This window comes from Microcaecilia unicolor, chromosome 12, assembly GCF_901765095.1.
Source record: "Microcaecilia unicolor chromosome 12, aMicUni1.1, whole genome shotgun sequence".
NCBI lineage: Eukaryota > Metazoa > Chordata > Amphibia > Gymnophiona > Siphonopidae > Microcaecilia > Microcaecilia unicolor.
In genome coordinates, this window is record NC_044042.1 from 74,365,815 (window position 1) to 74,437,903 (window position 72,089).

General features: G+C 43.8%; 1 protein-coding gene across 1 annotated transcript; it reads right to left on the reverse strand.

Moving 5' to 3' along the window:
• Positions 1-18,827: 18,827 nt before the first annotated feature.
• Positions 18,828-45,105, reverse strand: LOC115481530 (keratin, type I cytoskeletal 19-like). Its single transcript, XM_030220738.1, has 8 exons — positions 44,586-45,105; positions 36,964-37,046; positions 26,375-26,531; positions 24,479-24,640; positions 24,043-24,168; positions 23,689-23,906; positions 21,152-21,174; positions 18,828-19,581 (listed from the first exon to the last, which is right to left on the reverse strand). The coding sequence occupies exons 1-8, from the start codon at positions 45,039-45,041 to the stop codon at positions 19,484-19,486; spliced, it is 1,323 nt and encodes a 440-aa protein (XP_030076598.1). The 5' UTR covers positions 45,042-45,105; the 3' UTR covers positions 18,828-19,483.
• Positions 45,106-72,089: the final 26,984 nt, after the last annotated feature.

Genomic DNA, 72,089 nt, shown 5'->3' on the forward strand with positions numbered 1-72,089 from the left:
CCAATTTCTTCTACATAAGCACACAACTGTGGAACGCACTACCAAAAGCCGTGAAAACAACGTACGACCACCTAAACCTCCGGAAATCACTAAAAACCTACCTGTTCAAAAAGGCATACCCCCACCGATCCAACTTAAGTGCCTATACTCCACAACTCAACAAAACCAAAGCTTGTAACAGACTATATATAACTCTTCCCCTTGTACTTCCCCAATGTGTCTATAACACATGAACCTTATCCGACCACATTAACTCCTTGTATCTGTTTCTATGCCGGAGATGGCGAACGCCACTACAGTACAATGTAAGCCACATTGAACCTGCAAAAAGGTGGGAAAATGTGGGATACAAATGTATAAAATAAATAAATAAAATAATGCATGCAACTTACACTGATAGCTATTGAGCTCTACTTAACCAGCCAAAAACAGCTCCTGGCTGGTTAAATAGCCTAAAGCCGGCTAAGTGCTAATATTCAGTGTAAGACAGCCAGCTATCTCGGCTGAATATTAACACTTAGTGGATAGCCTGGTCACCAGCTATGTCACGCAACATGGCGGTTTGCGCCAATATTCATTGCCTGACCGGCTAAGTTTGGCAGCCAGATAGACCCGTATAAATAGCAGGTCTATGTTTGGCCGCTATAACTTAGCGAGTCAGCCGATGAATATTGACTTAACCGGCTATGTGCAGAGCAGCCAAAAAAAATTCATTGCTGGCGGCCGGATACGGCCCGGCATTGAATTTCTGGGTGAAAAACGTCTATCTTTTGTTTTCGAAAATACTGTTCCAAACAATGCTATATGATTTGGATGTTTTGTTTTTTGGTCCATTTTCGAAAAAAAACCATCCAAGTGCAAAATGCACAAAATCAAGCCATTGGGACGTAGCAGGGGCCAGCATTTTTAGTAGACTGGTCCCCCTGATATCCCAGGACAGCAATAGGGCACCCTAGGGGGCACTGTAGTGGACTTCATAAAATGCTCCCAGGTACACATCTCACCATTGCTCCCTTACCTTGTGTGCTGAGCCCCCAAAAACCCACCCAGAACCCACTACCCCCAACTGTACACCACTACCATAGCCCTTACAGGTAAAGGGGGCACCTATATGTGGGTACTATTGGTTTCTGGTCAGTTTTGGAGGGCTCACAGTTTCTTCCACAAGTGTAACAGGTAGGGGGAGGGTAGGAGCCTGGGTCCACCTGTCTGCAGTGCATTGCACCCAACACTAGACTACTTCAGGAACTTGCATGCTGTTCTAATGGACCTGAGTATAACATCTGAGGCTGGCATAGAGGTTACATAAGTACATAAGTATTGCCACACTGGGACAGACCAAAGGTCCATCAAGCCCAGCATTCTGTTTCCAACAGTGGCCAATCCAGGTCACAAATACCTGGCAAGATCCCAAAAAAGTTCAATACATTTTATGCTACTTATCCCAGAAACAAGCAGAGTATCTTCCCCAAGTCAATTTAATAATGGTCTATGAACTTTTCCTTTAGGAAGCTATCCAGACCTTTTTTAAACCCCGCTAAGCTATCCGCCTTTACCACATTCTCTGGCAACGAATTCCAGAGTTTAATTATACGTTAAGTGAAGAAAAATGTTCTCCGATTCATATTAAATTTACTACATTGTAGTTTCATCGCATGCCCCCAGTCCTAGTATTTTTTGAAAGAGTAATCAAACAATTCACGTCTACCCATTCCACTCCACTCATTATTTTATAGACCTCTATCACATCTCCCCTCAGCCGTCTTTTCTCCAAGCTGAAGAGCCCTAGCCACTTTAGCCTTTCCTCATAGGGAAGTCGTCCCATCCCCTTTATCATTTTCGTCACCCTTCTCTGTACCTTTTCTAATTCCACTATATCTTTTTTGAGATGCGGTGACCAGAATTGAACACAATATTCAAGGTGCAGTCGCACCATGGACCGATACAAAGTCATTATAACGTCCTCACTTTTGTTTTCCATTCATTTCCTGATAATACCTAACATTCTATTTAGTAAGTAATGTTTTTCATCACTTTTTTAGGGGGTTGGAGGCGGAATAAGGGGAGGTCATTCCTGATTCCCTCCAGTAGTCATCTGGTTATTTAGGGCACCTTTTTGTGCCTTATTCATAATAAAAACAGGTCTAGCTCAAAACGTCTAAAGTTTTAGTCCTGGACAGTTTTGTCTTGTTCCATTATGGCTGAAAAACATCTAAGTCTTAGGAATGCCCAAGTTTTGCCCTAAACACACCCCTGGCACTACCCTTTGAGATTTGGACATACTTCTGGCGGACTTCAGAGAAAACCATCAAAAAATATGTTTCAAAAATGCTGATTTGGACATTTTGTGAGAAAAACATCCAAATGCAGACTTGTGCCACTTTTTGGACGTTTTTCTCTGTTGAAAATGAGCCCGATAAGTAAAACACCAAATAAAATTTGATAAACAAGTACACATAGTTTAAAGTTAACTCTTGTATTTACTGGAAGCCAATGCAGTTTGATTAAAAGAGGAGCTGACTTGGTGAATCGAGGGGCTTTACATAGAAGATGAGCTGCAGTATTCTGTGCTGTTTGAAGTTTTTTTTAATGAGAGACTTTTAGGCTTGAGTAAACAGCATTACAGTTACCAAATTTGGATAGCACCAAAGATTGAACTATAGAGTGAAAAAGCGAGTTAGAAAAGAAAGGCCTCAGTCTTTTCAATCTCCAGAGAATTAAAGACACTAGAAATCACCACAGAAACCTGAGGTTCAAATGATAGGTATTGGTCAATAGCTATTCCCAAGATTTTCATGGTGGTAGAAAAAGGGTAGGACATATTATCGATACTGAACTTTTTATTAGTCATTGGGTGGGAAGAATTGGTTAGGATTTGGAACTTGGTTTTATCCTTGGCAGCCCAACATTCCATCAGATCCAAGCCAGACTTAATTCTAGGCAAGATTTTGTCTTTCTTTAAATGGTACATAAATAGTGGCATCATCAGTATAAATAAAGATATTAAAACCATTTGATTCCAATAATGTACCTAGTGGAACCATCATTATATTAAATGGGATAAAGAGGGGAACCCTGGGGCACCCTGGCACCCTACACACAGAGAGCCAGGGTAAAGAAATGTTACCAGATAACTTTACTTGATATTGTCTTGATTTTAAGAAACCATTGAACCATTGCAGCCCTTCACCACAAATACCATACTGATCCATCAGACTCAGTAAAATATTATGGTCAACCATGTCAAAAGTGCTGGACATATCAAATTGTTAAATCTATATTTTCTTGCCCTGACTTAGGTCCGTCCTGAAATTGGTTATCAAGGTGGTAAGAACTGGTCTAAACCCCAATTGAGAACTATGTAAGATATTATGAGTCAGAAGGTATTCCATGAGTTCAGTGGACACCAGACCTTCTATCGCCTTTACTAACAGTGGTATGGATGCCACCAGTCTGTAATTGGATACTTCACTCGTTCTAGACTTGGAGTTCTTAGGAATGGGCATAAGAATTATTTTGCCTTTGTCTTTAGGGAATAAGCCTTGAGACAACATAAAAGAAAGGTTAGACATGAGACAGCTAACGAACAGATCAAGTGCCGACTTCAATAAATAGGTAGGGTATGCATCTAAGAAGCAATGCGAAGGTGAATATTTGGAGAAAAAGAATTTAACTGAATCAAGAGTTGGTAGAGAGAAGGAAGACCAAACCCTATCTGCAGGTGAACCTAGAGAAGAAATATTCGAAGAACTAAGTTGGTCATCTAAGGTAATATTAGTATCATTTAGCTCATTTCTGATTTTAATAACTTTCTGCTCAAAATAACTCGCAAGTTGTTCTGCAGATGGAATAGGTACATTGATCGTGGCTATTGAATGAGTATGTAGCATGGAATTAACTAAGGAGTAGAAATTTCTAATGCTAGTTTTGGGACCACCAATATGCTTTGCGTAGTACGCTTTCTTAATTGCGTGCTGGTATTCCTTACATAGTTTTCTCTGGGAGGTCCAATTTTACAAGGTTCTAGACTTGGCCCAGATTCTTTCTTGTCTTCATTTTCTCTTTGCCTCTAAAAGTTCCTCTGTAAACCAAGGGGATAGTTTTTTGGTAGGCCTCAGTTTTGTTTTCTCAGGAGCTATTCTATCCAGTGTTGCCCTACTTATGTCATCCCAAAATTGAAAGAAATTAGAGGAGAAGGAAGTTGACAATAACTGACAGAATGGTATATTAAATTCACTAGCCCTAACTCTGCCCCTAGTTGAGCACAGGGTTCTGTTATTTGCTGGTACATTTACCAATGTGTGTTCTTTCCAATTAAGTATCAAAGTTAACTTAAAATGGTCAGACCAAGGGGCAGGAGACCACGTTGGATATGTGATGATGAAGTTAGTACTGTCGATGAATCTATGTGCTAGGAGATCTATGCCAGTGCTGTCCTGAAGTTACCCATACGTTGCTTATTGTTTGCCAGTTTTGTGATGTGAATAATTATCCCCTAAGGATTAGAGTGAAATTTCTTAGAACTCATTTCATTTTTTAACCTAAATTGGCAATTCCAGCTAAACAAAGCCCCAGGCGCTTTCCATGCATCAGCCAAATTGTTTCCTTTATAAAATCAGATTACAATTGCCATAATGGTTTTGCAATGTGTTCACCTCAGAAAGGATGAAATTTTCCTGCAACCATTCAAACAATCTGCTTTATTAGATTTGCCAAAAAGGCAATTTATTATTATGCATTCCATTTTGGGTAATTAGTGGTAGACGTTCCCAGGATACTGGATTTTATGAGCATCCTTCTGGGGTGGGGGTGGGAAGGGCAAGCAGTGTATATGCAGACTTCAGCTGGTTTTGACAGAATGGCAAGCAAACGAGTAACTTAGGATAACCGGCTATCTCCCACTGAATATTCGCGGATAGCCGGTTAAGTGCTATTTAACTGGCCAGGAGTCATTCTTGCATTGTTAAGATCGGGGTGATAGTTCCTAAGGAGTCCTTTTACTAAGGTGTGGTAAAAAGTGGCCTGCGGTAGTGTAGGTGCATGTATTCGGCGCGCGTCGAGCCAGTTTTTAACGTATCTACAAAAAATGGGTTGTTTTAATGGGACGGGAAAAGGGCCTGCGGTAAAAATGAAACCAGAGTGCACCCAAACCCGGTCTGAGCCCTTAACGCCACACATTGATCTAGCGGTAAAGGCTCACATGTTACACCCACGGTGAGCGGTTGGCGCACACCAAATGCCGATTACCGACAGAACCTCCTACGCTAAGATCTATCAAACTAACAAGACAGCAAAAAGCAAGCTTTTGCCCTTGTTCATACACTTGAGGGATTCTGACTCTTATGCCCTTTTCACGGTAGGGGCCTTAGCCACACTTCTTTTCTGAATAGTGATGCTCTTTGTATGTAATAAATGTAAACCACTTTGGTTGTACCACAGAAAGGCGGTATATCAAATCTATGACCCTTTACCCCAGGGGTGCTCAAAGTCTGGACCACAGCATGATCCACATTCTGAACCATGAACGTGATTCCTGTGGACTGCAGCAAAATTCCCTGGGCAGGGAGGCCCCTCCTCATTCCTTCTGAGCCGGAGTGAGGGAGCAGTTGACCCAGAAACGGCCACTGCAGGGCACAGGAGCAAGGGGAATTGCTTCCAGCAGTGGCGCAGTGCTTGGACTCAGGGGCAGCGAAATTTAAGAGTGAAGAGTTATGCCATAGTATATATAGTTAGGTTCTTTGGGTGGTTTATCTTAAGAGGGAACATAGAGTATAGAACTTCACGTAGTATATATCTACGTGCTCAAAGAGTGATTCTCACTGAGGCCAAAGTCCCACATCATGACAGAGCACCCCGTCCCCTCACAGATGTATACATTTCCCCCTCACAGAACTCTAAGAGCCCTCTGGAAAGGACGGCCACACCCACACTAGTAGTCATGTGTGCCAGCCCCCCATGAGGGGCCTGGCAAGAGGGGAATGAAGAGTTATGCTAGCCCTTGCTCTCAGTGAAATACAGGCCAATGACTCATAATAAGAGCTAGGCCTCTCTTAGAAATCAAAATCATCTCTGATACAAAAGAGAGCTAGCCTGTAAGAATCACTGTTCACCTTTGACAAAGTTACATTTCATTGTAGCAAGTGCTGAGCAGGCAAAGGGAGGGGGCACTTGCTCTGGGACTGGCACCTGTGAGAAGTCATGACAAAGATGTTTTGGTTAATAGAAGTTGATAAAGGGTAAGATGTATGTAGAACAAGCATACCCAATGGGAGGGGGTGAGCTGAAGAGAGCAAAATGGCCTGTGAGATCATCTCACAGATGCGCTGTGAACAGATCTTGTTTATAGTTAGAGCTTGAGAACTTGTCAAGCCATTCTTATCAACTAAGGGCCAAGAGCCCTGGTGAGAAAGACTGGGGTCTACTGGAATCAATGAAGCCAAAATAGTATATAAGGACCAGTCTAGAGGGTATTAGGGGAGACAAGAGAAGGAAGGCTACCAGAGAAGGCTGGCGTGAGATGCTGTTCCATGATATGACTGTCTGAACTGCTTGTACCATCTTTGGGTAAGATATCAATGCTAATAAACTATATTACTTTATCTACCACATACTGGGTTCCTTTCTAATTACAAGGGTCTATACTGCCTTGACGGTGTAAGCCTGTCATGAGCAGATACAGGATTGGGGTAATTAAGCATCTAGAGGGGATTTGCAGTTCTCTATAGGATAGTACAGAGAGCCCATGGCTTCCGCTGCCCAAATGGGTGAGGCAGACCTAATTATTTACAAGAGAGAAAGCGGGGAAACAGCAGCAGTGTCAGGCCTCTGCCAGAGAGTGAGAAAAAAGAGTGGAGTGGAGAGAGCAGGGATTGGTTACAACAGCAGTGGTGGAGCCCTTTGGGTGTTGTCAGTTACAGGGAAAAACAAGATGTTGTAGTTTGGTGTTTAGGAAATTGCTCAGTGTCCATGAAAGCCTACTGGCCTGTTTAGTCTTAGTTAATATCGTGGACTGCGAACAACTCGGCAGTTGAAAAAGTGGACTGCTTGACAAAAAAGTTTGAGTACCTTTATCCTTTACCATTTAGTTGGGATTTTACAGTTCCCAGAACTGGTTCCCAATTCCTGTTGGTGAAGTCTCAAGGAGTTTGGGGAGGTATTCTCTTTCTTATCTTCTGTTGTCATCATTTGTATGATATAAGATTTCTTAAAAGCAACCAGTTTTCCTAGGAATGAAAACAAGCCTTTTCATCATTCTTCCTGCTGTCTTCCTTTTAAATTTATTTTAAAAACATTTAATATACCACTCATCAAACCAACGTTTTCACAGCATTTCATGAACAACCATAAAGTTTCAATTAAAACCAGAAGACAAACAAAGCAAACCCAATACCCTAGTACAGTGTTTCCTAAGTCCAGTCCTGGAGTACCCCTTGCCAGTCAGGTTTTCAGGATATCCACAATGAATATGAATGACAGAGATTTGCATATAATGGAGGCAGCGTATGCAAATCAAGTTCATGCATATTCATTGTGGATATCCTGAAAACCTGACTGGCATGGGGTACTCCAGGACTGGACTTGGGAAACACTGCCCTAGTAAATCCCTAAGAACACAAAGAAATGTTTCACAAACGTGGGGGAGAAGTTAGAGCTGAATTAACTAACTGCCAAAGTTACATTGCAGTGAATTTATTTCATGCAAAATAATGCTTATTCATTGCTATTGGACTAGAGTAACAAGCTGGATCAGCCCAAAAATCCATCCGCTTCTCATTAAACAGGCTTAGTCTGTATTTAGGTAGGATTAATTTGCTAAGTACAGTTTTACAGTGGAAATGGGCTTTCATAAAATTACCCCAGGGATTACTCATGTAAGTAGGCATGGAAAATGTTCACTCCTAATGCAAGCCAATGATAGGCATGTTCAGAGGAGGAGCTTGGCCAAAACCAGTGGCCCTGGACCCCTCTACCAACGACCCTCTCGACCCCCCCTTCCACCGCCAACCCTCCCCCACTGCCGCCGTCGGCAATCTTTGCTGGTGGGTGACCCCAACCAAGGCTTCGTTCTGTTTCTGTGACATCAGATTCACAGAAACAGAACGAAGCCTTGCGCCGGAAGAAGAGGACCTCAGCTGGCGGGGGTTGGGGTCCCCCGCCAGCAAAGGTAGGCGACGGCGGGGCAGGGTTGGCGGCGGGAGGGGGGGTTGAGAGGGTCATTGGCAGGAGGGGGTCAAAGTTGTTGTTGGTGGTGGTGGCGGCGGTGGGGGGGCCGCAATGGCGAGGGGCAGCGGCGCCGGGGGGGCTAAAATGTGCCCCCTCACCTCGGGTTCTGGACCCCCCCTCCTGCCGAAGTCTGGCTACGCCCTTGGCCAAAACATAGAATACACTGGTACATTCTTATCAAGTTCTGAACAAATGTAATATACACAGGTGAATTTGCCTGTGATTGTTACAGATGTTCTGAGGATATTTCATAAAGACACTTAGGGGCCCTTTTATTAAGCCGCGCTAGACTCTACACGCACCTTCCCTGCGGTAATTTCAGATTTGGCGCATGTCCATAATGCCTGGATGAATTATTTACTTATTTCCTCCTATGTACGCGGGTTCCAGCGGTAACTGGCGTGTGCCAACCAGTTACCATGCATGTAGTGCGTGAGCCTTTACCGCTAGATCAATGGGTGGCGTTAGGGGCTCAGGCCAGTTTTTGCACATACGCTGGTTTCATTTTTACCGCAGGTCCTTTTCCTAGCCCATTAAAAAAAAAGCAACATTTTTTTGTAGATGCGGTAAAAACTGGCCCGGTGCATGACCAATATATGCGCTTATGCTACCGCAGGCCACTTTTTACCGCAGCTTAGTAAAAACACCCAATAATGACTCCTGGCCAGTTAAATAGCAATTAACCAGTGGAAGATAGCCGGTTATCTCCCGCTGAATATTTGAAGTAGGCGCTCAGTGGCTAACCAGCTATATCGTACGATATAACCAGCTATCCACTAATATTCAACGCATCACCAGCTAAGTTTGGCAGCCAATCAGGCTGCTGAAATAGCAGGCCTACCTTTGGTTGATTGAAAGTTAACCAGACAGCACTGAATATTGGCTTGGCCGGTTAAGTTTAAACAGGCCAAAAATAAACTGGATATTCAGTGCCGGTCACCAGAAATGGCCCAGCATTGAATATCCAATCTCACCTCCGACTGCAGGAGCTACCCAGGCTGCCTCCCACACTCTGAATAGCCTCAAAATAGACACCAATTTGGATTTCCTACCTAGGTAACTTGTTACAAAATGACCGTCCTTCCTGGGAATGGCCCAGTGATCGTCTCACCACATTCGATGCTTGTCTTTCAGGCACATTCTCCAGTGTGCAGATCTTTCCTAATAGCAGCATGTGGTGGTGTGAACATATCATGCCTTTGTCTGTCCAACTGGCTTCTTCTAGTCTTCTATTTCATCTAATCTACAGATGTCTCATTCCTTCTCTCTCTTTCTGTCTGTCCCCTCTAACCTGGATGGAACCAGGCTGCTGGCACTAACATTTAAAAAGGAGATAGAGCAGCTCTTAAAGCTAAAATGGGGGGGGGGGGGAGCCAATAGTCACCCAGGAGTGCATGGTTTGGTGTGGATTATACTTGAATGATACTATTGAAACTGGGCATTTAGAGAATCCCAATAGAGAGGTTTTTCAACAATGGTGTAAGTGGTGTGATGCCCTCCATGGGGGTAGCATGTGGGGTAGTCCCCTGCTTGCCCACTCCTTGTGACTTCTCTGAATGTGTAAAGTAGGCATCCCTTGACTCCATAGTTATAATGGATTAGCCTGGCCTTGGATTATGTTTGTAGTTAGATTTCATGGCTACACGTAACCCAGCTCAGATCAAATTCCACATTTTCTAGGTCAATTAGGGTTTGGTCAGTTCACCTTGATTCTTATTTTCTAAGCACGACAGCTCTGGGTAGAGGTGCAGGACTCTAGGTCAAGGAGGTTGAAGAAAAAAGAGGAAACGGCAGGAGCACACTTCACCCATAATCTGGGCTGAAGCCAGTAGGTAGAGTTTGTCATCCTATCAATTACATTGTTTTGACAGTACCAAGATGGCGGTGGCTGCATTGGGGGGAATGAGACCTCCTTGGGTGGACCAGCTTCAGCTTTGTGACGTCACACCATCTCCTGTGTTTTCTCCAAACTCCTTGTTCTAGTAAGACATCCTGTAACTGATCTTAAGGGCAATCTTAAAAGTGATTCTGTACACGTAAAAAATGCATGTAGACTTTGCATCAATGCAGGCAGTTTGTATCATGTTCCCCCCTTCCCCACCATGCTTTCAGAATAATCAGTTCTTATTAATTCTTTGTGTAATCTCACTTGCTCCCTAGTACCTAGAAAAATGTGCAAGATCCTTAACTATTTGAGTGCAAAACATTGATGTTTTTATGTTAATTAGGTAACAATATTCTGAGTTATTTTAGTTTTACTTTGCAGAGACTCCTGAGTAGAGCTGAGCATTGGATGTGTCTAGGCTCAGGAGTAATAAACTGTGAACATTTTGATTTTGAAATAAATATGAGTTCTGCTTTGTGTAAGGGGTCAGAAAAAGACAGGGAGTGGGGAAATGGACCTTGCGATCCGGAGACATACGAGGAAACTTTGGATATTTTAAACATGTTTATTAACAGAAGTCTCAACACAGTACTGTGTTTTGGCCACAGGCCTGCCTCAGGAGTCTAAGGAAAACAGCTGGCCGAACCATATTATCGAAAAAGATGACCGGCCATCTTTTCTTTCGATAATACAGTTTGGCCCAGCCAAATGCCAGAGTTCGCTGGGTTTGAGATGGCCGGTTTTGTTTTTCAGCGATAATGGAAAAAAATGCCGGCGATCTCAAACCCAGCGAAATCCAAGGCATTTGGTCGTGGGAGGAGCCAGCATTTGTAGTGCACTGGTCCCCCTCACAGGCCAGAACACCAACCAGGCACCGTAAGGGGCACTTCTAAAAATTTAAAAAAATATATACAAATACCTCCCAGGTGCATAGCTCCCTTATCTTGGGTGCTGAGCCCCCCAAATCCCCCCCCCAAAACCCACTCCCCACCACTCTACACCACTACCATAGTCCTTATGGGTGAAGGGGGGCACCTACATGTGGGTACAGTGGGTTTGGGGGGGGGGGGTTGGAGGGCTCAACACTTACCACCACAAGTGTAACAGGTAGGGGGGAGGGTGGGCCTGGGTCTGCCTGCCTGAAGTCCACTGCAACCAATAAAAACTGTTCCAGGGACCTGAATACTGATGTCAGGGAGCTGGGTATGACATTTGAGGCTGGCATACAGGCTGGCAAAAAAGGTTTTTATTTTTATTTTTTTAGTGTGGGAGGGGGTTGGTGACCACTGGGGGAGTACGGGGAGGTCATCCCCCATTCCCTCCGGTGGTCATCTGGTCAGTTGGGGCACCTTTTTGATGCTTAGTCATGAAAATAAAAGGACCAAGTAAATCCGGCGAAATACTCATTAACGCTGCTTTTTTTTTCCATTATCCGCAAAAGCCAGCCATCTGGTAGCCACGCCCATGCCTTCTCATGTCCCACCTTCGCTACACCGCCAACACACCCCCTTGAACTTTCACTGGCTCGGCGACAGGAAAGCAGCGATGGTGTAAAAAAAGCAGCTTTCGATTATACCGATTTCGCCGCTTTTGAGAGATCGCCGGCCATCTCCCGATTTATGTCGGAAGATCACCGGCGATCACTTTTGAAAATAAGCCCGATAAGGTATTAACTGACCTCTGTAAATGATCCTCCATATAATAATATTCAAAAAAGACACTAATTGTCAGAGATTAGAAATGCAAAATGGTCTACAAAGAAAGGGGGAACATAAACACTTTCATACAAACTCTAATGGAAATAAATATTTCGTAGCACATTCTGATAGAAACAGGTAGACAAATGTAACGTATTAAGACTGTTAGAAGTACACTATATAGAGAAGCTTTTTCAAGGACATCGAACATTACGCAAAAGAATTAAAAACAAATTGTACATTGCATTTAGACCATATACATGCTTTATAGGATCAACTAAAAAAGTAAATAAAAAAGTCACTTGTGGAAGGGATCCCCATATCCATGAGCTGATTTTACCCTACAATGTACGAGACCTGAAATAATGAAAGTCACAGGACCAAGATCTACCTCAGGTAAGGTGCCCTGGAATTGGAGGATTCACCTCATAAAAAAGAACCTCATCCTTCTCTCTCAAAGAAAGGAGGAATATTTGAAATTAGTTTGTTGCTGCAAGCGAATTTAATGCAGACAGAGAAAAAGTGTTGCACTCTGTTAAATATACATATTATGATGGCATTTATTTTATTTATTTATTGGGATTTATTGACCACCTTTATAAACAGATTCACCCAAGACAGTGTACAGAAGGTCCAGTTTAATATAAAGCTTACAATTTTGTTAACATCATATCAATAGTAAAATGACCAAATACAAACATAAATGCAATAAATGATTATGACAATAAAAGCCAACAGATATTTACAGATAAATAGCTAAAAAAATTATTTGAATAACATGTTATGAAGATTTAAGTTTAAATTAACTGTTTGAACTCTTTGAAATGGTTAAAAACACAACAAAGTTCCAAATTACAAGGTAGAACATCTTATAAACTTATTTTAAGCATCAATTCCATAAGAACATAAGAATAGCCATACTGGGTCAGACCAATGGTCCATCTAGTCCAGTATCCTGCTTCCAACAGTGGCCAATCCAGGTCACAAGTACCTGGCAGAAACCCAATTAGTAGCACCATTCCATGCAACCAATCCCGGGACAAGCAGTAGCTTCCCCCATGTCCATCCCAATAACAGACCATGGACTTTTCCTCCAGGAACTTGTCTAAACCTTTTTTAAACCCAGATACACTCACCGCTGTTACTACGTCCTTTGGCAATGAGTTCCAGAGCTTAACTGTTCATTGACTGAAAAAATATTTCCATGTAATTTCATTGACTGTCCCCTGGTCTTGGTACTTTTTCAAAGAGTGAAAAATTGAGTCACTTCTACTCATTCTAACTATTCAGGATTTTGTAGACCTCAAATAACATTACTCAGTGTTTACAAATGTAACCAGATGAGGAGAAGTCTTGACATCCCCCCCCCCCCCCCCTCGGGAGGCAGCAGTGTGTCTTGGGCGCGTGTCAAAAATGGAATTACCGCCCAGGGCATGTGGTAACCAGGCGATAGTGCCAATTTGACGCGTGTTGCATGCGGGTAGGTGCCCAGGTGCCTTAGTAAAAGGGCCCTTGAAAGATGTAGTTTTAGTTTGTTTAATTGTTGAATAGGAAGAGTGTCTATGGCTTGAGTGTTGCCTTTGATTGGCTATTGAATATTGGCATTCTATAAATTATAATTGTTTTCAAATATTAATGTTTTATTTATGGTGTAAACTGCTTTGTACTATATAGTTTAAGTGGTATATTAAGTTTAATAAACATTCCTGCTTTCATAATACTGAAACTATTACTGCCTAACTAAAACATCTATAAAACCACAGTTTTTATACATAAGTAAATTTTGTTTTTCACTTTTAATCCCTGGTATAATGTTAGTAGGAGGCTCTTATAACAATCACACAAAAATCTCAACTTTTAAAGTTCAAATTCACTTTATATGGGTGACAGATATTTATCAGCTTGTTGAGCACAGACACAACACCATAAAGATCACAGACCACATCTGCCACCTCTTCTGACCCCAACACATATACTTTTGCTGGCCAGGGCCCTTCTTTTTTAAACATACTTTTATTTATATCAGGTGTCCCTGCCGGTGTCCGTGTATACCAATGTTCAGCCCTGTTTATAGGCTCCTGCAGCCTCTCTCCAGGCTCCCTGCAGCTCCTGCCGGCCCAGGAAGCCTGCTATCATGCTGACCAAGCAACCACCATGGCCATTACTTCTGCTGCCTCCGGGGGGGGGGAGGGGGGAGTTACGTCAGACAAGGGCAGGACACAGGGAGGGAAGGAGGGCCGAAGGGAGGTGATCTGCTGCCCTGCTGCCTGCAGCGCTTTCACACGTAGGTGAGAGGAGCTGTGATTTCAATGCAGGGGGCCCAGCCCGGTGGCAGACGGTCGACAACGGAGGGCGGGTGGGACTGCGGCACCGGGCCCCCCTTGGAGGCCCAGGACTGGGGAACTTTGTCCCCCCTGCCCCCCCCCCCTCTCAGTGGCTATGCCCACATGTCCCGGAATCCCACATATCCTGCCTCTCTCTGAGGGCCGGTGCTAGGGTCTCTGGCACCCGCGCGCCCCCCCTCCGGCAACCGCGCGCCCCTGCCCCCCCCCCCCCCAGCATCTCCTTTCTCTCTTCTCCCACCCTGCCCCTGTCCAGCGATTCTCCTTCGCCCCCATCCACCGCCGCCCTTGGTGCTTTAAATCTTTAATTTAACTCCGTTCCAGCAGCCGCGTCATTTGAAAGCCCTGCCCCGTCTCTAGCCATCCCTCCCTTCGTGAGTTCATTCTGCAGTCCCACCCTCGAGGAAATGATGTCAGAAGGCGGGACTGTGGAACAAACTCACGAAGGGAGGGAAGGCTAGAGATGGGGCAGGGCTTTCAAATGATGCGGCTGCTGGAACGGAGGTAAATTAAAGATTTAAAGCACCAAGGGTGGCGCGGTATGGCGGCGCAGCACCGTCCTTGAAGGCAGGCGCCCCCCTGTGGCGCTTACCCCGCTTACCGGTTTTGACCGGCCCTGCTCTTTCTTCCCTCCCTGCCCAACCAGCAGCACCCCTTCCTGTCTTCCCATCCCCCTCCTACCTATGCCCTCCCCCCACCCTCAAATCTTGGTGGTTTTGTCACAGCTCCAATTTTAACAGGAAAACCTTAGCAGGAAGCAGAAAGGTAAAATCTCATGCAGGACTGAGCTCAGGCTTCTGCATGTCTCTGCCGAGGCCCTGCCTCCATAGCAACAGGAAACGTGTCAGAAGGGGTGGAACCCAGCAGAAATGTGCATAAGCGTGAGCCCAGGTCTTCTGGACATTACCTTTATTCTACTTACTGCTGATGATTTTGCATTAAAATTGAAGCTGCAATAGAAACCACCAAGGCTTGAGGGAATGGAGTGGACCATCACTGAAAGCCAGGGCAAAAAGATGAGTTTTAAGCGCAATTCTAAATCTCGGGTAAGAGTGTTCTGATTGGATGTCTAATGGCAAGGAGTTCCATAAGAACGGTGCAATACAGAAGAAGGCTGAATGATGCATAGACTCTGATTTTGAGCACTGAATATCACCACTAACCAAACAGTATCCAGCTCTGCCCCATACTGCCCTGGCACTCTCTGGATAGCACCAGGATGATCTGTACTGATTTTCAGCAGCACAGTCCAGATACTGGTAGAACACTGCCACTAGACTTATTTTTGGAAAGGGTGGATATGAAAGAGTCTTTCCATTGCTTTTCCATCTTCTTTGTTTACCAGTAGAACAAAGTATTAAATTTAAAGTTGCCACTCTTATTTTCAAGTCTTTGAATGGATTGTGCCCTACTAGTCTTGTTCAAATTTTGATGTCTGCACTGCTTCTTGTTTTAAAGCTACACTCAGATTGGGTTATCCCACTGTGAAAAATGTTTGTTGTAAATCAATGTTGGAACATTCTTTTTCTTTTCAAGGTACTGAATTTGGCATAGCATTCCCATTCAAATTAGACAAATTCAATCCTATTTAAGTTTTGGAAAGGCGCTAAAAACTTGCTTTTTTTTTCTGATGAGATTAATAATTAATTAATAATTAGTATCGCCTTGAATCTTTTCATGGAACTAGGTGGATTAGAAACACATATCCAGACAGTGGACGCTGTTATCAGATAAGTGCATTTGAATATCAGATCCATAATTGCTCAGGCTTGATTAACAATAAGAATACATCTGCAGGAAATGAGGCAATTATAAATGGAAAGGTTGTCTGGACCTTTTCTACACTCTTTCCAGTGGAGAGCAAATAGAGGGACCCTTTTACGATACTGCGTAGGTGCCCACACGCGTCCTATGCCTATCAGTTTTGAACTACTGCCCGGCTACCAGGTGGCCTGAGTAGTAATTTCATTTTTTACATGTGTCCACTAAGCACACCGGAAATTTCCAGCACGCAGCGCTAACCGGGCAGTAGTTGACATTGTACGCACGTAGACCATTACTGCCCAGTTAACGCGTGAGACCTTACCGCTAAGTCAATGAGTGGCGGTAAGGTCTCAGGCCCAAAATGAACACGCACCAATTTTTATTTTGCCGCACATCCATTTTCGCTGAAAAATGGACTTGCGCGTATCTAAATACACACGTCTACACCAGCACAGGCTATTTTTCGGCGCACCTTAGTAAAAGGACCCCAGAGAGTGGTGAGAGCAAAGTGCATTGAACTACTTTTCTGTGATATACCTCTCCATAAATGACCACAATGGTGCAGTGCAAAGATCAATCAGAGGATTCACATGGAGATTCTGTGGAGATAAAGAGTTTTGAGATAGGCAAGAGAAGCTCAGGCTCCTGTCCCTTAGGCCTGGAAGGGAGCAGGAAAGGAGGTCTGGATCTGGTGAGGGAGGAAGCCTGCCTCCTGTATTTACTGTCCTGAGAAAGATGGAGAGGACTCTTTGGATGAGTTCCTGTGATGGTACTTCTAGATCCAGTGGTGGTTCCTGAGGGATCCTTCAGTGTGGAAGATGAAAAAGAGAAATTGCCCAAGTGATACTTAATCCAGGAGTTCACGGGAGAAAAGGATTTGCAGAGGGGAGATTCAAGCATTGGGAGAAACAGGTCCTAGAATGAGTCCTTGGGAAGGGAAACAGGGTCTCCTAGAAGGGAATGGAAGAAAGCATCAAACCCCAATTCTGCATTCTATACTCTGCAGCTAAACCTCTTTACTCATAGTTGTTTTGATATAAATTTTTTTCAAAAATCTTTTTATTTTGGAGCACCACTATCTTCTTTGAAGTGTCTCCTTGAACATTTACTAATATAGCTGGGGCCCTGAAGTGCTTCAGCACTTAGGGGTAGATGCATCAAGCAAACGTAAAAAAATCAGAAACGTAAAAACCTTTACCGAATCTCAAATAACGAAGCATGCTCCAAAAACACAGCCCCAAAAAGTTTGGTGCGGTATTGGAAAGAACGATGCACTAATCCCCGTCGGTAATCGGCTCGTAAAGCATGCGCAAAGCAGCCAAGCGTTATGCTGGCTGCTCTGCGCATGCCAGAAACATAAGAAAAAAAAAGAAAACACAAACACGTGGCTCCCCACTTTCCCCTGCATGTCTCCACAAACATTAAAGGATCGGGAGGGGGCAAAGGCGCGGGGACTTCGGAGGGGGGGGGGGGCAAGGCAAGGCCAAGCCAAGCCGTCCATACAGGACGCTGCTGATGAGCGCCTTTGCCCCCTCCCGATCCTTTTTTAATTTAGTTTCCTTTTTTATTTTAGGCACAGGAAGCAGGGAGCCACTTTTCTTTTAAAACATGCCAGCAATTTGGTTTTTCATCGTGCAGGGGGCAGTGGGGAGATGACAGCTCAGGCTTTAACGACAGGTCTGAGCTGACGTTAAATTTCTGGTGGTAAGTGAATCGTTCCTATCGTCGGTATGGTTAGTGCATTCCGAATTGTCTACATTTCAATGGTAATTTCTCATTTGCATTCCAGTTTCGTTAGCTGCTACTACCGTCGAAAAATAGGCTTTAGTGCATGGAAAGGATAGGAAATTCTTCCTTAAGGGCTCATTTAACGATGAAAAACGTTTAGTGCATCTCCCCCTTAGTCCTGGAATTGAACGAGCCCCAGTCTATAATGTACCCAGAACAGAGGCTACATAGATGTGGGTGATTCACTTTGCTAACGAAAGAAGATAATTCGAGAGAAGTCCAGAAAAAAGTATGTTGTAAAGGACAGCAAGCCTGTGTGTGTGCAACTTTTTTATCTTGCCCTAAAGAAGAGGAAACTATCTGTCGACTCGGGATCAGAGAAATGCTTGGGCACAAAATGTAAAGATACTTGCCTCACTATTGCATATAAATAGACACACAATGGCAGCTTGTAAAAGCCAAGAGAGAAGCTTTATTAGGTACATAAACCTTCAAAATCATAAGTACAACTAATGCAGAAAATCATGACTAGATTTATTTATTTATATGTCATTTGAAAAACTGCCATTTGAAAGAAACACCATGGCAGTGCACAATATCACAGAAAAGAGAAAAGGCTGCACACTTGCAAAGACCTGCATTGATGTACTCGAAGATAGACCCAACTGGGTAATATTCAGCCCGCGGGGGCAAGCGGCATGCAAGACACTTCCAGCCACAGGCTGACCAATGCTGGGACATGTGCGACTTCCGACGTTGAATATCTGGATGTGTCCGCTGACCCAGAAGTTAGCTGACTGGCTGATATTCAAACCGGTGTCTGGATTAAACTCAGTGCATAAATTGGGGTCCTTTTACTAAGCAGGGGTAGTGCGTGCCAAATCAGCACTATTGCAGGGGTAGTGCAGGCGCCCTGCGGTAATTTTGAAGATGGTGCATGCTGTTTCCCGCCACATTGGCGTACGCTGCCTGATTACAGCATGAGTAGCATGTGAGCCCTTACCGCTAGGTCAGCGGGTGACAGTAAGGGCTCAGGTGGTAAATTAGCCACGCACTGCTTTTCATTTTAGCGCACGGCTATTTACTGCCCCATAAAAAAAGCTCTTTTTCCCAGCCACAGTAAAAAAAAATGGCCCAGCGTCCAAATTTCACGTGTCTACGCTACCGCAGGCCACTTTTTACCATTGCTTAGCAAGAGGACCCCAAAGTTAGGACAGTCGTTTGGCTGTCCTAACTTTATTTATTTATTTCAACATTTATATTCCGCACTATCGACCAATTCTACCAATTTTATATGCTTATTTAGCCAAGTAGTGGAGTGAATATCACTGCTAATCGGCTAAGTTGCCACTCTATCCTAACTCCGCTCCCAGCCCACCCCTAACCTAGCCGGTTAGGGAATGACCAGTTAGCTGTGCTATTCAGCAACACTACCCGGTTAACTGACGCTGAATATCGGCAGCCGACCAGCTCAGTGGAGTTGAACCGGGCAGGAGCCAGAGGCGTAGCTAGGTGGGTCGCCAGGAGAGCGGCTGCTTCCCCAAATGGAGTTCTTACGGCACCTATTTTTGATGCAATCTGTTGCATTTAAATTAAGCACCGGCGCCGTCAGCAGTCCGCTTTCCGCTCCCCCATGCCCTTAACCTGGCTACACTTCTAGCGAGAGCCTCTTCTGCTTGGTTAAACCCTTTTGAATATCGACCCCCAAATTTGTCTCCAGTGGAATGTCGTGATCAGCCCACAAGGATCATGTGATGGTGGCTACTCCTGTTACTTCCAATGTGCAGCGGGGGGAGGGGGGGTGAGAGGTTGCAAACAAAATCCCACTGCACTTCAGCTTCTTTTTAATAGGTGCTATGGTGGACCTGTTCCCGAGAGGACACAATCTTCCCATCGACATGTTCTTCAATGATGGTGCGGACTTTACGGGTTGTCTGTGACACTGCCGAAGAAGAGGAGAGGAGATCAAGCATTAGACTAGGTCAGATGACACAATTACAGAAGGGAGCTAAAAGATTACCATTTCAAAAATGACAAAATGTTCAAAGTAATAAACTTCCACATTTATGGGGAAGGGATGTTCTGCTCAGATATTCATCGATGTCCCTTATCAGTTGCAAAATCAGAGAACATTCAGAAGTTGAGCTGTTCACCGTCACCCAAGGAAAGGCAGAATTTCAAACACTGCACAGTCACAAAAACTGGGGAAACCAATCCACACCTCTCTGTGCTTTTCTTTAACGCTAAGAGGCCCTTTTACTGGTACCCTAAGCCCTAACGCAGGCTTAGAGCGCCAAAAAATGCTTACCGCAGGAAGCGCTAAAGCATCTTGCAGTAATTGTCCCTTTTTTCACACGCTAACCGCATGGTATTTATTGTTTTCTATCTATTTTCTGGAGGGGGAATAGCATGGGAGGGGAATGGGCGGTGATGCGCCATTCAGCTAGTGGACTGACATTAGCACATGCTAAGATGTCCTTTTACAAAGGCGCGTTAGCGTTTTTTATGCCTATGATTGCAACTAACTAAATTAATATGCTGCCGATGTTTTATATAAGCAAAAAAGCAATACCAAAATAAGTCATCAATAAATAAATATAGTGAACTTTAATTTCTATGACTTGAAGACCTCAGTCTAGCAGAGCCACTGAGCCTTGTTATCTTAAGCAGCCACTCTCCTATCGTCACTGGTCTTCTTTCAAAGTATTTTTATGCAAAAGTATTTCCTTTGAAATTTCTCAGATGATCCTACTGGATCTTTTTGCTTTTTAAATACTTATACGTATTAGTCATATTAACTTAACTTAACTTTAAAGTATCAACTTCAGGGGTAGTTTTCTATCCGACATGACATCATGTTTCGCTTTACGGCTGTGTCATGAAACCATCCCCAAAGAAATATCTGTTACTGCACCAACAGCCGCTGGCTCAGCTTCGTAAACAGAGGGATAAGTTTTGTTCATTGTTTTTAACATTTTTGCATGGTTCTGCTCCTAATTACATGATCCCACTTATTCATATATCAGTTAAACATTCGAGACCTGACTCAAGGGGATTTTTAACACTTCACTATCCTAATCCAAAAAGATTGTTTATAAGACTTTTTTTCAAATACAATATCAGGCTGCAAGTCATTGGAATGAGCTTCCAAGTGCATAGTAACATAATAACATAGTAGATGACGGCAGAAAAAGACCTGCACGGTCCATCCAGTCTGCCCAACAAGATAGATGTCAGGCAAATTATGGGAAATTTTGAAAATTATTGAAGACTTTTATGTTCAGAAAGTATGTGGTGCAGTGGCTTGAGATCCTGGGGAACTGGGCTCAGTTCCCACTGCAGCTCCTTGTGACCCTGGGCAAGTCACTTAACCCTCCATTGCCCCCGGTACAAATAACCTTAGATTATGAGCTCATTAGGGACAGAAAGAACTTGCAAAAAAATAGTATATGTAAACCACTTTGACTGTATCTACTGAAAGGTGGTATATCAAATTAAGCACCTGTACTTACCATCTTTCTTACCGGAACCAATCCTGAAAAGCAAAAATAATTGGGTTACATCTAAGAACATCCATCTCAGAAAGCACAGTTTCACTTATTTTTGGTGCTAGATGGCCTTATATTCTCGGGGGGGGGGGGGGGGTGAGGTAAAAAGGGTTATCAGCCAACTCCATGGCATCCAGACAAGCTGAGCTGATCCTGCTTTTACTCCAATGCATCGATGAACCTATAGCGCTGATTTTCTTGGAAAAACTGGATCAAGCCTATAGATGCATTGGGAATGAATCCAAGACCAGTTCAGCCTGTTCAATGAACATATGCCCAACTAGTAACTAGGTTCTTGTATGCAAAAAGAATATTGCTCAGCCTCTAAAACTGAACAATGCATAAATCAGGTTAATGTATTTTACTTTGAAATCTAAACACTGGGACTTCATTGGCAGTATTTCAACCACACAGTTTGTGTTTGCATGTTTTGTATTGATCTGACAGCCTGTAAGCTAGATCAAGCCAACTTCCTGAATGGCTCATGCCCTCTTTGCCCTTATAGATTGAATGCTGAATGCGATCAATTCCCTCCAGTCTCAGGCCCCCTGATAATCAGCCAGCATTGGGCTGCACCGAATATTCAATGCCGGGTTATATCCGGAGACCGGCATTAAATATCCGGTTTCATTTTTGGCCACGGCAACAACCAGTTAAGCCAATATTCAGCGCTAGTTATGCGCTTAGGAGGAGATTCTATACATGGCACCTAAAAAATCCGGGCTGAAATCAGTGCCAACTTTTCCTATTCTGTAATCGGCACCTAGATTTAGGTGCCGATTATAGAATACGCTTAGTTGATATTTCAGCACCTAAATCTACATGCATCCATTTACACCAATGAAAACATTGCGTAAATCCTGGCATGTAGATTTAGGTGCACTGGGCCATATTCTATAAGTAGGCATGTAAATTTCAGAACGCCCATGAAACACCCATTTCCCCGCCCATAACCACACCCTTTTCTGCCTGTACGTATTAGAGGTTCAACGTACATCATTACAGAATACACTTAGCGAGTTGTCCACCTAAATTCTAATCAATGCCACACACACACTACTCAAAAATCTCCGTGGTGGTCTAGTGACAAATGCTTTTGACAGCACCTTTCTGCGCTTGTTCTAGGTGCTTACTGAGTGGCGACTTCTGTGCATCAGCTGTTAAATTTCTGTGCATCTCATTTGCATGCTAACCCCGTTGTGCATCGGTCACTGTTTGCAACTCGGGAAGTTCACCCATGGATGCCATATTAATGGCAGCCTTTGTGCATCGGACACCTAGTTTGACTTGCTAGAGGTCTATAAAATACTGAGTGGAGTAGAACGGGTAGATATAAATTGCTTGTTTATTCTTTCCAAAAATACAAGGACTAAGGGGCACACAATGACACTACTAAGTAGTAAATTTAAAACAAATCAGAGAACATATTTCCTCACTAAATGAGTAATTAAACTCTGAAATTCATTGCCAGAGAATGTAGTAAAAGCAGTTAGCTTAGCAAAGTTTTAAAAAAAGGTTTGGACAATTTCCTAAAAGAAAAGTCCATAAGCCATTATTAAGATGGACTTGGAAAAATCTACTGCTTATTTCTAGGATAAGCAGCATAAAATCTGTTTCTCTCATTGGTGAACTGCCAGACATTTGTGACCTGGATTGGCCACTGTTGGAAACGGCTTGATGGACCTTTGGTCTGTCCCAGTATGGCAACACGTATGTTCTTATGCAATCTAATAGTACACTGAATCCATGCTATAAGAACAGTACAGGCAGGTCTACTGTCTCTGCAATTTAGCAAATTTAAACTTTTTTTAACAGCCACTTGTGAAATATTAAGCAACATTACGAAATACCTACTGTAACTGAATGTAACTCACCTTGAGCTACTAGTGAAAAGACATGAGCTAATTTCAAATAAGTATATAAGGGGTTATTTTACAAAGGTGCACTGAAAAATGGCTTGCGGTAGTGTAGGCATGGGTTTTGGGTGCGCACCAATCCATTTTTCAGCGCGCCTATGAAAAAGACCTTGTTTTGGGGAGGGGGGCGAAAATGGACGTGTGGCAAAATCAAAATTCCCACATGTCCATTTTGGGTCTGAGAGTTTAACGCCAGCCATTGACCTAGCGGTAAAGAATCCAGGTGGTAATGGTCTATGCGCGTCAAATGCCACTTGGCACATGTCCGTTCCGCGTGTCCGAAAATAAAAAATATTTTTCAGATGCGTGTATATGATGCGCACCAAAAATAAAATTACTGCAAGAGCCACGCTGTAGTCGGGCGGTAACTCCATTTTGGCGTTCGTTGGTTGCGCGTAGATGCTTACGCAGCTTAGTAAAAGGACCCCTACATCATTATGAGAGCAGTTCTATAAAGAGGCACCTATGTGGGCCCTTTTCTATAAAGTAAAAGAGGCCTAAATTCAGTTGAAAATCTTTATAAATTTAGGAATCTAATGTAGGCACTGGGCGTTTTTTAAAATTGACTTTCTTGTGTTTACATACGATTCTTCTCCGTCCAGAAGGCGTCGGTAAGTGGCAATCTCCATCTCCAGCCGTGTTTTCACATCCATGAGAATCTTGTACTCATAGCTCTGGCGTTCCATGTCAGACCGGAGATCTGCTAACTGTGCTTCTACGCTGGAGATGAGATCCTGAATCTGAGAGAGTTGCATGCAGTAGCGACCTTCTGTCTCTGCCAGGGTGCCTTCAAGTGCAGCTTTCTGAGGAATGAATAAGGATGTTGGAGAAGACTGTAAGGTCATGTAACATGTAATATACAGGAAGAGCACATGCTAATACCCAGGATGCCTATAAAGCACCATGCAGTGACCCATCAGCAGAATATGAGCCATGTACCATGCTAAGCTGTGTCTGCAGCTCAATCTCCAGGCCCTGTAAAGTACGCCTCAGGTCTGTGATCTCGCTCTTGCTGGTCTGTATCTGTTCTGCATGTGTGGCTACTTCCTTGTTCAATTCTTCACTCTGAAATAATAATAATAATAATAATAATAATAACAATAGCTGACACATTTCTGCAAAACCTTGACATTTCAGATTTGACAACAGCTGACTTAGAAAAATCAGTTTTGTTGGGTTCAAGCTACATTTTACAATGATGCCTGGATAATTCCTAAGCTTCTGAATGAAGTTCAGATTATCCAGTGAAATCAGACAAATCTTTGTTTTATGCACCATGTATAATAATAACAACAATAAAAATAAGGCACGTTAAAAAAAAAGCTTGTGGTGTTCAAAACTTATTTTCAGAATTGAGAAGTTCACAAGATCATACCTTGCTAAAGAACCAGTCTTCGGCATCCTTACGGTTCTTCTCTGCAATAGTCTCATACTGGTTTCTCATTTCAGCCAGGATCTTGGTCAGGTCAACGGACGGAGCAGCATCCACCTCAACATTGACTCTGCCACCCACTTGACCACGGAAAGCATTCATCTCCTGCACAGACACCACAGACAGAGACATGTGATGTTAGCTTTGGTCTTAAAGATTTGACCTGAGATTAGAAGGAAGATCATTTAGAGCATCCAAACTTTGTATTATGCAATAGCCCATCTGTGTATCATCTCTAGTTCTCAAATGTCTTGAGTACATAGTGTAGTGGTCATCAAATCACTACACAGAGTTGTTTGAAAGACCACGGTCTTACAGGGGTTCTCAACCCAGTCCTGGGGACATGCCCAGTCAGTCGGGTTTTCAGGATATCCACAATGATTATACATAAGATAAATTTGCATGTATTACCTCCATTGTATGTAAATCTATCTCATGCATATTCATCTCAGGCATCCTGAAAACCCAGTGCTTCTTTTCTAGAAAAAAAAGGTGCCAGTACTCATGCAAAGCCAACCTTAGGGGGCGCAGTAACCAGGGTTTTGTTTCAGCCAGTGCAACTAGAAAGGCCCACCCCTTAAAGGGGGGCCGATCACAACCAGGCTGAAGGCCCATGAAGACGGGGGGGGGGGTGGAGAGGGAATAGAAGGAGAGCATTGGGGAGTGAAGGGTTAATGGGAAAAGGGGCGGGTAAGGAGGAGTAGTGAAGAAGGGTGGGATAAGAAAGAACTGCGCCATTTGGTACTCAGCAGGGAAGGGATCATTGCTGACCCACCCACCCGCCCATGTGCAGGGGGATAGTTGTCACAGCGAGGCGTAACCTATGAAAGTTATGTAACGATAGCGCTGGGTACACAGCACCTCAGTGGATAACATGGCGAAGTGTTAATGAGCTGGTGAAAGTTGCAATACTGAGCAAATGGTATGCCTGCATGCTAGCAGGCTTAGAGAAAAACGTGGACACGGCTAGTGTCCTGGCTTCGATGGCCAGGGGGCCAATAGCTTTGGGTTAAAGTGATAGGTGCATCCTTATACTGGATGCATCTAATTGACATTGTGTGCTATAGCAGACAGTACTGAAGAGGGACAGGGTGCTTTGACGGCACAGCCTGTGGTAACATAAGAAAGAAGGGCTGTGTACTCAGGTGAAGGTGATGTTTATTAGTGGGTTGATTATGTTATGAGTTATGATAAATACAATGTTAAGGACCTGGCTGCAGCCTAAATAAAATCCACATTGTCAAAGTAAATGGCTTCTGGTGTAGTGCTGGTTATGGGAGTGGTTGTGTCTGAGTGAGTGCCGAATGCCCGTGTTGTGTATGCAGCCATGGAAGGTGGCTGCTGCTGAATCTGAGGCTCTTAGGTTTGAGGCTGGCTGGTGCACCAATGGAAAAAGAAAACAAGCTGGGAGATTTTGAGTGTGAAATGTAATGGGGTGGAGAGGGCATTTTTGGAAGGCACAATAAAAGATGCTGGTACTCCATACTGGTACAAAAATACCTGACTGGCTAGCTGTGTCCCATTGACTGGGTTGAGAACCCCTTCTCTAATATCGTCTGATGATTTAGATCAACAACTCGGAAGATATTGTAATATCGATACATTGCACAAATTATCTCACTGACTGCAATACCAACAGTGGGTCATTCAACAGAAACAACATTTATTGTAAATTAATTAGTACTCTTGGCTTGCACTATGTTCAATTATATTTACCACATTTCAGCTAGTCAATGAGTTTTCTCTCAAAGTTTAACAGTTCTATGTAAAATGTTGCAAAGTTCATCCATTTGTTTTTTTATGCTATTACTAAATTATGATGTGTTATGTGATGTTTACCTCTTCATGGTTCTTCTTCAGGTAAATCAATTCCTCTTTCATGCTCTCAATTCGCATCTCCAGGTCTGCTTTGGTCAGGGTCAGCTCATCCAGAACCTTCCGCAGACCGTTGATGTCAGCCTCCACACTCATACGGAGGGCTAATTCATTCTCATACCTTGAAGAACAACAGATGATGGGGTCAGAGTGTGGACATCAGTTGATGCTCTGATTGACCTCTCACGCTTTCCTTCACCCATTATCTGTCATTTGTAATTCTTTTGCATTTGTTATGAGTTACTATATAGTACTTGTTGGTAACAGCCATAAATAACATAAACATTACCTAATTCTTCAACCAACTCTTCCTACTTAACTGTTTTGCGCTCCTAACTCCTACCCTAGCTCACTGATAATAACAAACATTAGACCAAGTGATGCTCTTCTTATGGATAACATTGACAATTTGTGTTGGTTTTTATAAAAGAACACCCTAGAGGACAAGGAAAGGTATTCTCATCGTAAAATTTGTATTTCATTTCAACTTGGTACCCTGATTTCTTTCTCCCTTTTTCCTTGTGTAGACTTGATGTGTAGAGGAACGATGGGTTTCAGTCCAGAAGGGGAGCTCTCTCTTCCCACTGCATTTTTTATTCATTTGACACATTTATATCCCACATTATCCCAAACAAGTTTGGGTTCAATGTGTCTAACAGGAAACAATTACTACAGTACAATGCAAGTAATGTGAGCATAGACAAGAAAAGGACAATCCAAACAAAACAAAAAAGCAAAACCAAAATAAGATACCTAACATGCTCAAGAACTAACAAGCCCTAGTGTAGGTGAGGGATTGATCAAATAGAAATGCTTTCAGCAACTAATGAAATAGTAGATAATCAGTAATGTATCTCAATGCATTTGGCAAAGAGTTCCACATCTTAGAAGCCTGGTAGGTAAAACCTGCAGTATGAATAGCTGCAGGGCCAGCCCAAGGCAAGATGCCACCTGAGGCGGAGCTAGAAATGCCGCAGCGCCCCCCAGATGAGATGCTGCCCCCCCCCCCCCCCCCCCCGGGCTGAGATGCTCCCCTTCGCGGCATTTCCCGGCAATGGCAGCACTTCCCATTCACTGCCCTGCTTACATCAGAGAGGCAGCCACAGGTGCTGACGGCAGGTGCTGACGGCAGGGCAGCGTATGGGAATCACTGCTGCTGACAAGTAACGCCGGGAAGATGTCGCCGCTGCCGGGTAACACTGGGGAGATGTCACTCCTGAAGAGTGCTGCCTGAGGCCTCTGCCTCAGGTGGCCTAATGGTCGAGCCACCCCTGAACAGTTGTATAGTGAACATTCTTACAACTTGATAGTGAAGCATGAGATATTCCCTAGACGTAGGAAGAGCATTTCTTGAAGGCAGATCTATCAGGTTCTGCATGTAAGTAGGCAATAAGCCATACAAAATTTGGTAAACAAGTACACAAAGCTTAAAGGTGATCTGAGAATTTATTGGAAGCCAATGCAATTTAATCAGGAGAGGAGTTGCCCTAGAATAGCGGGGAACTCCACACACAAGGTGGGCAGCGGTATTCTCCCCTGATGGTAATTTCCTTCTTTATTTCTGTAGTCTAAACTGGCATTCCAGTTTCATGGCCCAAAGCCAGGACTCCCTCCCTCTCTAGCAGTTCAGCCATGACAAGGTGCCAGATGCCAACACTTGGCACCAGTTGCTGAGGTGAGCAAAGCAAGTGCAGAAACCACTGGCCAAACTATAAACTTCTCTCTGCTGCTTACCTACACCCTTCTTCAGTGCAAAGTGCCCGGTTTAATTAGTACTTACTCTTGTTAGAATGTAGAAACTGTACACAAATGATAGAAGTTTAGGGGGAAAGCTATAAGACTAAAGCCAACATTTACACACCCCTTACACAGGTAAATATTTAGATTAATGGTAGTTTTGTGCACATGGTTGAATATAGGCATATAAATTTATTTACTTAGATTTTGCTCACACCTTTTTCAGTAGTAGCTCAAGCTGAGTTACATTCAGGTACTCTGGATATTTCTCTGTCCCACGAGAACTCACAATCTAAGTTTGTACCTGAGGCAACGGAGGGTTGAGTGACTTGCTCAAGATCACAAGGAGCAGCAGTGGGATTTGAACTGGCCACTTCTGAATTGCAAGACTGGTGCTCTAACCACTAGGCCATTCCTCTTCCACCTAAGCACTATTCTATAAATATCCATTTAACTTACATCATGCGTTTTTGCAAAGGGGATATACACACGGGCGTAGCTTGGGTACAGCATGCGCAGGGTCAAACTTATGCACATAAGTTATGGCATACTTTAAGTATTACAGGTATCGGCAGCACTTAAGCACTAACACTTTTATCAGTTCTATGACCGGTGTACATGCTTGTACCATAACGTTAAGTATAGAGTAGAGGTGTGCACAGGGACATAATCTGGTCCCCATCCCCACTCAATTCTATTCCATCTCCACCCCATCCCCATCATGTTGCTACTGTCCCCACACCATCCCCACAGTTTTCTTTCCCATTTATGTACCCATCCCGCATATAAAAGGTCTTCTAAATTCATCAAAATATAAAATGCATCCTATAAATTCGTAAAATCGCAAAACACAGATGCTCGTTGACACGCTCCTCTCTGGGGGGGGGGGGTCAAGTGATGCTCTCATGCTGAGCAGGCGCTCACTAACCGGCCTCCTTTCTCACTGCAATTTATCGGCATCATTCAAACTGTTTTTGGCCCCTCTTGAGCTCTATCACCCCAAACAGCTGCTTCACATACATTATAGTAGGTATCAACCTGAAACAAGACTGTCATTCTGCGGGGTATGACCACCAAGGGAGCCCAGTGGGAGCAGCAAGATGGTGACAGGACAGGTCCTGCAGGTCACAGTAATCCTGGAAGAGGAGGCGGTCCGAGAACTCACAAAGCACATGTCTGCTATCTTAGATGATAAACTTGCAAAGTTGCATTCCTCCACAGAGGATATCAAGGAGTGCTTGGATCAGCAAGGTAATTGTTTGCAAGGCCTGGGGGAGCGAGTTGCTGGTCATGCTACTAAACTGGATGACATGGAGGAGCAGCAGGCCCAAGCAGCAGAGGACAAATACCAGCAGTTGTTGGAAAAAAATGAATGACCAGGAAAATCATAGCAGGAGAAATAATATTCGCCTTGTTGGGCTTCCTCAATCAGTCCAAGATTCAACTGTTACTAACTGGCTCTCTAATGCATTGGAGATGCCACCAGAAGCAGTCCCACTTTCCACTGAATGGGTGCACCATGTTGGGATGCGGCGGGCTGATGGTGGGAACGCGCCAAGTTATTACCCACATTCTAAATTATGCTGATAAAGCCCGATTACATAAGTTCATAAGAGTAGCCATACTGGGTCAGACCAATGGTCCATCTAGCCCGATATCCTGTTTTCCAAACCATTGCCAAGTCAGGTCACAAGTACCTGTCAGAAACCCAAATCGTGGCAATACTCCAAACTACAAATCCAGGGCAAGCAGTTGCTTCCCATGTCTGTCTCAATAGCAGACTATGGACTTTTACTCCAGGAATTTGTCCAAACTTTTTTTAAACCCAGATATGCTAACCGCTGTTACCACCTCCTCCTGCAAAGAGTTCCAGAGCTTAACTATTTGTTCAGTGAAAAAATATTTCCTCCTATTTGTTTTAAAAGTAGTTCCATGTAACTTCTTCGAGTGTCCCCTAGTCTTTGTACTTTTGGAACAAGTAAAAAATCGATTTACTTCTACTCGTTCTACACCACTCAAGATTTTGTAGACCTCTCATCTGTCTCTTTAAGAAGCTGAAGAGCCCTAACCTCTTTTGCCTTTCCTCATATGAGAAGAGTTCTATCCCCATTATCATTTTAGTCGCTCTTCTTTGAACCTTTTCTAATTCTGCTATATCTTTTTTCAGATTCGGTGGGTGACCAGAACTGAATGCAATACTCAAGGTGCAAGCACACCATGGAGCAATATAAGGGCATTATAGTATTTTTGGTCTAGTTTAAAAGCTGCTCTATCTCCTTTTTCAAAGTTGGATGTATATAAAAAGCAAAGAGCTCAGGAATATCATGGATCAAAAATTTTGATCTTCCAATACTATTCTACTAAAGTGTCAGAACAGCGGCATGCACTAGCACCATATTGCACGCAGCTGTATAATAAAGGGATTCTTTTCTCATTGTAATTTCCTGCAAAGGTACAAGTCCACCATGAGAACAAAGTTTTGATTTTTACATCTCCTCCCCAGGGCCGCCGAGAGACTGCCTCTGATTCTTCTCATTTTGGACATTTTGTTGGTGGTTCGGCAATTGGTTGCACCTCAACTACAGTTTGATCCGTCACCAGTTTTTGCAGTCTGTTTATAGCACTTTTCCACCCTTCCTTTTAATATTTTTGTAAGTGATGTTGCTGAAGGACTGCCTAGTAAGGTATGCCTCATGGTGGATGATACCAAAATCAGGACAGACACCCCTGATGGTGGAAAGACCTAGCGAAGCTTGAAGGATGGTATGGAATTTGGCAAAAACCTGATTGAATGGTACAGTTTAGGGGTTGAAGAACTGTTGTGCAAAAAAGAGGAGCAGGACTTGGGGGTGAGCATATGTGATGATCTTAAGGTTGCCAGACAGCGATGGTGAAAGCTAGAAGGATATTTGGGTGCATAGGGAAAGGAATAGCCAGTAGGAAAAAGAAGGTGATGATGCCTCTATAGAAGACTCTGGTGAGACCTCATTTAAAGACTGATGAAAGGATGGGGCAGGCCGGGAGTACCCTACCCAGGTAAAAGAAAACCCAGTACCGGCAGGGAAATGGGCCGTCTCTTTGCATCATTAGAGGAGATAAGTGACACTGAGTTTGAGGGCCGTCGAGTCAAATGCGCATTCTCATTAGCTTTGCATGGTGCTCTGCGAGTCAGTGAGTTGGTGGCTACGTACAAGCATGCCCACCATGGCATGTCCCTCTTAATACGTGACGCGGCCATTACAGCCGCGGCAACTGACCTACTTATTCACAAATCAAAATGGATCGGAACGGACATGCCCTGTCCTGAACCTTTAAGCCGACTTAAAACAAAGACCAAAGACCAGCCTGCTGATTCATACACTATGTACAGTACCCACTCATTTAGGATTAGGGCAGCTACGGCAGTGGCAGCGCTAGGAGTGTCCATAGAGGCCATCAAAAGACTGGGCCGATGGCGACCTAATGTATATAAGCGCTACATCAGACCCATCTAGTGTATACAAGCGGTACATTGGACCCATTAAGGCATCCACAGCAAAGTGATAATGGTTGCTTGCACTGTGCTAACATGTTGCTTCTGATTATATTCTGTTACAGGTATCCATATCCAGAATGAGCTGCAGCGGATTTGGATATGCGGTCACTCATCACTTGTATGTACATTGGGCACAGGGAAAGGCGGTGGGCGCATAGAAGGGCAGCAGTGAGACCGAACAGTGAGAGCCTGGGTTGTCAGAGCGATAGAGGAGCCAGGGAGATAGAGTAGCCATAACAGGGTATAGGTAAGGGAGGGAGGCTTCAGGCATTCTTGTGTGCATTAAAAGTCATACGATCCCACATGACTTGCGAATAGATACAAGCCATAGCGTTAGGGCATGACCGCAGCCAGGAGGGGTGGGGGACCACGGCAAACGAGGTGTCGTTGCCGTGGCCTGTGGCGTTAGACTACAATGTTTACGCACAGCCAGCAATGGGTACACAGCAGCTTGACACATAACAGTTACAAGTTTGGGGTAACTACTGCTGCAGAAAGAGTTGTGTGGAAAATTATCAAGTTGATGCAAATGGTAGGCTTGCATGTGAGCAGCCTTGTTATAAGGAAACAACGTGTATACAGCTTGTCTCCTGGCTTGGGCGGCCGGGAGGCCTAGAACGTCATTTTGTAAATGTGGTAGGTGCCTCCTTCAACGGGAAACAACGTGTATACAGCTTGTCTCCTGGCTTGGGCGGCCGGGAGGCCTAGAACGTCATTTTGTAAATGTGGTAGGTGCCTCCTTCAACGGGAGACACCAAGTGACATCGGGTGCTTGGAAAACAGCACAGGGGGCCACAGGAGCTTGGTACGGCTTGGCCTGTGGCCCAGAATATGCAACTACGTGTAGAAGCTGTGTACCCGGGTAGAAATGCATGCTGGCATAATGATTAGTAGAAGATGTAATGTAATTTGTTTAAGTTGTAACAATTTTGATGTTCCTGGCTGCGGCCAAAATAAATCCAATTCTATCGAAGATACGGCTTGTAGTGTGGTATTGAAGGGGGCGGGGGTTGATACGTCTGAGTGTGTGCCGAATGCCCGAGTTGAGAACCAGGCACACCCATTAAAGGGGGGCCGACCACAACTGGGCTGAAGGCCAGCAAAGACAGAAGTGTGGGGGAGGGTGCAGGGAGGGCCCAGCTAGAGAGCAGAGGTAGTAGTGGGAGGGAAACAAGGGGTAGCAAGGGGAGGGGGCAGGAAAAAAGGGGAGGAGCAAGGGAGGAGGAGAGAGGAATTTGAACTGCACAGGAAGTCCTTTTGAATTTGGAAGCAGGAGAAGAGCAACGCCCACCCGCCCACCCACTTGAGAGGCAAGCTTTGTCGCAGCGAGGCGTTAGACTACAATGTTTACGCACAGCCAGCAATGGGTACACAGCAGCTTGACACATAACAGTTACAAGTTTGGGGTAACTACTGCTGCAGAAAGAGTTGTGTGGAAAATTATCAAGTTGATGCAAATGGTAGGCTTGCATGTGAGCAGCCTTGTTATAAGGAAACAACGTGTATACAGCTTGTCTCCTGGCTTGGGCGGCCGGGAGGCCTAGAACGTCATTTTGTAAATGTGGTAGGTGCCTCCTTCAACGGGAAACAACGTGTATACAGCTTGTCTCCTGGCTTGGGCGGCCGGGAGGCCTAGAACGTCATTTTGTAAATGTGGTAGGTGCCTCCTTCAACGGGAGACACCAAGTGACATCGGGTGCTTGGAAAACAGCACAGGGGGCCACAGGGGCTTGGTACGGCTTGGCCTGTGGCCCAGAATATGCAACTACGTGTAGAAGCTGTGTACCCGGGTAGAAATGCATGCTGGCATAATGATTAGTAGAAGATGTAATGTAATTTGTTTAAGTTGTAACAATTTTGATGTTCCTGGCTGCGGCCAAAATAAATCCAATTCTATCGAAGATACGGCTTGTAGTGTGGTATTGAAGGGGGCGGGGGTTGATACGTCTGAGTGTGTGCCGAATGCCCGAGTTGATACTTCTTCGTGGAAAGGGTGGAATGGCCTCCTGGTGGAGGTGGTGGAGATGAAAACCGTATCTGAATTAAGAAAGTTTTGGACCAGTACATAGGATCTCTAAGGGAGAGGAAAGTATTGTACATTACATGTATGGCAGACTGGACAGGCCATATGGTCTTTATCTGCCTTCATTTTTCTATGTTTCTCTGTTCGACTCATAGATTTAAATGATCATTCAGCCTTGGATCCAGCTACGCTGCTGCCAAGTATGTCTCTGTAATGGTAAAATAGCAATCCAGGTGGTGATTATTATTATTATTAATACATTTGTACCCCGCGCTTTCCCAAACATGGCAGGCTCAATGCGGCTTACATAGCAACAATATAAAGAATTACAAATTTGTAAGAAGAATATACAGTTTGTAATGAACACAAAATTAATGGGGTTAACAGATAAGTAAATTAAATATGAGGGATTGGATGCAGAAGGAATTGAGCGTATAGGAGGTAGGTGTAGGAAGATAAAAAGGAATGGATATATGGTAGCAAAAAGGATAATGGGAGCATGGTCCATGTAAAAACAGATGTCAATAAGAATCATGTGGGCAAGTTTTGGTTAGGTTGAATCGTTAGGGTAGGCTATCTTGAAGAGATAGGTCTTCAGTGCTTTCCTGAAGGGCAAAAGGCCGTTAATGGTACGGATAGGTCTTGGTAAAGCACTCCAAAGCTGGCTACCTGAAAAGGAAAAATTGGATGCGTAGAGGGATTTGTATTTAACACCTTTGCAGTTGGGGAGGTGTAGATTAAGGTAAGTACGGCTGCAAGATGATTCTTTAAGGATGCTGCCAAATGGCTCTCTGAGCTTGCAATTGTCAGATGCTGTTTCAACTGATATTTGTTGGGACCACCTGATCTATTGAAGGCTTAGTATTTTTTTTTTTTTTTTGTTACATTTGTACCCTGCGCTTTCCCACTCATGGCAGGCTCAATGCGGCTTACATGGGGCAATGGAGGGTTAAGTGACTTGCCCAGAGTCACAAGGAGCTGCCTGTGCCTGAAGTGGGAATCGAACTCAGTTCCTCAGGACCAACATCCACCACCCTAACCACTAGGCCACTCCTCCACTGTTGCTACTATTTGAGATTCTACATGGAATGTTGCTATTTCACTAGCAACATTCCATGTAGAAGTCAGCCCTTGCAGATCACCAATGTGGCCGCGCTGGCTTTCTGCTTCTGTGAAATGTGGCCACGCAGGCTTCTGCTTCTGTGAGTCTGACATCCTGCACGTACGTGCAGGACGTCAGACTCACAGAAACAGAAGCCTGCACAGCCTTCTACATGGAATGTTGCTAGTGGAATATGTAGAATCTCCAATAGTAACAACATTCCATGTAGAAGCTCCAATAGTATCTATTTTATTTTTGTTACATTTGTACCCTGCGCTTTCCCACTCATGGGAGGCTCAATGCGGCTTACATGGGGAAATAGAGGGTTAAGTGACTTGCCCAGAGTCACAAGGACCAAAGTCCACCACCCTAACCACTAGGCCAGTTCTTCTTTGGCCCTTTTCAAATGGAACCATACACCATAACGTCTTCTGCCGGCAAGGAGTCATCAATTGCGCACAATTTGATCAGGAACTGCTTGTTCACATCTGGTTCAGTGCAATTGCATGCAGCTCCTCCATTTTGTCTGCTATAGAATTCAATAGAATGCTGTTCCACTGAGTTGACATACACTCCTTGAGCATTTTCCTCAGTGAACGGTTTACTTTTGTTCATTAGTGAGTGTAACCACCTCATTGCACAATGCTATAAGCTCACTTACCTCACTGGGGAGGTCATTTGGATCAACTTCAGTTTTTAATGGCTGGAGTCCATGAGAGAGTACAAGACTGAGATTATTACCTGTGCGACCTAGCCAGACATCATCCTTTCATATTAGCTGCATTATCAGTCACATAGATGAGACTAGCTCGGTGGAGATTGTACCTGCCAAAATGCTCGAAACAAATAGATAAATATTCTCGGCAGTTTGTTTATCAATGGTCTCCCTCATTGCCAAAATTGCTGAACCCACGCATCTGTTTCTATTAATGTGATTTTCTATTTGATTTTTTTTTTTTAGCTGAGGTGTTGGTGTCAAGTTTCCGAGTAGAGGTGCATACAGGTGTGGAGGAGTGGCCTAGTAGTTAGAGCACTGGTTTTACAATCCAGAGGTGGCCAGTTCACATCCCACTGCTGCTCCTTGTGATTTTGGGCAAGTCACTTAACCCTCCATTGCCTCAGGTACAAACTTAGATTGTGAGCCCTCCTGGAACAGAGAAATATCCAGTGTACTTGAATGTAACTCACCTTGAGCTACTACTGAAAAAGGTGTGAGCAAAATCTAAGTAAATAAATAATCTGATCCCCATCCCCTCTAGCCTCCATTCATTTCCAATCCATCCCCATTCATTTTTGATCCGTCCCCTCTCATCTCTGCGGTAGTAATGACTTTTTTATGTTTATGTTTATTTATCAATTTGATATGCCGCCACGCAGAATCTGATCAAAGTGGTTTGCATTATTAAAAACAATTTATTAACAGCAAAGGAACACCATTTCATAACAGGAAAGAGTTCTCACACACACCCTAAAAGGGGAGTAAAAGAGGGAAGCTCAGGCAAGTCAAGAAAAAGCAAAACTAGGGTAGGCTATTCACTATCTCACAAGACCATCAGTGCAACTTCAGTGGGAAGTTTAAAAAAATCATAATTTTGTCCCCATCCCCACAGATTTCCATGGGTTTTCGATTGTCCCCATCCCCACTCACACCAAAACTGACCTGAACTCTGGAATTTTCAGCCAAAACCAAAACTTTCTGCACCTCCGAGCTGCCCCTGACCACCCCCCAGCTGCACTGCCACCACCACCACCACCACCACCCTCCCCCAGCATCAGTAGGCCTTCCCCAGGACTACCATAACAAGCCCTAGTGGTCTAGTGGCCTCTTCAGGAGCAGGAAAGAACCCCACTCTTTCCTGCCCGCTGCTCTGCCCATTGCCACCACCTCTGCTTTAAAATGGCTGCCGAGACTTCCTGCGGCAGTCTCAGAAGCTTTGGTCAGCCTCTAGTTACGGGCGAATGTACCTGGTTAAGCTGATATTCTTTGAAGGAAAGAAAACACCTATGTTCCTTTATAGAATAAGATCCTACCACGTACCCTCCAGATGCTTAATTCTAGTCACTCTGTTGTAGGATTGCCCCCTTCACATGCCAATCTGAGCCTCCTTTTATTCAGTCTCAAAAATAAATTCCAGTGTTACCAACATGAAACTTACTTGGTTCTGAAGTCATCGGCGGCCAGTTTGGCATTGTCGATTTGCAGAAGGACCCTGGCGTTATCCAGATTAGCTGCAATAATCTGAAAACCAGGGAACAGCAGAAGAAGTTATGGTCAACCAGTCATAACATAAGAGGGACTCAGAAGGTGCACAGCGATTAGGTTATCTTGAGATGTCACTCAGGCTGCAACTATCCCAGATTTTCAAACTGCTCATTCAAAGCAGTGCAGGAAGGAGACAAGGTCTAGTTACTAAACTAAGGTTTTGCAATTAATATGTGATAGTGGCTACATTTAACATGCAGTAACTGCAAAGCCTCCACAGTAAATTTTGGGAGAGTTTCCGTCACTAAAGGGAAAGCAGTCATGCTGCTAACTTGGGGCACAGATTTCTACCAGACATTAATGGCACAGCTTATAATGCAAAATACAGTTAGATGCAGGGCTTTTTTTGAGGGGGTACTTGGGGGTACTGAGTACCGGCACCTTTTCCACTGTCTGCTAAACTTGACCCATGGTTCTCGTATTTTAATGAAAGAGCTCAGGTTCTACATACAAATTCTGCCTTGTCATAGATTCTATGACTGGTTGCAAGGGTCCTGGCTATTGTGAGGTGAGTCCCTCAATCAGGGCCGCCGAGAGACTGGGCCAGGCCCGGGACAAGGCCGCCCCCAGGGCCCCCCCTACCCGAGGTCGCCGGGCCCCCCTCCACCCGCCACCGGGCCCTCTCTCCACCCCCGGGCCCTCTGCACTGACCTTAAGTGCCTCACCTTTGAAAGCGCAGCAAGCAGCGGCAGACCACTCCTTTCTTCCATGTCCTGCCCTCGCAGAAGTTACGTCAGGCGAGGGCGGGACACAGAAGGAAGGAATGGTCTGCCGCTGCTTGCTGCGCTTTCGAAGGTGAGGCGCTTAAGTTCAATGCCAGGGAGCGACGGAGGGTAGGAGTGACGGACTGCTGTGGCGAGCCTGGGGAATTTTGTCCCCCCTGTCCCCCCCTCTCGGCGGCCCTGCCCTCAATGATCACTCCACCCCTGAAGGGTGGCCTGGCATTTGAGTACCGGCACCTTTTTTCCTAGACAAAATGCACTGGTTAGATGTACCTGCACTGTGTTATCTGCCACATTAGAAATTTAGGGGCAATTCTGTATCTGGGTGCTACAATTGAAGCGCCCACATTACATGGGAAAAGAGCTATTCTATAAGAGCATTTACATCTCTAAATTTAGGTGCACCCAGTTATACCATGTCAGTAGCAGGCATAAATCACAGACCTAGATGCAGCACTTTAGTGCATAACTTACAGTATTCGGTAATTTATTTGTGTAAATGCTGGAGACCCCCCCCCCCCCCCCCCCCTTGAACACCCCTTGCATTCACATGCTAAGGCAGCTAAATCACACTGAGCAGGTCAGGAGCAGATATTCAACAGCTCTCAACCTGACAGTATACTTATTAACCACTACTGCAGCACTCACGGGTGAGTGCTGGGGTGGAGTCTGGGCAGAGCCAGGAATTATTGTTTATTGTAACAGCCTTATATTCTGCATTATCTCGATAATTCTAATGATGATTACATTAAAAACATGCATAATTGTAAAATAATAAAAATAACAATACAACATCATAATCACATCTATAAATCCATAAAATAAACAAAAAACACAGGATGCAAACATTTACAACAGATCATACCATAAAGTTAAAAACTCATCAGACACCAGAAATACATCAGTCTCTTAGCTGTCAATATCACTGCAGTTAACCGGGTGAGTAGGACCACACAAACAGCAGCCTTAACTTTGCCCACTTAGTTAAGCAGCTATGGCACTAAATATCAGCCAAACCCGTATAGCTTCAAGATGCCACCAGGCTTAATAAGAGAGGAGCCAGCATAACATCAAAAACGTGAAACCGACCTGTTCTGCGCAGCTGTTATATTGGTCAGAAGAAAATTAACTATCAGCCACTGTATCCACATTGTCGTTGTTCATTGTTATTTTATCTCAATTATAGTTAGAAATATGCCGGCTTCTGCAGCACACAGATGTGCACAGAGGAAGTATCAGAACAGAATAATATTTCATCGGTTTCATGTTCTGAGAATCAGGTGCTCAGCATTCACAGTTTTTATTTTTAACTACAAAGGTTGTTTTAAAACTTAATTAGTTAAAACCTGGGAGCACTTCAGAACTTTTTGTTTCCCTGTGCCTAGATCAAAAGAAAAGGATGGTAGGTGGGAACATTCTTCTTTTGTTTTATGGACTGCAGTGGTATATTGTAATGATATTATTTTTATTAGTACTATTTAAAAGAGAGATATTGAATAATGAGGAACGCTCTACCTTCATGCAGAAGTCCAGAGTCAGTTTAAATATGCCAGTTCTGTTTTATATATTTATTTCAACTTAAAGTCTGTTTGGATGTAAATGCAAGCAGCACACAAAGTTATTTTCAGTGAAAAAGAAATCTTTTGCATGTCTGCTATGTAATTATTCCTTCACTGTTTCATTATTGCTACCAAGTATTACATATTATAGGTATTTGCTTAATATCTTGATGGCTTTAATTCATTTATCCAGACCTTACATGCACATGGTATTGCTTTTTAAACCCAAAGGCGAAACCAAAGGCTGGTTGCACAATTAGGTATAAACTGTGTTGTTTCTGACTTTATTTGTTTTGGATTGCTTTGGGTCCTACTGATTTGCATATCTGCTGTCTAGAATTCTGGAAAATGGAAAAGAGGAAATAAAAATAATTTTGGATGTACTCTGTTGAAGTTGTTGTTTACTTTTGCAATGTGAGTATGGATGCCTGTTCTGGTGTGTGCATATGATAATGTTTGAATAACTGTCTGTACTTATGGCAATGATTTCTGAAGATGTGGCATCATTAAAGGACAGACCTTTAAATGCCCAGTTGGGTATATATGTTAATCTCAACATTGATAAATATTTCAAACATATCCATCGACTTGCTCCCATGAAGTTATTATTGTCCAGAAAGAAGAGAAAAGAGTTTTCAGTTTTGGCACAATATAAGTCATCACAAGAACAAAATATCAGAAAACCAATGGACTGCATTATAGTCCATTTAGTTAAGTTTCAACAAATGAGAGATCTGCATGAAACTAAACGGTGTAGCCAGACCTCGTTTGGGAGTGGGCATGAGCCCAAACTTGGGGGGCACATTTTGTCCGACCTCCCCGTTGTTCTCGACCTCCACCATAACCCCACATACCTGGGCTGGCAGGGGTCCCCAAGCCCTGCCAGCAGAAGCTGTCCTGCGACAATATTCGCCACCGCGCTGCCTGCCCTGCTTTCCTGCCCCGGTGCACATACTCGTTTTTAGAGAAATTGAGCATGCGCGAAGCTCGCACATGCTCAATTTCACTAAAAATGAGCAGTCGCATGGGGAGGGGGAAAGCAAGACAGGTAGCATGGTGGCAAATATCACCGCAGGAAAGCTTATGCTGGTGGGGCTTGGGGACCCCCGCCAGTCAAACCAGCAGACCTTAGGGGATTCCAAACCCAAATTGGAGGGGCCCAGGCCCCCAATGCCCCCCATGGCTATGCCACCAAATATGTATTTTTATTTTGACTTACAAAACCACTTGTCCCTGAAACATGCTCAAAACGGAAAAATCCATTTGTGTATCTAAAATGCAAACCTCTACAAAAGAGATGAAGTGAAGATATGATTCCATGTGCCCCAGTGAAAGGAGAGTTTAATTTTACTTCCCATTTCATTTCAATATAATCCATCTTAATAACACCAGGCTTCCCAAGGCAGATTACAACAACAGTTAAGATGAACCCATCAAGAAACAGGATATCCTCACTGAGATCTGGCCATGTATTACTGTATTGTATAGAACAGTGTAGAAAAATGAGCACAAAATACAGAGTTTATTACTGTTGTTTCTTCTAGCTACAATAATTTTTAATGCTATTTTAATGATTTTCAGTTTTATTTCATGATATAGATCTACATATAGGAAGCTTTACAAATAAATAAAAAAGCTGTCAAATAAAAATAAAACACATAAGCAGTTATAAGCATTTGCTATTATTTTTATATAAAAATATCTTTATTGTCATCATAAGTAAAAATAAAGGCATATAGTGCAACACTGAAATCCACAATGTATGTGGATTTCAGTGCAAATAACAAAGCAAGCTCTGGATATAACCCTCCCCCCCTTCACAGACCCCTCAAAAACTCTCCAAACCCCCCATCTCCCCTTACACTCCCCCCCAATCCCCTCCTAACAGAAAGAATGCAAAACTTTGGAGGTTTAATAAAACAATATAAACCTCACGTTTACTACTGTTTTCAATAGCGATAGCTATTGTTTTGTTCTGACCAGTATGGTGTCAAGCTCTGCCCACTGCCTTCAACCCAGATAATGGGCCAGATAGGCTCATGCCACCTCCTGTCATTAAACCTCCTTGGTCCCGCCTATGTGGAAACAGGAAGTTACTTCACAGAAGGCGGAACGCGGCAGCAAGAAGGACCCGTGGCCGGCAGAGCAGTTTCAATCACTGCTGCAGGGTGGAGGTGGAGGTAGCAGTGGAGTTGGTGACAGCAGGGCCCTGAAGATTGTTTGCCCTGGGCCTGGTTTATCTCTCGACGACCCTGGTCTAACTGTTGCTGACCTTTATAGAATTTCCCCCACAGTGTTCAGTACGGAAATGAGTGCTCACTAACAATTAACATTCTACAGTAACTCTTAACACAGTGGCAGTAATTTCAGATTTGACATGTGCCTATAATGCTTGGATGATTTATTTATTTATTTCCTCCCATGTGCGTCCTTTCTGGCAGTAATAGGCAGTTGGCGCTCGCCAACTAGTTGCCGTGCACGTAACGCCTAAGCCTTTACTGCTAGATCAACAGGTGGCGTTAAGGGCTCAGGCCAGTTTTGGACATGCGCCGGTTTCAGTTACCACAGGCCCTTTTCCCGTCCCATTTTTAAAAAAGCCCTTTTTTGCAGATGCGGTAAAAACTGGCCCGGCATGCCCAATACACTACACTACTGCAGGCCACTTTTTACCGCAGCTTAGTAAAATGACCCCACAGTTTTGTTAGTGAACTTTAAACACCTAAGATGCTTTAGTAAATTGGGCCCTACTGAGTTTATTTATTTATTTAGGTTTTGCTCACACCCTTTTTCAGTAGTAGCTGAAGGTGAGTTGCATTCAGGCTCACTGGATATTTCTCTGTCCCAGGAGGGCTCACAATCTAAGTTTGTACCTGAGGTAATGGAGGGTTAAGTGACTTGCCCAAGATCACAAGGAGCAGCAGTAGGATTTGAACTGGCCACTACTACTACTACTGCCACCTCTGGATTGCAAGACCTGTGCTCTAACCACTAGGCCACTCCTCCACTGAAGGCAGTGGGCAGTTGTCTGGGGCAGGCTGGTGTCCTGGGAACTTTCTTTTCTTTGCCCCTCTGCTCCTGTCCCCCATATTCTGAACTAGTTCTTCTTTTTGTGTTAACAAAATACAAGATCCTAAAAGTAAAGAAGTGATTGCAATACAGGAATAAAAGAGAGACCTCATGCCAATCATCCTGAAACAGCTCTAGTTCAGGATCTCATGTCATTCTGTTTCTTCAGTTCCATAAAGCAAATGACAAAAAAATTCAAAAAGAATCATTTTATCTACCTTAGAGCATCATGTCAAGGATAGGAATCACCATGTGAAGATGAGACCGTCCAGGGCCTCTGTCTGACTTTTCCTTCACTTCCACTTTCTATAATCTCAGGCTGCCAGTTGAAATCACTTTCTTTCTGCAGAGTAATCATTGCATCTGAAGCTCAGGATGTGTAATTTGCGGTGCTCTCACTGTCCAATGGCATCAGCTCCAGCCAGAACACATCCTGAGCTTTGCTCTTTATTCTCACTGCACCTACATAGTGAGTAAAAAAAAGTAATTTTAACCTGCAAGCTGAGCAGATTTAACCTAGAGGAGGGATAAACACCACACACAGCCCGTCTAAAGGTGTTCCTTTTCAGTACAATGACAAGACAAGTTGAACATGAAGACTGATAAATAGGTGACCACATGTCCTCCATGTCAAAAGAGAGAGGCTGAGCTAGTCCTGGTGGTTTAACCTCCACTGCTTGCAGGGAGATGGTGGCAGTGGGGGAAATTTCTTAGGGAAATCAGAACTTCATCTCCCAGACTTGGCCCATGCCTTAAGCTTAAGATGGAGCTATTCCATCACCCAAATGATCATAGATTAAGTGACTTTCTGTCATCTACAAAATCTTCAGTACTAATTGGCAATGTAATTAAGGGAAATGAATAGAACAGGTAATTGTGGAATTGGTATAATCTCTCTTTTCTAAGCTTATTTTGAGGGCAAGGGTTGCTGTCTGAAGCTTGGATAAACTAGTGTGGTTATTATGTTAATTCACGTTAAAGGAAGAAAAAGTTTTTTAACCTGAGAGAAGTCAGAACTCTATTGCTGGTCCAATAAAAAGGGATCACTTTATATTTTGATTTATTAACTGTTTGAAGCTTGGTTTAAACAGCATTAAAGACACCAGGTTTTTTCATTGTCTATATCTCAGGATCCTCTATTTTGCCTGCAGCCCCCTCCCCAAGTGTTCCTTCTTTCTAACATCTTCTAAACACAAGCCCTTAGTCCCAGAACATTTCACAATTCGATGCTCCATTACAGAGCCTCAGGACACTGATGCAGAACCTCTTCAATATAGTCATTGTTCTCCTTGTCTTCAATATGTACACAAGTTGCAACAAAGTTCAATCAAAGCATATGTAACTGGCTTGAATTTAAAAGTCTTTACTGATAGTGGCACCTTCCAAAAACCAACTCACCCCCCTGTACCTGTCTGAAGCAGGAAAGTGTGCAGTGATTCTCTCTCTCTCTCTCTCTCTCTTTCGCTCTCTGCAAACTCAGCTATATTATAAGACCAAATTGGACTATATGCTACGACCGTCAGTAACTGGAGAATCAAACATGCCCTCTGAACATTATGTAGCACAGTGGGCTGCGTCTCTCTATAATCAAAAGTTGTATTTTTTTTATTGGAGAAACATTTGCATGAATACATTTTGAGTTGACACAAACACAACTGTTCTCTTTTCCGTGTTCCAACTCTTCCACTTCAGGAGAAAACCTGTTACTATAGTAACTAGTGACATAGGAGATGACAGCAGATAAAGACCTGCACGGTCCATCCAGTCTGTCTAATAAGATAAATTCATAGCATATGATGCAATTCAATATAACATATATATTCTTGATCTTGATCTGACCTTGCCATTTTCGGGGCACAGACTGTAGAAGTCTGCCCAGCACTGGACATACTCCCCAACTACTGGAATATTGTCCATTGCAACTGGACCCATATAATTAGAACATTCATTTCCATTTCACTTTGCAGCCTATCAGAAACAGAACCAGAATGTTACTATATATGGGTCTGAACTTCTCAGCAGTGAATGGAGAGACCTGCAGCATGCCGTGAAACAGCTGAATGACCTTCAAGCACCTTGTAAGCATCTCTGACTAGAACATGCTTCATGCCCTTCCTATCTAAGCTACATGCACAGAGTGAACAGCCTGTGTGTCATTGATGTCATACCTTGCTCTGTAGGTCTTCAATCAACTTGTAGTATGAACTGTAGTCACGTTCTGGTCCTGGACCTTGCTTCTGGTACCACTCACGGATCTGGATTTCCAGTTTGCTGTTTGCCTCTTCCAAGGAGCGTACTTTGTCCAGATAGGAAGCCAAACGATTGTTGAGATTCTGCATAGTTTCCTTCTCCCCGCCAGGGAGAAACACATCCCCACCACCAACACCATAGCTACTGATGAAATCACCACCATAGCCATTAGAAAACCCAGCACCTAGCCCTGAGACCAGTCTAGATTTGGAGGCTGAGACACCCCTGCCTCCAGCTCCTCCAAACATATTTGGAGCCCCATAGTTTTCTAGATGAACTGAGGAAAACCTGCTTGGACCTCCTCCAAATCCACCCAACCCCATTGAAGACCCACTAGTGGAAGAAGTCTGCCGGATGCTGTAGGAGGTACTCATGGTGGAAAGTAATCAAAGCTACAGCACCCAAAGCTTGGCTCAGTCACACGCAGTTGATATGACAGTGAAGTGTGGACTTTCTATGCCTACCTCTTCTCCCTTTATACCTACAACCACGGGCGTTGATTTGTTCAGACAACTTAATTCCTCAAGACATTCATCAGCCTTTGGAGTTCCTGCCAAGTTTTCCAAAAGATTTTTTTGTTTGATTCGCTCATCGGTCTCTGAATATAAAACAGAATTGCCTCATTTCTCTGGAAACTCTTTTCTGGAGGGGAGGGGTTAGTTGTCTCACCTTTTTTAAACAAAAGGCATTCAGTATGAATCAGAGACGTAGAGGCTTTTTGCCTCTAGGCTATGGTTACTTCTATTGTTGGATATGAGAAGGATGCTTTCAGACTCGCCCTGACTTCTGTTCAGAGCAGCAGTCTATACCCTTGGATCTTTGTGTAATGGACATAAATGGAATCATAAAGCATTCTAATTAAGCCACATAAAAGAACACATTCTAACCCAAACTCTCTTCTTTCTTAGCTTTAGAAGGCCATTGAAGTGGGTGACTACATTACTGCTTCCATCAGAAGAGCACAAGCCAGTCTCTTCTATCCCCTCTCACTTCCCTACCTCTTCCTGCTCTCACCCCACCGCTCAGGAATATTCTATTCAACCTAAAGAGATCAGAACCCCTTGTTCTAGGACCTGGACTAGATCTACATTCTCATGGTTCTCCTTCTGAATAACTGGTTCATGTAGCTTACTTGTGAATCTTGGGTTTGATTTCTATAGGTATTTTTCTTTACAAAAGTTACTGCTGTAATTTGCAAGAGCAAAGACAATCTGAATCTAAATCCAAATGGGTTACTGTTAAAATGGATAAACTATAGGTAGAGAAGTCCTGTATAGCGTACAGCTCTATTATTAATCTTCTTCCTTTCCCAACCACCCCAGCCACATGAATCTGGTAAACTTACACAGGGAATAGAGTGGGCTGAGCAGGAATTTGGGGGGGGGGGGGGAATAAAGCGAGTCAGGTATGGATAAGATATGGTCCTATCCTTCCCATTTATTTTCAGATTAAGAAATATTCGTCTCTTAATTGTTCCTAATTAGAGATGCTTCATAGAATTTTCAAAAAACATTCAGAGCTTTAGAAGCTGTATTGAGAAAATATATTACCTGCTAAAGAACTGACCACTGGCTCTCTGTGTGATCTTTACCATGTTCACAAGCATCTTGAAAAGGACTGAAGACCTATTGGTGCATGAGGACTTCAAAACATTTTGGAGAGGGAAGTGTATCTAGGATGTTCTACCTCATCTTGACGTTGGTCATTGGGCCTTTTTGAGAAGCCAGCCAGAAACCAGGCAGTGAAGGTCCTAGGATCTAACTTAGGTGATGATTTATTTTCACATAGTCTTCTCACATTCTTCAAGTGTGTTGACTAGAAGAGAATTTAATCATTGTAAGACAAATGAATTGCATTCTTGCTGCTAGAATATGGGTGGTAGCAATATAGAGAATCCTTTTGATTCTAAGTCTGAATGGCTGAGTCAGTAGAGTTTGGCTGCCATCTCAAAGACAAAGATTAAATATGATACATGTGTTTTTAGGTCACACATTTCAGGGAATTTGAAATCTATTCCTAAACGCCTTCAGTTATGATAAAAAAAAAAGTGCCTGCAGGACTTTATTTATTTTATTTATTAGGATTTATTTACCATCTTTTTGAATATATTTTGACAGTAGCAGCAGATAGAAAAAAATGAGTAAGCTTAGGGCCTCCAGACTGTTGAGCAGTGAGGTATAAGTGATTCATTTTGCATTTGGAAGTTAAGAATTTTGTGAGCTTAATTTCTAGTATCCTGATTACAGACAGTTATGCGTATAATTGCAAATTAGTGCTAATTAATACCAATTAACACCAATTATAGCCAATAATTATAGCCAATAATTGACTGTTAACATCGATTAGCAGTTAATTGTTAAATTAAGATATGCACATAACTGACACTGTACTATAACTTGAAAGTGTAACTTTACGCAGTACAAAGAGATAAGACTTATTCTATAACCACAGAAAAGCAGCTGAGCCAAACCCAACCATCCATCCCTTGATCCCTAGCCTTCATTTTTGCCGCTCTGTTCTTACGTAGGTTGAAAATTCCAGCATGGGTGACAGTGGGAGAGAACTCTGCTGCATAGGGTCTGCTAAAATTCTACTGGCTCCAGTAGAACTTGGGCTGTGATCTTCCAGTTTATATGATAAGAGGAAAATACTGACCTGAATATTGAAGGTTAAGATACTGTCAGGGCACCACCTGTATTTAAACAGGCATGTCAAAATGAAGTCACGGTCCAAGAAAGGGATCTAGATGTCATCGTTGATGATACGTTGAAACCTTCTGCTCAATGTGCTGCTGCGGCTAGGAAAGCAAATAGAATGTTGGATATTATTAGGAAAGAGATGGAAAACAAAAATGAGGATATTATTCTGCCATTGTATCACTCCATGGTGTGACTGCACCTTGAGTATCGTGTTCAATTCTGGTCACCGCACCTCAAAAAAAATATCGTGGAATTGGAAAAGGTGCAGAGAAGGGCGACAAAGATGATACAGGGGATGGGACGACTTCCCTATGAGGAAAGGCTGAAGAGGCTGGGGCTCTTCAGCTTGGAGAAAAGACGGCTGAGGGGAGATATGATAGAGGTCTATAAGATAATGAGTGGAATGGAATGGGTCGATGTGGAGCGTCTGTTTATGCTTTCCAAAAATACTAGGACAAGGGGGCATGCGATGAAGCTGCAGTGTAGTAAATTTAAAACAAATCAGAGGAAAGTTTTCTTCACTCAACGCGGTTAGACTCTGGAATTTTTTGCCGGAAAAAGTGGTTAAGGCGGTTGACCTAGCGGACTTTAAAAAAGGTTTGGACAGCTTCCTGGAGGAAAAGGCCATAGAATGTTATTGAATGGACGTGGGAATAATCCACTATTTCTGGGATGGGCAGGAGAAATTGTTTGTTCTTTTGGCCACTGTTGGAGACAGGGTGCTGGGCTCGATGTACCCTTGGTCTGTCCCGGCATGGCGATGCTTATGCACTTAAGTTCTGTGTGGCCTACATCATAGTATCTAATGCACGTCCTAAATTTAACATCTGATTATTTACACAATGTAAATTTGTCTCCTAAACAATTACAATGGGGAGAATAGGGATGGCGTGTATTTTAGTGTGGCCCATCAAAGAATGTGTGGCTACCATAATGGTCCATCATTAGTCATACGTTTGACATAACTGCTGTAGGTGAAATGTCCACATTACACACTTTTAGGATGCACAATACAGATAGAACAGGGAGGCCATAGAACTATCTTTCCCGCTTCTTGAATGTTTTAACAGGTCCAACACTAGACTGAAAAAGAGCCCAATGAATGCTATACCAACCTATCAAAGATGCAAAGTTGAGAAATGTCTTTAATATAACAAAGATCTTGTTACATTAAATGTATTTTCTGAGTAGGAAACCTTTGTTTTTTAAAGTTTTCTACCTTATTTAAATCTCTTCCCCTGAAACCATCTTTGCCCCTCACATCTTCTCTTGGTAATGGGGTGTGTAGAGCGGAGACTGCTAGACTCACAGTAAGCAGGAATCTCTAGTCAGTGAAGAGACAGGAGGTGGGGTTGGAGCAGAAGGGTGAGAAAAGACGTGATCCAGTGGAAGTTGAGTTTAGTCCAAGGAACCAGGAGTTATGGCCTAGTTCCTGTTCTAAACTGCAAGCACCACCAGCAATGTACCAACCTGGGCATTCTTATTCTGATTTGCACCTCCTTTAAAAAATGTTGTTCTGTGGTGCCATGTGATCTTGGGTAAGTCACTTAGGTGATCATTTTCAAAGCATATAGACTTACAAAGTTGCATAGTAACCTATCGGCCTTATTTTCTAAAGTGATGGGCGCCCATCTCGCAAAGGCACCCAAATTGGTAAAATCGAAAGCCAATTTTGGGTGTCTTCAACTGCACTCCGTCGCGGGAATGAACAAAGTTGACGGGGGTGTCGGAGGCATGGTGAAGGCGGGACTGGGGCGTGTTTATCGGCTGAGGAGAGATGGGCGCCTTCGGCCGATAACAAAAAAAAGGGCGGCAGAAGCGAGAATTTGGGTCGCTTTTGCTGGACCCTTTTTTTTCACAACCCAAGTCCCAAAAAAGTGCCCCAACTGGCCAGATGACCACCGGAGGGAAACGGGGATGACCTCCCCTGACTCCCCCAGTGGTCACTAACCCCCTTCCACCACAAAAAAAGAACTTTAAAAACTTTTTTTGACAGCCTGTATGCGAGCCTCAAATGTCATACCCAGCTCCCTGACAGCAGTATGCAGGTCCCTTGCAGCAGTTGTTAGTGGGTGCAGTGGACGTCAGGTAGGTGGACCCAGGCCCATCCCCCCTACCTGTTCCACTTGTGCTGATTAATGTTGAGCCCTCCAAAAAAAACCAAAACCCACTGTACCCACATGTAGATGCCCCCCTGCACCCCTTAGGGCTATGGTAATGGTGTAGACTTGTGGGCAATGGGTTTTGGGGGGATTTGGGGGGGCTCAGCACACAAGGGAAGGGTGCTATGCACTTGGGAGCTATTTTAATTTTTTTTTTAATTTGTAAAAGTGCCCCCTAGGGTGTCCAGTTGGTGTCCTGGCATGTGAGGGAGACCAGTGCACTACGAATCCTGGCCCCTCCCATGACCCAATGCCTTGGATTTGTTCGTTTTTGAGCTGGGCGCCTTCGGTTTCCATTATCGCTGAAAACCGATAGCGCCCAGCTCAAAAACGCCCAAATCCTAGGCATTTGCCCCACACAACTGGTATTATCGAAAAAAAGATGGGCGCCCATCTTTTTTCGAAAATACGGTTTGTCCCACCCCTTCGCATGGCCGCCCACAGAAATGGGCACCCACTTTTGATTATGCCCCTCTATGTAATTTTATAAGTCTATCCACCAGATTTTCAGACTGCGGGAGGTAGCCGGGCTGTCTCCCGCGGTCAACACTGAACCTGGATATTCAATGCCAGGCAATTTCGGTGACCAGCATTGAATGTCCGGTTTAACTTTGGCCAGTCCAAATTTAACCAGCCAAACTGATATTCAGCGCTGGCCAGTTAAAGTCAGAACGGCCAAGGTTATTCCACCTATTGTGGCAGCCAAATATGGCCACCAGACTTGGCTGGTTTGACTTTTAAGATCGGTGGTTAGGCAGTTATATCACGCGATATAACCAGCTATCTTTAAGCCGCTAACTGGCAATATTCAGTGCCGGATAGCTGGCTATCTGTCGCTATTGCTAGATAGCCACCTAAGTGCCGTTTTAGTGGCCATATCCTTCTGAATATCGGCCTCTATGTGCTTTGAAGATGAGCCTCCTAATCCTCCATTACCTGAGGTACAAGCTTGAATTGTAAGCCCTCCAGGAGCAGGAAAATACCTACTTACTGTACCTGAATATAACTTACCTTGAGCTACAACTGAAAAATATGTGAGCTAAATGCAAAAATACCTGTCTACTTCCCTTCCCTCTTGAGGACAATTTTACAACACATCATTTACTATAGGTTAAGAGGGCAAGAAGGTGACTATTTGTAACCCTATTTTATAAGATAAATACCCCATGATATTCAGCGCTATTTAACCAGCCAAGCTAAGCACTAATATTCAGCATGAGATAACCGGCTAAATATTATTTGGATTTTGCTCACACATTTTTCTGTAGTAGCTCTAGGTGAGTTACATTCAGGTACTCTGGGTATTTCCCTGTCCCTGGAGGACCCACAATCTAAAGGTCCTGTTTACTAAGATGCGTTAGCATTTGTAACGCGCCTACAATTATCATGCACGCTAATCTTGTAGGCGCCTATAGGGATATTGTAGGCACATACATGGTTTATTTATTTATTTATTTATAGCATTTATGTCCCACATTTTCCCACCCAAGGGCAGGTCCAATGTGGCTTACAGAAATTTACAAAAAGCATACATCAATTCTACAACAATCAGTCAACGGCATTGTAGTGAAAGAGGCTAGTGAGTAATAGCAGAGGTGGGAAAAAGTGGAAAGAGAAATTGAATTCAATAGACAGCAGTGCGGGGCAGGTCAGGAGCATAAGCTTTTCCGAATAAGAAGGTCTTAAGGTATTTTTTGAAGGTCGGATGATCAGGGGTAATTTTCACAAATTTAGGTAGACCATTCCACACCATGGTTAATGCACATACATGGCTAACGCATGTTAAAAACACTAATGCGCCTATTACACAGCTTAGTAGACAGGGTCCTAAGCTTGTACCTGAGGCAATGGAGGGTTAAGTGACTTGCCCAAGATCACAAAGAGCAGCAGTGGGTTTTGAACCGGTTACCTCTGGATGTCAAGACCTGGCTAGCACTTAGCGTCTAGCCCAGTCACCAGCTACGTCATGTGACGTAGCCAGTTACTGCCAGTATTTATCAGCTGACAGGCTAAGTTTAGTGGCCAGATAGATCCATATAAATAGCAGGTCTATCTTTGGCCACTATAACTTAGCCAGTGAAAGTATGAACATTGGTTTAACTGGTTATGGGCTTAGCGGATAAAAAAAACAACAGAAATTCAATGCTGGTCACCGGATACAACCCAGCGTTGAATTTATTTATTTTTTGCATTTGTATCCCACATTTTCCCACCTCTTTGGAGGCTCCATGTGGCTTACAATACATCATGAATAGTGGAAATGTAAAAGAAAATATACATTTAGTAATAAAGAGGATTTTGAGTAACACGATATCTGAAAAACATGATGGTAGTGGAGGAGTGGCCTAGTGGTTAGGGTGATGGACTTTGGTCCTGAGGAACTGAGTTCGATTCCTGGCACAGGCAGCTCCTTGTGACTCTGGGCAAGTCACTTAACCCTCCATTGCCCCATGTAAGCCGCATTGAGCCTGCCATGAGTGGGAAAGCGCAGGGTACAAATGTAACAAAACAAAAAAAACAAGCAAGTGTTGTAAGGCAATCCTGGATATACGTTAGGGAGTTCATATTTGTTTATCTTTGTGGTATGTCTTGTTAAAGAGATGAGTCTTCAGTAGTTTGCGGAAGTTAGTTAGTTCATGTATAAGACAGCATATGTGAGTAAAATTGCACTGATAAAATACTCCACATGTAGAAGCATGCGGGAAAGAATTTGCACATTTATACATGACCCAGACAGAAGCATGCTCTGAGGTGGGTTATGGGTTTGTCAGCGATCCCGGGAGTTAGCCGGGCTACCTCCTGTGGTCTGAATAACAGTCCCATAGGAAGCAGATATAATTTTTTACATATAGCGTATCTATATTTTATAAAATAGGCAGGGAAACTGCAACTCTACCAATGCCCCACCCAAAACCCACCTCAGAGCATGCTTCTGTCTGGGTCATGTATAAATGTGCAATTTCTTTCCCACATGCTTCTACATGTGGAGTATTTTATCAGTGCAATTTTACGCACATATGCTGTCATATACATGCAAAAATTCCTTTATAAGTTGTTATCTTAATGCATAAACAGTATGGGGTTTTTTTCTGCGAGGTCTGGGCTTGATGCCTACTGAATGGAGACTCCTATCCAGTTTATTTACAGAGACAGCGTAATATTTATTTTCTTAGAAGCATGCTTTTCTTCTCTCCAAAGGGAAGAGATGCCAGACAGGGCACTCCCTGTTTGTCAAACATTACCTAAGGGATCTGCATCAAAGTGTGGTTTTGTATAGTACATTCCTGGGATGAGTTAACAGCAGAAGCCTGGCTTCTGCTGTTCTCCAAGGACAAGTGGAATGAGTCAGCCACACACTGGTAATGTCATCTGATGGTAACCTGGATGGATTAACTTGTCTACAACTCCGAAAATCATGGAAAGGCCTTTCTGAGCTTGTGCAGGCCCCCCTACCCCCAGGGCTGGTTTTAGAAATGGTGGGGCCCAGGGCAGAAATTAAGGGAGCCCCTGACTCCTGATCCCCCTGATCTCCCCACCTGCATTGCAACTACACAGTCCAGGCATCTCTTCCCATTCTCCCAACCACAGTCCATCTCCCTCCCTTCCCCTTGGGTTCTTCTTTAAAATTTGCATTTCCCTTCACAGAGGGGCCACAGTGAGGAAGCCATCCTCAAAACTGCCTCTAACTGTCCCAAGGCTTTTCCTTTCTGCCGCGATCTACCCAGGCAGAAACAGGAAATTGCATCGGGGGGGGGGGGGGGCGGATTGTGGCAGAGAAGGAAAGCTTCAGGGCAGTCACAAGCAGCATATGAGAATGGCTGCCACACCGGGGCCCCTCTAAGAAGGGAAATACATTTTTAAAGAAGATAAGGAAGGGAGGAGAAGGTGGTGGGGAGAAGGGATGCCTGGACTATAGAGTCCCCTGGAACTGTGGGGCCCAGCGCAGCTGCCCTGTTTGCTCCTCCCCCTAACACCAGCCCTGCCTACCCCCATCAGAGTACCTGCATGTATCTGCTTCACCCTGTTCTACCTGCCCTGCCAGACAGTCGGATCTTCCTGCTCTCCTAATTTCTTTCTTAGTCTCCTTTTCCCTCCTCTATCAAACCTTCAACCTTTCTCAGTTGTGCCTCTCCATGGAAGGCAGTCTGCAGATCAACATCCCAGAGTCTGGCCTTTTAAGCCTGCCTAGACCCATGATACATTCCTGACAATCAATTTCCCTCCATCATCCTCACACGGAATTACCTGATAACTGCATTATTAACATTACCATAGACATGTAAGAAATGTCACGTTGGGTCAGACCAAAGGTCAATCAAATCTAGCATCCAACAGTGGCCAGTCTGGGCCGTGAAGTACCTATCAGGTCCCAAAGAACAGATCCTTTTCTTGCAGCTCCCTCTCAGGGACAAGAGCAGCTTTCCAAAGTCTACTTGGCTAATAATTATGCATGGAATTTGTCCAAATCCCTTTTAAATCCAGCTATGCTAGATGTCTTCATTACATCCTCTGGCAACAAATTCCACAACTTGAATGGAAAGTATTTTCTCTGTTTTGTTTTAATTCTGCTAGTTTCATGGAATAGCACGACAAAGAACACAGCAAAGATGACACAAAAATGGGGTCTTGGGACGATGTAAAGAAAGTCCAAATTTATTGATGAGTCCAAACCAATAATGTACCACAAGTTTCATGGAATATCTTGGCATCGTCTAAAGGCACATATACTGCTCCTTATTTATCTATTCTGGATTCCGCCCATAATTTTATAAACCTCTATAATATCCACTCTCAGTCATCTCTTGTCCAAGCTGAGGAGCCCTAATCTGTTCAGCCTTTCTTCATAAAGAGCCAATCCAATTCCCTTTATCATTTTTGTCTCTCTTCTGTACTTTCTATTCCAACTCCATTATGTCTTGTTCAGATGGGGCCATCAGAACTGCACACAATATTCAAGATGGTGGATTTATGTAAGGCGTAATGATATCCTCTGTTTTATTATCCATTTTTTTTCCAAATAATTCCTGATATTCTGTTTGCTTTTTTATTTGTTCCAATCCAATGGCAGTTGGAAAGAACTATACAAAAGGGGTTAAGAATGTCTGTCTGTCTGCCTGGAGGCAACATAACTCTTCAAAAATATAATAGAACAGTATGAAACTTGGCATGTGGGAAAAACCAATAAGACACTTCAGCCTGCGGGAGGCAGGCCAGCTAAGTGCCGCAATCTGCAGTGAGCTTGGATTTTCAATGCTGGGTTGTTTCTGGTGACTGGTACTGAATCCTTTTTATTTTTCAGCCGGCTTAAACTTAACTGGCCAAGTTAATATTCCGCGCTGGCCAGTTAAGTTTATAGCAGCCTAAGATACAACTGCTATTTAGGTGGTCCGATTTGACCGATAAAATTAGGGGCCCTTTTACTAAGCCGTGTAAGCGCCTAAGCGCGCCCAATGTGCGTCAATTTGGAGTTACCGCCCAGCTACCATATGGCCCTTGCGGTAATTTCATTTTTTACATACATCTTCTACACGCACCAGAAAATATATTTTATTTTCTGGCGTGCAGCAAAAAATCGAGCGGTAACTCCAACTTGATGCGCATAGGTGATTACCGCATGGTTAACACGAGAGACCTTACCGCTAAGTCAATGGCTGGCGGTAAAGTCTCAGACCCAAAATGGACACGTGCAATTTTTTAATTTTGCCGTATGTTCATTTTCGGCAAAATTTTTTTTAAGGCCTTTTTTTAGAGGTGCGCTAAAAAATGGATCTGCGCAAGCCCGCAACATGCGCCTACACTACCGCAGCCCATTTTTCAGCACACCTTAGTAACAGGACCCCTTAGCCAGCAAAGTGTTAAATATTCACGGCTAGCCAATTATATTGCATAATATAGCCAATTAGCCGCTATCCCCTAGATTCTATATAGCGCACCTAGCGTTCCATGCTGAAATCCAAGTGTATTCTGTAACAACGCATGTAACTTAATTGGCTTAACAAGCCAATCAATGTTAACAGCACTTAACTAGCAATAATGAGCAGTAATTGGCAATAATTAGAATTTACACCCATAACATGCTAAATGTATTCTGTAAAGTACTGTACCTCAGTTCTAATGTATGCAGACAAAAAGGAGCGTGGTTTGGGCAGGGAAATAGGCATTTCATGGGCATTCCAAAATTTACACACATTGTTATAGAAAATGGCCCAATGCACTTAAATCTATGTGCCAAGATTTACGCCATGTTTTCTTTGGTGTAAATGGAGGTGTGTAGTTTTAAGCGCTAGGATATCAATTAAGCGTATTCTATATACCGCACTTAAATATAGGCACTCCTTATACAATATGCTTAGGCAGAAATGTTTTCCGCATGGATTTTCTAGATGCCATTGGCATTGCTTATTCAAACATTGGGTATCAGTTCATATTCTTTCTTGTTGATTTACTATGTGGATCCAATAAACTTAGATTTAAAGCCTATGCGTCTCAGCAGGGTTGCCAGCTGGCTCTTTGAGCATAAAGTACTACTAAATCCTGAAAGGACAATAGCTTGTTGGATAACAGGTCATAGTTCAATACCAACTTTAATTCCTACTTTGTTTGACAGGCCAATTGTCCCGGCACAATCTGTCAAATACTTAGGTGTGATCACAGATTCAGTTTTATTGTTTAATGATCAGATATCAGAGGTAGTAAAAAAGTCTTTTTATTATATCTAAGGCAATTACGCTCTATTAGAAATTACGCTCATTGCGTATCTTGGCCTATGCATACATTATGACATGCCTCGATTATTGTAACATCTGCTAAGCGGGCATTACAAAATTTAACTTGAAACGCTTACAAACTATTCAAAACACCGCTGCTCGTATAATTTGTAGAGCTTCAAGATATGATAAGGCTACGCCTTTATTATGTCAACTACATTGGACTCCGATCCATTTGAGAATTTCTTTTAAGGTTCTCATCCTTACATACAAAGCGTTATATTTATCTACACCATCATATCTTGCAAATTTAACTATTCCATACACACCGTCACGAACTTTACGTTCACTTACTGATAATAGGTTGGTAATCCCACTGCCTTCGAGAGCGAGGTGGGAATCAATGCGAGCTTCAACATTCTTTTTTTTTATCACCATTATTGTGGATTTCTCTCCCAAAATATATTAGGGTAGAAGAATAAGGGGAAATTCAGTGTCATTTATTTGGAGAAAACCACTCAGGAATTGAAATATGGTTTATTTGAACAGGGAATATATTATGTTAAGGTAGCAGTATTATTTGAATGTGATATGTACGACTAATATATGTAAATTGGTTTGCTTTCTCTGGTATGGAAGTTTTGTTAGAGCTGTCCTATCATAAATGGATTTCTTTTATGTTAGAATATTGTTGTATTTTTTTATTTGTAAAGATACTATTATATGTCATTTATATTTTAAAGATGTAAACCGTTCTGATTTGCTATGTAAGAAGTAACAGTATAGTAAATAAATAAACAATAAACGATATATACCATCTGGCCCTATGCATTATTCACTAGAGATAATCATTAGTGCTTAGCCGGTCAAGTGCTATTTAACTAGCCAGGAGCCGTTCCTGGCCAGTTAAATAGCACTGAAAATCAGCAAAATTAAGGGCCCCTTTTACCAAGCTGCAAAAAAAGGGGGGCCAACGCTGGCGTTGGCATCAGGCTTATTTTCAAAAGAGAAGGGCACCCATTTTTATCAGGAGATGGGCATCCTTCTCTCAGGGTCGCCCAAATCGGCATAATCGAAAGCCGATTTTGGGCGCCCCCAACTGCTTTCCATTGCGGTGACGACCAAAGTTCACGGGGGCGTGTCAGCAGCGTAGCGAAGGTGGGACTGGGGCGTGCTTAAGAGTTGGGCGTCCTCAGCCAATAATGGAAAAAAGAAGGGCGTCCCTGACGAGCACTTGGCCGACTTTACTTGGTCCTTTTTTCTTGCAACCAAGCCTCAAAAAGGTGCCTGAACTGATCAGATGACCAGATGACCCCCAGTGGTTGCCAACCCCCTCCCACCCTAAAAAAAAACCTTTAAAATTTTTTTTTGCCAGCCTCTATGCGAGCCTCAAATGTCATACCCAGCTCCATGACAGCAGTATGCAGGTCTCTGGAGCAGTTTTAGTGGGTGTAGTGCACTTCAGGCAGGCAGACCCAGGCCCATCCCCCCGTACTACTACTAGTACTACTTAACATTTCTAAAGTGCTACTAGGGTTACACAGTGCTGTACAGTTTAACAAAGAAGGACAGTCCCTGCTCAAAAGAGCTTACAATGTAATGGACAAAATGTGCAGTCAATCAAATTGGGGCAGTCTAGATACCTGTTACACTTGTGCTGATAAATGTGAGCCTTTCAAAACCCACCAGAAACCCACTATACTCACATGTAGGTACCCCCCTTCACCCCTTAGGGCTATGGTAGTGGTGTACAGTTGTGGGGAGTGGGTTTTTGTGGGGGGTTGGGGGGCTTAGCACACAAGGTAAAGGAGCTATGCACCTGGGAGCAATTTGTGAAGTCCACTGCAGTGCCTCCTAGGATGCCCGGTTGGTGTCCTGGCATGTCAGGGGGACTAGTGCACTACGAATGCTGGTTCCTCCCCCAACCAAATGACTTGGATTTGGTCATTTCTGAGATGGGCGTCCTCGGTTTCCATTATTGCCGAAAACCAGAGACGACCATCTCTAAGGACGACCATCTCTAAGGTCGACCTAAATGTTGAGATTTGGGTGTCCCCAACCATATTATCGAAACGAAAAATGGCCGCCTATCTTCTTTCGATAATACAGGTTTCCCTGCCCCTTCACAGGGCCGTCCTGCGAGGACGGCCCCAGGAAAACTTGGGCACCCCATTCGATTATGCCCCTCCACGTGTTTTACACAAATACCAAGGCCTCCTTTTACCACAGCGAGTAAAAGGGAAGTCTCTCTTTCCTGCAGGAAAAGCAGTTGCCGCACAGTCATTTGGGGGGGGGGAGCCCTTACTGCCACCCATTGAGGAGCACCCAAAATGAAAATAAAGCTTTTATTGCTGATTCTTAATGATGGCTCTACACGGCACCATGTTTCAGCACCCACGTACCTACCTCAGGAGTCTCTTGAACGTGTTGTATTATAAAACTATTGAGTCTCACTTCAAAACTGAATCGCTAAAAGAGGTCTTAAAAAAGACCATTTGATAAGTAATTATCTCAAAGAACTGCACTTTCGGCAAAAACATAAACATAAGGCCATCATTTTAGCCTGTTGTTGAAACTCATGAGGACTCGAACATAAACAAAAAAAAGTTTTAGACAAAAAAATGTATGGACTAGAAGGTTCTCACATAAGTGACGTGGATGACAGCTGGGATTCAAAGCAACTTAACTGGGCAGGAGAGGCTCCTACCCAGTTAAATCACATGTGCAGTACCCTTAATTTGAAAATAAAAATCATTCTGAAAATGCTGTCAACTGCAACAAAAAGATTAAGGAATCTGGCAGAGTTTGACACAACTCTAATAAATCACCAGCAATTGCCAAAATTCTATCTTGTGGCGCATTAGTATAAAGCGATTCATTGGCAAAAGAGACCCTGCTCTGAGCCCTTAAGCCTACCAAGCTCATCTAACCACAGAGACTGTAAATGACAATCATCCTTGATGCTATCTGATACTACCTGCCACAGAGAGGATATTCACATATTCTCATTAGAAGTAAAGTACACAAGGGAGATACAGAGACTTTGTAAATATTATTTACTTATTGCCTCTGCCAAAATAACTTTCTCTGCTATTGTTATTGTCCCAGTTATTTGCCAAACAAGACACTTCAATAATCAAGTTGGTTCAGAACACCAATACCGGAGTGGTCTGACTCATTAAGTGTGGAGAGTGTAGCATGTGTGGTATATTTGCCTACAGCCTCCAGGCGTTTGCTTGTCCCGACCCTGGTCCCAGACAAAGAGATTAGTTATGGGAATGGTCCAGCCCTTACTTAGTCTGGGCATAAGCAGAGGACCCGCCTTAGAATTGAAGCCATGACTTTCCTTTCAAACAGAAATGTCGTTACCGAAACGCTAGCTTTGGGATAACCATTTGAGATCAGAAAAGTGCACAGTGCTTTGTTATATTTTCAAAAGAAGAGGTTTGGGGGAGGGGGGGTACATGATTAAACTTTGCTATTTGATGATTTTTAACCCTGTGAAATATGATAGGATGAAACCCTGTTTTGAATAAGTATGAAGAAATGATGAAAAGGTTTTGTTTAGAATGAGTTTTGATGTTTGTGGCTTATTAAGATTATAAGTTTTTCAGAATCACCTTTGTTTTGAAGTGATTTGGTTTTTGGTGATTTTTTTTGTTCGTATATAAGGCAGTTCTATAACTGGCCACATTCAGTTACTCGTGTCTTCCACATGTGCTTAAATTGGCAATTACTCACACAATTGCCCTACACGTGATTCTATAAGGTAGCGCATAAGGGCCATAGAGCATAATTGCAAGTGGGTGTATACATGGAAGGAGCATGGGTGGGACATGGGCGTGTCACAAAGCAACATGCACAATTTATACTTCCCAATATTTAAAACCATTGAACTGGCCATAGACATTCTTGAGAGACTGAGGCAGGCCGGTTGGCCGAAATATGGCTGTGTCAAGTCTTTTAAGCTACACAATAAATTTGGACTCTTTTAGCATCGTCTAGAGACCATATCTTTGTGTCATCTTCACTGTGGCCTTTGTGATTTTGAGTGTGTGAAGACTTGTGTTCTGTGTTTACATAAGCGTAGCCATACTGGGTCAGACCAATGGCCCATCTAGCCCAGTATCCTGTTTTCAAAACAGTGGCCAAGCCAGGTTACAAGTACCTGGCAGAAACCCAAATCGTGGCAACACTCCATACTACAAATCCCAGGGCAAGCAGTTGCTTCCCATGTCTGTCTCAATAGCAGACTATGGACTTTTCCTCCAGGAATTTGTCCAAACCTTTTTTAAACCCAGATACACTAACCGCTGTTACCACATCCTCTGGCACAGAGTTCCAGAGCTTAACTATTCCTTGAGTGAAAAAATATTTCCTCCTATTTGTTTTAAAAGTATTTCCATGTAACTTCCTTGAGTGTCCCCTAGTCTTTGTACTTTTGGAACAAGTAAAAAATCGATTTACTTCTACTCGTTCTACACCACTGAGGATTTTGTAGACCTCAATCATATCTCCCCTCATCCGTCTCTTTTCCAAGCTGAAGACAGATTTATGGTTTTTCCATAGACATTCTTGAGAGACTGTAAAGACTCCTGAGGCAGGCCAGTTGGCCGAAACATGGCCGTGTTGAGTCTTTTAAGCTACACAATAAATTTGGACTCTTTTAGCATCGTCTAGAGACCATATCTTTGTGTCATCTTCCCTGTGTCCTTTGTGATCAGGAATGGCTTCTGGCCAGTTAAATAGCACAACCGGGCTATCTAGCAATATTTAGCAGCAGCAGATAGCCAGTTCTCTTCCACTGAATATTGCTGGTTAGCACTTAGCAGATCTTCAGCGCATCACCGGCTAAGTTTGGCGGCAAATTAGGCCACCAAAATAGCTGGAATATCTTTGGCCAGTTTAAACTTAATTGGCCTGCGTTGAATATCGGCTTGGTCAGTTAAATTTAAACTGGCCAAAAAACACCCGGATATTCAATGCTGTTCACTGGCAATGGCCCAGCATTAAAAATCTGAGCTCAGTGCCAACCACGGGAGGCAGCCTGGCTACCTCCCATGGTCTGAATATGGGCCCCATAGAGTACGATCGGTTATGTGCACTGCATGATGCATTTAGGATGTCAATTTATGCCAGCCATGACCTGAATCGGCCGCTATTTGCTAAAGTTCGTGTATAAGATTGTAGAGTGAGTTTATCATAACGCGACTTTTACACTTATTGATATTCAAGCTTTCACTCTTGACCCCTGAGGCAGGTGCTTGGAGCACCAAAACATGGCCCGTGTCAGGTCTCCTTCCATTAAAGTTTTGCGTTTTTCCAACCTTGAAGGCCCTTTTGTGCTTTTCTGTGTTGCCAAGAAGAAAACCAAGACAGAACAGATTGAAAAAATCCAACTGAGCACAGTGTATCAAAGAGTAGGCGGCGTTCAACAGTGTCAAAAGCAGCAGAAAGATCAAGAAGGATGAGGATTGAGTAAAGGCCCTTAGATCTGGCCAGGAACAGGACTCTGGAAGCTTTGTCAAGGGCTGTTTCTATAAAATGTAGTGGATCAAAAATAGCTTGAGATGAAAGAAAGTCAAGACAGAGATGGTGAACAGCATATTCAAGTAGCTTGGATACAAAATGGTGGAAGGAGATAGAGGTGGGACAATAGTTGGAAGGGCAGATAGGGTCCAGTGAAAATTTTTTTGAGGAATGGTATAATCACAACATGTTTGAAGGCATCAGGAACAGTTGCAGTCAGTGGTATGCTGGAGCCGGCTTGCACCAATTCTCTGCCAATATCCGGTCGAGGAGTGATGTTAGTATACTTAATACCCAGCCTCATTTGAAGATACATTTGACGTCTATTTAGCATCTTCGGATTGAGCAGTGTTTCACTGCATTTTTATGCTATATGTGGGCATTGTGTACTATTTTCAAGACCCCTGACACAGGCAGTTTTGCCGAAACATGGACCGTGTCAGGTCTGTCGAATAAAATTTGAGTTGATGCCCCCTTTCTTGAAGGCTCCTTCTGCTTTTGTTTCTTTACTACACAAAGCTTAGAAATGACTGATCTAAGCAAAAGAGAACGAGGAAGAAAATGTGCTGCTTGTACACCCATCCTAAAACTGATCTCGTGGACCCTGAAGCCCTTTGACCTCTGGGAACTAAGCAGAAAAGGATCACACGGGTATCAGCTTCTGCTCACATTAATATATACAAGAGCTGCTCCAGTCCGGACATTTCTTTCAAACTGCCAGGCTTCTGGTGGCATTTTATAGGTCATGCCAACACTCTCTCATTGCAACATGTACACAAAGAAATTTTTTTTCTCCAGTCCCACTAGTGTCAACACCAACAGATCTTTCATATTGTGCAGGGCCGGCCCAACCACTAGGCAATTTTAGGAAATCACCTAGGGCAGCAGCTTCTGTGGGGCAGCAAAAAGCAGCAGCAGTCAAAGCAAAACAATAGATCCCAATACCCACACAAATTCAAAGAACTATTGATGTGTATTTTCAAATGCAAGAAAGGTGGACAGTTTTCAAATAGTCCATTTAACTGCATAAATGACTTTTGAAAATTGCCCTCATTGAAAGAAAGAAAGACAGAAAGAAAGAAAGTGTGTGCATGACTGTGAGAGTGAGAGACAGAGAGAAAGTGTGTGAGTGTCAGTGGCATAGCTAGGGGGGGCGCAGGGGGAACGGTTGCTCTCCCAAACAGACTTTTAGAAAAAATGGTGCCTATGTGCCTCATGCCAATATCTTTCTCTGCCCCCTCCACCCCCGCACGAGTCTTGTATCTTTCCCTCTCTCTTTTGCCTGCTCTCTCCCGTCCGCGTGGTCGTTTTTACTGCCATGATGTCTTCTCCCTCTGGCACCGGCAATTGACACAGTTAGCCTTCTGCCAGCGTCGAGGCCTCTCCTCTGGTGCGTCCCAACTCTTCTGAAAACAGGAAGTTGCATTACAGTAGGCGGGACACGCCTGAAGAGAGGCCCCGACATTGGCAGAAAGCTGACTGTGTCAATCACCGGTGCCAGAGGGAGAACACTTCAGTGCAGTAAAAATGACCATGCGGACAGGAGAGAGGAGGCAGAAAAGAGGAAGAAAGATGCAAGATGGGGGGGGGGGGGAAGGAGGGTGGAGAAGGAGAAAGAACTGCCAGCGGATGGACCACGGCCAGAAGGAGAACACTTCAGGGCAGTAAAAATGGCCACGCAGATTGGAGAGAGCGGGCAGAAGAGAGGAAGAAAGATGCAAGACTCGAGGGGGTGGAAAAGGGAGCTGCCACAGGATGGACCGCGGGAGCAAGCCAGGGAGATATGTGACCCCATGGAGGATGGGGAGCACTGAAAGAGACGGAGAAGAAGGTTACCATGGGGAGAGAGAAGGATATAGTAAATGCTGGACAGGGAGGAAGAATGACACAGAGAGTCAATACTGGACAGGGAGAAGGTAGGGACATTGGAACGCAAAAAAGGTAGTGCTGGAAAAAGAAGAAATGGGGACCCAGAGGCACTACTGAAAAGGGGGGGAAGATAGGACCTCTACTGAAAAAGAGGGAGATAGGGACACAGAGGGGCACTACTGGAAAGGGGGGAGGAGATAGGGACACAGAGGGACCCCACAGGAAAGGGGGGAGGAGATAGGGATGAAGAGAGGGCACAACTGGAAAGGGGGGAGGAGATAGGGACACAGAGAGGGCACTACTGGAAAGGGGGAAGGAGATAGGGACACAGAGAGGGCACTACTGGAAAGGGGGGAGGAGATAGGGACACAGAGGGGCACCACTGGAAAGGGGAGGAGGAGATAGGGACACAGAGGGGCACTACTAGAAGGGGGGATAGGGATATGGGGACAATGGTGAAAAGGGGTGAGATGGGGACAAAGAAGTAATGCTGGAAAAGAGTGAAGATAGTGACATAGGGCAATGTTAAAAAAAGAGAGAGATGGGGACACCAGGAGGGCAGATGCTAGAAAAGGGGTAGATGAGGAGACCGTGAAGGCAGGTGCTGAAAAAGGGGGGAGATGGGGACACAGAAAGGGCACATGTTGAACTTGGGGGTAGGATAGAGACAAGGGACACAGAAGGGAGATACTGGACAGGACAAATAGTGGTGCAGAGGAAAGAAGAATGGTGCACTTGGAGTCAGAAGAAATGTCAGATGGGCAAGAGACCCTTTAAAGGCAGAAGAAAAGGAGAACAACAGAAAAGAGGCAGAGGGACCAAAGCAAATGAGAAAATAAATTGTTCAAACAACAGTAGAAAAAGTATTGTATTTTGAATTTGATATTATGAATATGACAGTATTTGAAAATGCACATCTCCAATATCTTCACATTAGCAGCCCCGCAGGGGCCCGAGTTCATTTTCTTAAGTCATTTTGGATGTACTACAGCACAGATTTTGATGTGTAGAATCAGGGACTGTAAATCCCACATAAATTTGGGATTTGAGTTCACACTAGGACTGGTTGAAAAATCTCCCTACTGGAACTGGATCACTTGGCAACTCTATACACAGCTACAAGGCCACTGAGAGACTGAACTGGGCCCGGGGCAGGGCTGCCGCCCCCCCCCCCCCCCAAATCATCACCACTGCCCTCCCTGGATCGCTGCTGCCCCCCAATCATCGCCTCTGTCGCAATTGAAATACCTTGTTGGCTGGCGGGGATCCCAAGGCTCCACTAGCAAAAGACATCTTTCTCCAGTGCTGCTCTTCTGCTGATTGTCTACCCCTGTGGTTGCTTTTTCTCTCAGGGCATGCTTGGTTTCAAAACCGTGCATGCGCTTCTGAGAGGAAAACCAGCCACTCAGCTGGACAGAAGAGCAGCGCTGGAGGAAGACCTGCAGTGTCTGTTCCTGCGGGTCCTCCCCAGCCTCCAAGAGGAGCCCAGCCGCAGCACCAGAGTTTTCTGTCTCCTGCTCCTGTCGGGACGCGATCACTGGGTCCCGTCAGGAGCAGGAGAGAGAGAGAGACCCCGGCACCAGGCCCCCCTTGGAGGCTCAGACCCGTGGAATTTTGCCTCCACCCCCCCACCCCCCTCGGCAGCCCTGCACAGCTATTTGATAGTGGGGACATAAAATGAAAGATCAGTGCCAAACAGATGTAGAGAAGGAAAAGAAGAAGACAAGAGTCGAGAGAAGAAATGGAAAGGCCAACCTGGAAAAGAATTTGTAAAGCTGACTCATGGAACATGGAAAAAAAAAAGACTGAGACCAGCCAAATTCCCAGACAACAAAAGTAGAAAAAAAATTTTATTTTTATTTAACACTTTGTAAGGACTGAGATGTACCTACTTTGTAAAATGTACATTTTTTTTTCTATTTTTATTTTGCAAAGTACATGAGAAAATGCATTTGTTTCTTTTTTACCAATATTGCACTGTTTATAGAGTCTGGCATTCTTGGGCAGAGAGGAGAGGGTCTTTACTTCAACTTTTTGGGGGTTTTGTTGTTGTTGTTGTTGTTGCTGTTTGTTTGTTTTTGTTTTTTTGTGTGTCCCTATTCTGTATTAGATTGGTAGCATGGAATGTTGTCAGGATTTGGGTTTCTGCCAGGTGCTTATGACTTGGGTTGGCCACTGTTGAAAACAGGATACTGGGCTAGATGGACTATTGGTCTGACCCAGTATGGCTACTCTTATGTTATATAGATGAGGGTCTGTCCATGTTCTGCGTGTGCGACTGAGGTGAAGGATTCTGCTAGCATGTAGTATCTATGTAGGAAAGCATAACAGTGCAGCTTGTTCCAATTTCCCAATAGTAGGTATATTGGTGCTCTAGAGCCCAGTGCAATATACAGTGGGGGAAATAAGTATTTGATCCCTTGCTGATTTTGTAAGTTTGCCCACTGACAAAGACATGAGCAGCCCATAATTGAAGGGTAGGTTATTGGTAACAGTGAGAGATAGCACATCACAAATTAAATCCGGAAAATCACATTGTGGAAAGTATATGAATTTATTTGCATTCTGCAGAGGGAAATAAGTATTTAATCCCTCTGGCAAACAAGACCTAATACTTGGTGGCAAAACCCTTGTTGGCAAGCACAGCGGTCAGACGTCTTCTGTAGTTGATGATGAGGTTTGCACACATGTCAGGAGGAATTTTGGTCCACTCCTCTTTGCAGATCATCTCTAAATCATTAAGAGTTCTGGGCTGTCGCTTGGCAACTCGCAGCTTCAGCTCCCTCCATAAGTTTTCAATGGGATTAAGGTCTGGTGACTGGCTAGGCCACTCCATGACCCTAATGTGCTTCTTCCTGAGCCACTCCTTTGTTGCCTTGGCTGTATGTTTTGGGTCATTGTCGTGCTGGAAGACCCAGCCACGACCCATTTTTAAGGCCCTGGCGGAGGGAAGGAGGTTGTCACTCAGATTGTACGGTACATGGCCCCATCCATTCTCCCATTGATGCGGTGAAGTAGTCCTGTGCCCTTAGCAGAGAAACACCCCCAAAACATAACATTTCCACCTCCATGCTTGACAGTGGGGACGGTGTTCTTTGGGTCATAGGCAGCATTTCTCTTCCTCCAAACACGGCGAGTTGAGTTCATGCCAAAGAGCTCAATTTTTGTCTCATCTGACCACAGCACCTTCTCCCAATCACTCTCCGGCATCATCCAGGTGTTCACTGGCAAACTTCAGACGGGCCGTCACATGTGCCTTCCGGAGCAGGGGGACCTTGCGGGCACTGCAGGATTGCAATCCGTTATGTCGTAATGTGTTACCAATGGTTTTCGTGGTGACAGTGGTCCCAGCTGCCTTGAGATCATTGACAAGTTCCCCCCTTGTAGTTGTAGGCTGATTTCTAACCTTCCTCATGATCAAGGATACCCCACGAGGTGAGATTTTGCGTGGAGCCCCAGATCTTTGTCGATTGACAGTCATTTGTACTTCTTCCATTTTCTTACTATGGCACCAACAGTTGTCTCCTTCTCGCCCAGCGTCTTACTGATGGTTTTGTAGCCCATTCCAGCCTTGTGCAGGTGTATGATCTTGTCCCTGACATCCTTAGACAGCTCCTTGCTCTTGGCCATTTTGTAGAGGTTAGAGTCTGACTGATTCACTGAGTCTGTGGACAGGTGTCTTTCATACAGGTGACCATTGCCGACAGCTGTCTGTCATGCAGGTAACGAGTTGATTTGGAGCATCTACCTGGTCTGTAGGGGCCAGATCTCTTACTGGTTGGTGGGGGATCAAATACTTATTTCCCTCTGCAGAATGCAAATAAATTCATATACTTTCCACAATGTGATTTTCCGGATTTAATTTGTGATGTGCTATCTCTCACTGTTACCAATAACCTACCCTTCAATTATGGGCTGCTCATGTCTTTGTCAGTGGGCAAACTTACAAAATCAGCAAGGGATCAAATACTTATTTCCCCCACTGTATATATAGCACTGTCTTTTCCTAGGTGAGTTAGGGCTATTATGGTGTGGTAAGTTTTTTGTTCTAGGGCAGTGTTTCCCAAGTTGGTCCTGTAGTACCCCCTTGCCAGTCAGGCTTTCAGGATATCCACAATAAATATGCTTGAAATTGATTGGCATATACTGCCTCCATTACATGCAAATCTTTTTTCATGCAGATTCATTGTGGATAGCCTGAAAACCTGAATGGCATGGGGGTACTCCAGGACCACCTAGGGAAACACTTCTCTAGGTTCCACTGTAATATTTATGCACTGTCTTTTTGTAGGTGGATTAGGGCTGTTATGATGTGGTAAGTTTTCAGTAAAGGTTTTGGGTGTCTTTTTGCAGGGAGTTGTGTTATTTCACAAAATGTCTAGCCCTATTTGAAAGTAGGCTCTGGGAGAGCAGGTGTGTGAGACAGATAAAGAAAAAGCTTGTGTGTGTGTGTGAGAGAGAGAGAGAGAGAGAGAGGGAGACAGAGAAAGTGTATGTTTGAGTGAGAGAGAAAAAAGAAAGTGTGTCCATGTGTGTGAGAGTGAGAAAGAGAGAGAGAGAAAGTCTGTGTGTGAGTGAGAGAATGAGAGTGTGTGTGTGTGAGTATGTGTGTATGTGGGTGTGAGTGAAAAAGAGAGAGAGAAAAAAAAAACAAAGAAAGTGTGTGTGTATGTGAGAGAGAGCAAGTGTGTGTGTGCAAAGGAGACAACTTTTCAAAATTATTGGGGGTGCTAAGTCCAATAAAAATAACCCCTTCCTGGACACATACAAGGAATTTTCTCAATATTGGGGTGCTCAAGCACCCACAGAGCTGGCTCGTGTGTGTGTGATAGAGAGAAATAGAGAGATAGAAAGTGTGTGTGTGTGAGAAAGAGAAAGTGTGTGTGTTTGTGTGTGATATATATATAGAGAGAGCGCGAACAAGAAAGTGTGTGTATGAGTGAGAGAGTGAGAGAGAAATTGTGTCAGAGAGAGTGAAAGCGTGTGTGTGTGTGTGTGTGTGTGTGAGAGAGAGACAGACAGACAGACAGAGAGAAAGTGTGTGTGTGTGTGTGTGTGTGTGTGTGTGTGTGTGTGTGTGTGTGTGTGTGTGTGTGTGTGTGTGTGTGTTAGAGATAGTGTGTGTATGTATGTGTGAGTGAGTGAAAGAGAGAGAAAAAGTGCATATGTTTGTGTGGGAGAGAGAAAGTTTATTATTTCTCAGTTAGATTACTCGGCTATATGTCTTATGTTTAAAACTAAACATGTCACTCCTCTTTTTTGCAATTGCGTTGGTTTCCTATAAAGATTTGTGTTTGGTTCAAAATGGTGAAGGTGATCTTGACATCTAGAAGTGCCCGGTTCAAACCCCACCACTGCTCCTTGTGATTTTGGGCAACTCACTTAACCCTCCATTGCCTCAGGTACAAACATAGATTGTGAGCCCTCCAGGGACAGAAATACCCAGTGTACCTGAATGTAACTCACCTCGAGCTACTACTGAAAAAGGTGTGAGCAAAATCCAAATAAATAAAATGCTTGTTCTTACTCAAAGGTTTGCGTTCAGGCTGCCCTGCCTATCTTTCTTCACTTATTATTCCCTATTCCCCAGCTCTTACCCTTCGCTCATTGGATTTGCATTGCTTTGTTGTCCCTTCCCCTAAATTTGCCCATTATGAGTCCTAAAGATCATCTGCACTCTTTTTTCTGGCTCTAACTCTTTGGAATAATTTACCATCAGGTATTAGAGCAAAACTGTCTTTTATTAAATTTAAGGTCTCTCTTAAGACACATTTTGTTCAGTTGGCTTATGCCATATCTTGAAAATGAAGAGATGGTGCATTTCGGAAACCCCACTGTTTTTATGGTTCTGTGGTTTATATTATCTTTATGGTTTATATAGTTAGTGGTGTCTACCATGTCTTATTCTTTATTTTCGTTGGTTTGATTGTTTGCTTACCTATTAGTTGATGGAGTTTGATTCTAATTTTAGTGTTGGTTTTTTTTATTATCATTTGTAAACCGCCTTGACCTTTTCTAAGAAAAGACAGTATATCAAATTTTAAATAAACATGTCTGAGTGTGTCTGGGGGATGGGGGGAGGCAGATTAGGAGCCTGAAAGGTAATTGAGTGGAGGGGATATGTAGGGCTGAAGGTTCTCCTAGGCCACTCAGTACCCTTGCACTGGCCTTGATACAGTGTACATAAGTGCCGGTCTCCGGTGCCTTCGCTGATCTGTTTCTGACTCCTGACGTCCTGCACCTGCATGCACGTCCTGCACGGGGCTACATACAGGACATGCACGCAGGACGTCAGGAGTCAGGACTGACAAAAACAGATCAGTGAAGGCGTCAGAGACCGGCGCTGAAGAAGACTTTGGCTGGCGGGGGTTGGGGATCCCCACCAGCAAAGGTACCTGGCGGCGGCGGAGGAGGATCAGCAGCGGCGGGAGGGGGATTGAAAGTGGCGTGGGAGGGTCATCGGCGGGGAGAGGTCAAAAGTAGAGGGGGCCAGGGCTAAATATGTGGGGGCCCTTGCTCCCATGGCCCCACCTAGCTATGCCCCTGGTGTTCAGGGCCTCCTAGCATAGCTCATCAAGGTGGCTGTTCTGGCTCTAGGGCAGTGGTTCCCAAACCTGGTCCTGGAGGCAGGGCCACCGAGAGACAGGGCCGGGCCTGGGGCAGGGCTGCCACAGCTGCCGCCATCTCCTGCTCCCCCCCCCCCACTCGAGCAACCGCTGCCCCCCACCCCCTTACCTTTCCGCATTTGCTCCTCCCTCGATCTGTTACTCTCCTGCTCCTGTGTGCCAGGATCCGGGTTATTGCGTGGGTCATGGGTATTTCTTAAAATTATGCATACTGTTATAGAAAACACCTGCTCTGCGCCTCCGTCGCCAGCATTTACACCAAATTTTACTTTGCGTAAATTCCTGTGTCTACATTTAGTCACACAGATGGGCCCTAGGTGTATTCTGTAAACCGTGCCTAACTTTAGGCGTAGTTTATAGAATACACCTAGGCAAATTTTCTTTCAGCACCGATTTTTATGGCACCATATATAGAATCTAGTCTTTTATGTAGAGAGGTTATGGTTTGGGTCTCAAAGGGCTCCTTGCTCCAATGTGTCTGCTGTAGGATAGCGAGTGCAGATTTTGCCTGTTCCAAATCCACAAAGGGCATTCCGAGTTGCCTGGTGAGCTGCTCCATCATGTTCTTTGGCTCCTCGCCTTCCAGAGCCAGGCTCCATCATGTTCTTTGGCTCCTCGCCTTCCAGGGCGCTGGCCGCCTCATTAGCACACACCTAATTTGTTCATTGTTTTTGCCTTGTCTCAACTTTGTAAATGTTTTGCTGCCTGTAAGGTTTCAGCTCCACCCTCCACTTATATCAACAGTCTGATGCATCTCTTTAACAGAACAAACAGCTGGAGACTCAGACACAGCTAATCTGCTCCAGTAAGTAACCCAGGCTGCAACAGCAGCACACAGGGGACTGGGTAGTTCAAGCTTTGCTACTGCATATCTCTCATCTCATAAGGTGGAAAATATTTATCTGCTAAGGATTTTGTTTAGCACTTCACACACACACATTACACACATACACACATGCGCACACATGAACATATCTACACACACACACATCTACACACACCACACGCACACATACAAACACACACATCTACAGACACATACACACATACACAACTACACACACACACACACACACATCTACACACATGCACCTAAACACACACACACACTCACAGAAACATAGACACACAGTCTCACACAGGCACAAACACACACACATCTACACACATGCACCTACACAAACACATGCTCATGCACACACACTTGCACACACACACACAGAGACATACACACATATATGCATAAATACATGCATACATACATGCACACATGTACACCCACACATGCATATGCACACACACTTTTATACACAGGCATACACATGTGCACACTTGAACACATTGCACACACATACATATGCACAATTGTACATGCATGCACAAACACACTCACATACACACACACATATACATGCCCACACATACATGCATGCAGACACAGATGCATACCTGCACCTTTCCATCCCGCTCCCTTTAGTCAACTTGGCTCTTGGATGAGTGCAAGTCATTGACGTTCATGAACATTTCTTTACTGTACATTTTAACTTCCCTGCTGGTCCTTTTTATTTTATGCCAATCTAAGAATTACCTCTAGACATGTTTTATGAATGAGCACCTGGCAGCAAACATAAAGGTCAGTGTGAGGAGTGAGAGATCAAGCAGCTTTTTTTTTGGGGGGGGGGGCATATTTTGTGATTTATTGTAATCCATTCTATGCTGTCTGAGTGACCAAAAGAGCAAAGTACAGTCTGATCAATATTGAAAGCGAGTTAATCAGCTGGGAATGGCCACCGACTGGTTAACTCACTTATCAGTGGCCACCTGGTCATT

Coding starts and splice junctions, on each gene's coding strand:
- LOC115481530 (XM_030220738.1), bottom strand. CDS start 45,041: ATGAGTACCTCCTACAGCATCCGGCAGACTTCTTCCACTAGTGGGTCT. Junction 37,047..44,585: donor TTGAAGACCTACAGAGCAAG/GTATGACATCAA, acceptor CCTGGTTTTCAG/ATTATTGCAGCTAATCTGGA. Junction 23,907..24,042: donor TGCAGACACAGCTTAGCATG/GTACATGGCTCA, acceptor TTCATTCCTCAG/AAAGCTGCACTTGAAGGCAC.